The 60948-nt window shown below is 39.2% G+C and overlaps 1 long non-coding RNA gene across 1 annotated transcript; it reads left to right on the forward strand.

The window, feature by feature from the left end:
- Positions 1-50278: 50278 nt before the first annotated feature.
- Positions 50279-58604, forward strand: LOC123330052. Its single transcript, XR_006545763.2, has 3 exons — positions 50279-50551; positions 51451-51550; positions 58388-58604. It is a non-coding gene; the product is annotated as an uncharacterized LOC123330052 (long non-coding RNA).
- The last annotated feature ends 2344 nt before the right edge of the window (positions 58605-60948 follow it).

Below are 60948 nucleotides of genomic sequence, written 5' to 3' on the forward strand. Positions count from 1 at the left end.
GATCACATTTGAGGTCTACAGAGTGCAGGCAAGGGTGTAGAATTAGGTCATATCTGAATGGTCTAGTGGTTTTCCCCACTTTCTTCAATTTATGTCTGAATTTTGCAATAAGGAGTTCTTGATCTGAGCCATCATCAGCTCCCAGTCTTGTTTTTGTTGACTGTATAGAGCTTCTCCATCTTCAGCTGCAAAGAATATAATCTATCTGATTTCGGTATTGACCATCTGGTGATGTCCATGTGTAGAGTCGTCTCTTGTGTTGTTGGAGGAGGGTGTTTGCTATAACTGGGGTGTTCCCTTGGCAAAATTCTGTTAGTCTTTGCCCTGCTTCATTTTGTACTCCACGCCCAAACTTGTATGTTACTTCAGATGTCTTTTCACTTCCTACTTTTGCATTCCAGTCCCCTATGATGAAAAGGACATCTTTTTTTGGTGTTAGTTCTAGAAGGTCTTATAGGTCATCACAGAACTATTTAGCTTCAGCTTCTTCGGCATTAATGTTTGGGGGATAGACTTGGATCACTGTGATGCTGAATGGTTTGCCTTGGAAACGAACAGAGATCATTCTGTCACTTTTGAGATTACATCCAAGTACTGCTGTGGAAAATTCTTAAAGAGATGGGAATACCAGACCACCTGACCTGCCTCTTGAGAAATCTATATGCAGGTCAGGAAGCAACAGTTAGAACTGGACGTGGAACAACAGACTGGTTCCAAATAGGAAAAGGAGTACGTCGAGGCTGTATATTGTCATCCTGTGTATTTAACTTATATGCAGAGTACATTATGAGAAACGCTGGGTTGGAGGAAGCACAAGCTGGAATCAAGATTGCCAGGAGAAATATCAATAACCTCAGATATGCAGATGAAACCACCCTTATGGCAGAAAGTGAAGAACTAAAGAGCCTCTTGATGAAAGTGAAAGAGGAGAGTGAAAAAGTTGGCTCAAAGCTCAACATTCAGAAAACTAAGATCATGGCATCTGGTCCCATCACTTCATGGCAAATAAATGGGGAAACAGTGGCTGACTTTATTTTGGGGGACTCCTAAATCACTGCAGATGGTGATTGCAGCCATGAAATCAAAAGACGCTTACTCCTGGACACTCACATGCAAGTCTAGCCCAGTCACTTGTAGGGCCATTGCTCCTTTCTCCTGGCTCCTGGTCCCCACAAGGTTTTATTTGTGCCCTCCAAGAGTCTGTTTCCTCAGTCCTATGGAACTACTGTAATCAAATCCCATTGGCCTCCAAAGTCAAATTCCCTGGGGTTCTCAGTCTCTTTGCCTGATCCCCAGGTTGGGAAATCTGTTGTGGGTCCTAAAACTTTCTTAAAAATGTGGTAATTTCTTTGGTATAATTGTTCTGAAGTTTGTGGGTCATCTGCTTGGTGGCTCTATGGTAGGGCTAATAGTGACCTTCTCCAAGAAGGCTTATGCCACACTCTGTTGTGACCCAGGTCTGCTGCAGCCAGAGACCTTGTCCCTGTGGCAGGCCACTGCTGACCTTCCACAGTAGACTCTCAAATACTCAAAGGCAGGTCTGGCTAACTCTCTGTGTATTCTCTGAGTCCTGGTGTGCACAAAATTTTGTTTGAGAACTCCAAGCATCTCTGGCAGGTATGGGGTGTGATTCTAAATGTGATTTTTGTCCCTCCTACCATCTTGTTGGGGCTTCTCCTTTTCCCTTGGACATGGGGTATCATTTTTTTGTGGGATCCAATATTCTCTGGAGGATGGTTGTTCAGCAGCAGGTTGCAACTTTGGGGTAATCGCAGGAGAAGATGAGCACATGTCCTTCTACTCTGCCATCAGTCTCCTCTGTCCATGGAATTCTCCAGGCAAGAATACTGTAATGAAGTCTGTGCCCTCATTTTTAAAATGGGGGTAACAGCACCTTCCTCTGTGAGGTGCATAATAGCTGTTCAAGGAAGGCTTTTTTCCACATCTGAGGTCAACTTCCAGTTTAAGAGCAAATGAAGGATCACTGCTACATCCCCAGGACTCAGGGAAACTGTGCAAGTAAAGCTCCTGCTCCAGGAGTAATGCTTCTGCTTTAAACAGGCAAGCTGACCACATTAAAATGGGGAGCAAGGCAGAGGTGTTCATTCTAGGTACTGCTATTCAGCATCACATTAAGGGTCACATTAATTAGTTATAGAGCCTGAGAAATTCCCTGGTCTGCCATCTAAAAGCTGGAAAAATCAGGAAAGCTGGTAGCATAGTTCAGTCGAATAGTCCTAAGAACAGGGACACTGATTTCACAATCTGGTACAAAAGCCCAAGAACCAGAAGTGCTGATATAGTAGGCCAGTAGGAAACAAATATCTCAGCTCAGAGAAAGTAAATGCTCACTTCCTCCCTTAAATTGAAGAAAGTAGAGAAAACCACTAGACCATTCAGGTATGACCTAAATCAAATCCTTTACAATTATACAGGGAAAGTGACAAATAGATTCAAGGGATTAGATATGATAAACAGAGTACCTGAAAAACTATGGATGGAGACTGTATGGGAAGTGGTAATCAAAACCATCCCCAAGAAGAAGAAACACAAAAAGGCAAAATGGTTGTCTGAGCTATTACAAGTAGTCATGTATGGATGTGAGAGTTGGACTATAAGAAAGCTGAGTGCTGAAGAATTGATGCTTTTGAACTGTGGTGTTGGAAAGGACTCTTGAGAGTCCCTTGGACTGCAAGGAGATCCAACCAGCCCATCCTGAAGGAGATCAGCCCTGGGATTTCTTTGGAAGGAATGATACTAAAGCTGAAACTCCAGTACTTTGGCCACCTCATGTGAAGAGTTGACTCATTGGAAAAGACTCTGACGCTGAGAGGGATTAGGGGCAGGAGGAGAAGGGGACGACAGAGGATGAGATGGCTGGATGGCATCACTGACTCGATGGACATGAGTCTCAGTGAACTCTGGGAGTTGGTGATGGACAGGGAGGCCTGGCGTGCTGCAATTCATGGGGTCGAAAACAGTCGGACACGACTGAGCGACTGATCTGATCTGATCTAATCTGTCTTTTATTAATCAAACCAGAGAGCATCCAATACAGGATAAGCATCCGACTTATCCTACAGTCATCTGGCAGTGTCTGTCCTCAGCAATCCTACCACACGGGATAAAGGGTGGCAGATGGTCATGGTGGCATGGGGTCAACAGCACAGGCTCCCTCTCTCAAAGGTCAATTTAGGAACTAAATACCTAACTTGCTAGCATTTGAGATTGATGCAAGAGAATAATATTGAGCTTCTTCTACGTTGGATGAGGAAGTGATTCATCTTTACTGGAACTGACATTTGCTAACTTAGATTTCCTTTCCTCCCTGCATGGTTCCTTCTGGTTCCAGTACCACAGAGTCTTTGATCTATAGACACATTACTCAGACACATCACCTCAGACACAGGGCATCACATTATGGAAAAGCAAGAACTACACAGTTCCACATGCATCATATACTGCCTTACCTAGAAGGATGCAGAATCAAATTATAACTTGATTGATCACTTCTGCCATTTTTTTTGCCAGGGGGGCAGAAAGGGTTAAAAAAATTATTATACTAGGAAGCAGGGAATCAACTCTTATTAGCCCAAAGGGCTGAGAATGCTGATGGTGAAGGGGCAGAGAAGAATGTGTCTTAAATTCAAGGGTCCATTAAGATATTTTTGATTCTCCCATACTTTTCTTAATTACTGATCAATTGCATTCATTCAGTCTTAGCCAAGGAAGGGCAAGATTACTAATACTTCAAAAGACTTATGTTGAGGTACAGATCAATAAATTAGGCAAACGTCAGCCTGGCTGACGGAGAAGGAAATGGCAACCCACTCCAGTGTTCTTGCCTGGAGAATCCCAGGGACAGGGGAGCCTAGTTGGGCTGCCATCTATGGGGTCACACAGAGTTGGACACGACTGAAGTGACTTAGCAGCAGCAGCAGCTGCAGCCTGGCTGATGTGTGCCCAATGTGAGGAAAATACAGATTGAGTGGTGTTAGAAGAAGGGAAAAGGGGATATTGGGTTGAATTTGGAACAAACTAAGTTGCAAGAACAAGCACTTGTTCCACTAATTTTCCTGCTTCGAGCATGAAAGACTGACTCATGCACATTATCCAAGTGAAGCTAGGTTGGACCAAGTGGATATTTCCTCTGCACTGACTTACATCTTCTGAGATCACACTCGCCAATGTGAGCAGGTATTAGCAGGCTCCAGAGGGATGGGACACTTGATAAAGACAGCTGGCATTTATATAAATGCCACATGAGCTTGGTGAGTTTATGCTCTAATGGCCAAATCTCAAGGAATGACAGAAGAGAACTATTAGGTAAATCCTTCCCTTGGTCCTTCAGGCAGACACCCTCCTCACAAGGTCCTGATGGAGTGCAGTGTTCTGCAGCTCAGCAATGCATCTTTATGCTGGCTTCCCCGCCTATGTCCTTCTCCTCATTCCTTACTTTCGCTTCCTAAGTTTGCTTTCTTCATAAACTGTGTGCATATAAGCCCGTGTCTCAGGCTCTGCTTTCTGGATGTTTCCATGCTATCCATACACATGACTTAGCTTCTCTGGGCCTGGTTGTCTTCGCTGATTTGGACAGCAGTGACAATACCTATGTCACCTGACGGTCATAAGGATGAAAGAGTTACCAGTTACTAACTGCTTAGAATAGTGCCTGGCACCTAATAAGCATTTTTTATGTTGTTCATGATGAACGAGTGATGGGAATAAAATTTTAAAAGGTTAGACAGGATGGTCTCATAGAATATGTGTGTGTGTGTGTGTGTGTGTGTATATACCCTCCCCCTCTGTGTGTGTGTGTGTGTGTGTTAAGTAGCTTCAGTTGTGTTCAACTCTTTGCTACCCCATGTCTGTAGCCCACCAGGCTCCTCTGTCAATCAGATTCTCCAGGCAAGAATATGGGAGTGAATTGCCATGCCTTTCTCCAGAAGATCTTCACTACCCAGGTATGGAATCCACATCTCTTATGTCACCTGCTTTGGCAAGTGGGTTCTTTACCACTAGCACCACCTGGGAAGCCCAGAATATATTATATATGTATTCTAATATGTAATTATATATATATATCATATTTAATATTATATTTAATATAATAGGTCCCAAACTATTGAATTATTCTTTCCTAATATGCCAGTTCTTCAAATGTTGCATAAAATTGCTCTCCTAAAACCTCTTTTCCCTCAAAACTATAATGAAATGCATTATTTTTATTTTGAAGAAAAATAGTTTCATGCTTATTATATAAATAGGCAAAATATATTTATCATCCTTTTAAACAAAAGGAACACTTCATACAGATTCAAGGTCTGTGTGTGAGGAATTGGTTGACAATGGGGGTGGGATCTAGATGACAACAGCACAACCTCACAAAGCCTTTTTCCTCAGTATTTCAGACACTTAAAAGTATCATTAAAATACATTTCTTCCATTTTCAATGTTTTTGCATCCATAAATGTTATTATGTGCCATGGAGTCAGCCTCCATGTCTGTCACTCAGAAATGTGAGTTGCCCCTCTAAGAATGCATTATGTGTGTGTGCATGCTTGCTAAGTCACTTCAGTTGTGTCCGATTCTTTGCAACCCCATGGGCTGCAGCCCACCGGAGTCTTCTATCCATGGGATTCTCAAGCCAAGAATACTGGAGTGGGTTTCATGCCCTCCTACAGGGACTCTTCCAAACCCAGGGATCAAACCCTAGTCTCTTATGTCTCCTGCATTGGCAGATGGGCTCTTTACCACTAGCACCACCTGGAAAGCCCCTAAAAATGCATTATAGTGCATTTCAAAAATTTAAGATTGAAGTATGTCACATAATGTAATGATGTTGCAGAGATTTTTATCAATAAATACATTTGGTAAAAAGTATTAAAGGATTCATCTAAGTACAAATAAATTACTTGAGAATCACTTTTGCTGCTTCTTGCTCTCAGGGTAAAATACTGCCTCCCTCCCCAGTCATATTTTGGGGGCATGAAGTGTTGTTATTCTCAACTACATAGTCATTTTTCAGAGAACAATGTTGAACACATCTGCTCTGGATCCATTATTCACCTCCCATCACATCCATCTATTGTTATGCAGATAAAAACACAGAATGCATAATGAATGAGAAGTTTATTATTTTATAGAACTTGTAAACCTGATACTTTTTAAAAAACACCTGCAAGGAAGTTTTGATTTGAAGGAATGACATTTTTCTCTTATGGAATTGAATTTCTTTGTTAATCAAAAGAAGATGCAGATTGCAAAGAATATAATGCAGGTGTCCAATCATGTCTGATTCAATGGACATGAACTTTGGCAAACTCCAAGAGATGGTGCGGGACAAGGAGGCCTGGTGTGCTGCAGTCCATGGGGTTGTAGAGTTGGTCATGACTTGCCAACTGAACAGTAACAACAATAATCAGGTCTGAAAGTAAACATGAACACTATAGCTAGACAACATTTCATATTGTAATATTGATGATTTTCATTTATTTTCATTCTAAATGCTAGAGAACTTGGTTCACTTGACCTTAATTGATATTATAAATAAAATGTGAAGTGGAAACAGATTCCAGATGCCCAGAGATTCCTCTTTATAAAGTCCCTGCATCTTTCTTACCTATTTACCTAGGTGATTTTGGTTTTGCATTAGTCAGATTAATAATTGAAAGATAGTGCTTAATTTACTGAAAAACAGTTTGTCTATCTGTCTCAGATGAGGTCTTAATAATCCATCTCTCCCAACTGTAAAGGGATAAGATATTCCCATTTCCTTACCTTTCATTCAGTTTTTGCCAAATTTATATCTAATATGCCAAAGGGAATACCCATTAATCTCAGAGCTTCTAAATTTGTAGAATATTTTACCATGGTGCTTAGAAGGAGAGTATAAAATTATTGCAAACATCAACACAAGAGCATGCATGTATTAATATAAAGCTAACTTTCCTTCCTATAATGGAATAGCTCCATGTGGTGTCAGGGGAAGCCACAGAATTATAATAGAGAAGTTATAAAATGAATATAGATTTCATTCCCACTATTATTGAATTTATATACAAAAGATAAGAAATACCCTACAGAGTAAGAAAAGTGGTGGAGAGGACTCCAATCAGAATTATCGTTCCCAAAGTCTATAAATCGAAGTTAAAGCAGCAAATCTTAAATGAGGGAAATTCATAGTGATAACCAATAAGGAAAGGATACCATCTTAATTCAAAACATAAAGATTTTAGTATCCTAATCCAACTTCTGTACAATGCCTAAAATACACACTCATTCAAACACACACACACACACACACACATCCAACTCAGAATTAATACCAAGAAAGAAGATGAGTGACTAACTGACACAACTGTGAGAATTTCACACTCAAATTTAGCAAGATGTAGATGAAAGAAACAAGTAGACACTCTGGCCAAAAGTAAAAAAAAAAAAAAAAAATGAGAGAGACACAGAGACAGGGAGAGAGGAGAGAGAAAGTCATTACATAACAGGCAGGGTTTCAGCAGAAGCACAAAAAGTGTCAAATTTTGACATTTCCCAGTGCCCTTGCAGAAATATAGTAATGATTAGAAGCCCAAAGTTATTCTCCTCTTAAAAATAGATGTCTTAAATCCTGCTGGAGGATATGTGCCAGAATCTTAGAAGGAAGAATAGAAGACCCGACAGAAGTTCTCCCACGTACATGGACTGCAGACACATGATAAAACGCGTTGCCAGTCCAGGTTCGATGCACGATACTGGATGCTTGGGGCTGGTGCACTGGGACGACCCAGAGGGATGGAATGGGGAGGGAGGAAGGAGGAGGGTTCAGGATGGGGAACACATGTATACCTGTGGCAGATTCATTTTGATATTTGGCAAAACTAATACAATTATGTAAAGTTTAAAAATAAAATAAAATTAAAAAAAAAAAAAGAAGAAAAACTACTGAGGAAAAAACAAACAAACAAAAAAAAAACGCCCCTTTACCTGGATCTCAGAGAGAAGACAAACAGTTCCAGTTACATAAATGGGTAGTTGCTTGATGTAAAGGAAAATCAATTTGAAGACAGAGTAGGTGGAAGGCCTGGCCCCACCAAATATGAGCAAGTGATGAGTAGCACGGCCCAGCATCATGATATCTTTAATAAAGGTTATAGTTTAGAAGAAAGAATAGAGGGAAGAACTAATAAAAAAAGAAAAAAGCCATGCCATACACAAAAAGAAAGGGACAGAATAAAGACCTTGTTTTGAAAGAAAACAGAATGGAATGATCAGAAGAAAATAAAAGACAATGAAATTAGAATACAAACTGAATAGTGAGACCACAATGATGAGATTAAGAAGTATTATTATCTAAAAGAGGAGTACTGGAGAAATAAAAAATAAGAATCAAAACAGCTATTAAGGGAACAACATAAAAACCTTATAAGATACAGATGAAAACCTTATCATTGGTCCCGAAGAAGGATGTGCTAATCAGAGCAAACGCAGAAGAGAAAAGCATGAAACAAACCAGAGTCCATAGTTTTTAACTTATTGAGCAAGAGTTTCTGTGCCATCAACAAAAGGAAGGAAAAACTTATCTTGACCTGAAACAGACACCCAGATGTTTTCTCGGCAAATATATGTTTATTAGGGGGAAAGCAGAGAATTGCAATTCAGTCTGCAACTGGGGGAGTCACATCCATGTCCTCACATGAGGAAAAGGAATTCGGTTCTTCAGTTTCTCCCTTTTGTATAGGGAGAAAAAGGAAGTTGGGAGGGTTATAGTAAACAGAGTCCATGGCCTTTCATTAACCAAGTCTTTGTCAAGAAAGAAGAAGGTTCTTTTTCCTGTTGGGTTCTCCCATTATCAAAAGGCATGAGAAAATCCCCTTCAAGTCTCCCAACTCTGTTTAATTGAGCTTTCTGTTTATTAATGTTTTACATGGAACAGCTTTGAAGACCTAAAATATGCTTGGATTTCAGAATATGTATGTCCATTTTTAAAAATGCAAAACTTCATTAACCTCTCATCTCTTGGCACCCTCAAAATAATCATATTATGTTAGAAGATCTGACTTTCCCCTATTTAATGGGGAATTAGAGTGAGTCACAGCTCAATCGTGTCTGACTCTTTGCAACCCCATGAATTGAAGCACACCAGGCCTCCCTGTCCATCACCAACTCCCGGAGTTCACTCAGACTCACGTCCATCGAGTCAGTGATGCCATCCAGCCATCTCATCCTCTGTCGTCCCCTTCTCCTCCTGCTCCCAATCCCTCCCAGCATCAGTGTCTTTTCCAATGAGTCAACTCTTTGCATGAGGTGGCCAAAGTACTGGAGTTTCAGCCTTAGTATCATTCCTTCCAAAGAAATCCTAGGGCTGATCTCCTTCAGAATGCCAAATGTCAAGGAAGTTGAGAAACAGCAATAAAGTAGGTGTTCTTGACTTGAAGCCCACAGGCCTGCTTTTGTTCTGAAACACTCATGGGCAATGCTCAATTAAAAGAAAGATCGCTGGTGGAAGCAACAATAAGTATGAAATTCTGAAGGCAGAGTGAGAGTGAGGTCATTGATCTGGACTTTTAAAATGTCTTCCCTCTCTCTCCCAGATGATAAGCAACTTGGTATATTTTACTGCAAACTATGTCTTCAGAGATGACTGAAAATAACTCAAATTGGATGAACCACAGCATTGGGTTCCTATAGGGATTAATTACAAATAAGCAGCCTCATTAAGGTGGTAAGTGCTTAAAAAGTATATCAGAGCAGAAGCATCCAACAGGGAAGCACAGGTGTACACAGTCACTACCAGTATTTAGCATAATTTAAATTTGGAACATCATTTAAGGTAATTTATGGGAAAATTCAGGTATTTAACAATCTCCCAACCAAATAAGGATGAGAGAAACTGACTGCAGGGTGAGATTGAAACCTCTGCTCTGTGCTGTGTTCTGTTGGTCCATTTTGCCTTTTCTCTGTCCCCTTCTCTCTGTGTGTGTGTGCGTGTGTGTGTGTGTGTGTGTGTGTGTGTGTCCTTCTTTCTTCCCATGTCCTTCTTCCCTTTAGAAACTGCCCAGTACTTTCTGTGACTCATGAGTTGCTTCACACTGGCCCCTCTCCTTTGAAAGCATTCCACAGCTTCTCACACTCTCTCTTCTTTTATAGAAGTCATTACATTTTTTCCCTTCCTCCTGGATTTCTAGAACCAAGTTTCATTAACTTGACTAAGGATATTCACTAAAACATTTCTCAAAGTGAAGATGCTTTTAATAAAATGAATTCTGTCAAGAGAGAAAAACAAGAGGGATAGCTCTGTGAGGATGATAGGCTCAAAAGTAGAAATACAAAAATGCTCAGAATTATGATTCCCATTTTTGCTTTCTAATTCCAGAGAATCTAATTTTGCATGATACAGCTTACCTCCTATCACCTCCAGAATACAAAATAAAATTTTCATCAATATGAGTCAATGTATTTTACATTGACACTTAAATGGCATGTAACTACCAGCATTAATTCTAATGGCTTCAAAGTCAAGAGTAAGTAACTCCATAAATAAGAAAAATGTCTAGGGAAAAGTTAATTTATCTTCAAATTGAATTCACACACTGAATTTGTTGACTGTGATTTTTATGTTTGCATTAGAGAAAAATTAGCTTAAGAATAAATTATTTGAAAATCACTATGCCTGAAACCTGGTTAAATTTGACTTTTAAATTGTTGAAAACTGAAAGAATATGTATTTCATATACATGATTTTTTTGGGGGGGGCAGCCAGATGCAGCTTGTGGGATCTTAGTTCCCCAACCAAGGATTGAACCCCTGCTCTTGAGAGTGAAAACACAGAGTCATAACCACTGAATCACCAAGGAATTCGTTGTATGTTGATCTTAAAATAGTAAGGCTACAATTTCCTCATTTATAAGCTGAATATGCTGCTGCTGCTGCTGCTAAGTCGCTTCAGTCGTGTCCAACTCTATGTGATCCCATAGCTGGTAGCCCACCAGGCTCCCCCATCCCTGGGATTCTCCAGGCAAGAACACTGGAATGGGTTGCCATTTCCTTCTCCAATAAGATGAATATAAGATTGACTAAAATAAACTCATTTGTGGGAACAATAAAACTTTTGTTAAGAAGTCCTTTGTGAGTTCTAGCCTTGAAGAGATCTCTGAATGCCCCAGAATTTGATGCAAAATTGTGTACAGATTCCTGTGTTCATTGTTCTCATGGGGGATCAATAAATTTGATCAGATTCTAGGTAAAATAAATTTTGTCAGATTCTAGGTGAAGCAACTTAGCATGCATGCATGCATTGGAAAAGGAAATGGCAACCCACTCCAGTATTCTTGCCTGGAGAATCCCAGAGACAGAGGAGCCTGGTGGGCTGCTGTCTATGGGGGCTCACAGAGTCAGACATGTCTGAAGCTACTTAGCAGCAGCAGCAGCAGCAGCAGCAGGTGAAGCATGATAGTGGTGGTGGTGCTTTAGTCACTAAGTCGAGTCCAACTCTCGTGACCCCAGAGACTAGAGCCCACCAGGCTCCTCTGTCCATGGGATTTCCCAAGCAAGAATACTGGAGTAGGTAGCCATTTCCTTCTTCAGGGGATCTTCTCAAACCCAGGATCAAACCCATGCCTATTGGATTGCAGGTGGTCTCCTGCATTGCAGCACGCTAATCTTTACTGACTGAGCCACCAGGGAAGCCCAGGTAAAGCATATTGCATGTTTATGCCTTCCTAATATTCTATTATGGAGAAGGCAATGGTACCCCACTCCAGTACTCTTGCCTGGAAAATCCCATGGACACAGGAGCCTGGAAGGCTGCAGTCCATGGGGTCGCTGAGGGTCGGACACGACTGAGCGACTTCACTTTCACTTTTTACTTCCATGCATTGGAGAAGGAAATGGAAACCCACTCCAGTGTTCTTGCCTGGAGAATCCCAGGGACGGGGAAGCCTGGTGGGCTGACGTCTGTGGGGTCACACAGAGTCGGACACGACTGAAGTGACTTAGCAATAGCAATAGCAATATTCTATTAATGCTGTGATAGTCTAACAATGGTGTACTATCTTGAATGCAAAGATATAATCTATGAAACTTGTTTAAAATCCAGATTATTGGAAAACACCAGCTCAGGGAAGTGGGGTAGGGGAACGGGATGCCAGGGTCAAGTATATATTAGAAACACTGCTTATACTACTGCACCCATCATAATTGAAGATACAATAACGAAAATATTGTTCATAGCTTTATAAAATGATGAAACAGAATGTTATTTTGTAGTCTGTGCTGACTGGCATCACTAGTTTCCTGAGAATCTAAGCCCTTTAGGTTTTCTTTATGGATATGCTGGCTCTCCTTAGTGTTCACTCTGCTTTCTCTAAAATCAGGGGAAAAAATGGACGTGAAGTTCAACTGAGTAGACTCAAGTACATGGGGAATGTCTGATAAATGGTTCAGATACCTAGGAGAGTGAAACCATCAGGTAAAATAGGATTTGCATTCCATACACACTTATCACCCTACCCACATAGATTTAATGTACTCCAGCCATGAAGAGATACCCCACATCCAAGATAAGAGAAACCCCAGTAAGACTGTAGGCGCTGAGAGAGGGCATCAGAGGGCAGAATGACTGAAACCACGATCACAGAAAACTAACCAATCTGATCACAAGGACCACAGCCTTGTCTAACTCAATGAAACTAAGCCATGCCATGTAGGGCCACCCAAGATGGACGAGTCATGGTGGAGAGTTCTGACAAAATGTGGTCCACTAGAGAAGGGAAGGGCAAACCACTTCACTATTCTTGCCTTGAGAACCCCATGAACCATATGAAAAGGCAAAAAGATAGGACACTGAAAGATGAATTCCCCAGGTCGGTAGGTGCCCAATATGCTACCGGAGATCAGTGGAGAAATAACTTCAGAAAGAATGAAGGGATGGAGCCAACGCAAAAACAGCACCCAGTTGTGGATGTGACTGGTGACAGAAGCAAGGTCCGATTCTATAAAGAGCAATATTGCATAGGAGGCTGGAATGTTAGGTTTATGAATCAAGGCAAATTGGAAGTGGTCATACAGGAGATGGCAAGAGTGAATGTCGACATTTTAGGAATCAGTGAATTAAAATGGACTGGAATGGGTGAATTTAATTCAGATGACCATTATATCTACTACTGTGGGCAAGAATCCCTTAGAAGAAATGAAGTAGCCATCATAGTCAACAAAAGAGTCCAAAATGCAGTACTTGGATGCAATCTCAAAAATGACAGAATGATCTCTGTTCGTTTCCAAGGCAAACCATTCAATATTACAGTAATCCAAGTCTATGCCCAGACAAGTAAAGCTGAAAAGCTGAAGTTTGAATGGTTCTCTGAAGACCTAAAAGACCTTTTAGAATTAACATCCAAAAAAGATGTTCTTTTCATTATAGGGGACTGGAATACAAAAGTAGGAAGTCAAGAAACACCTGGAGTAGCAGGCAAATTTGGCCTTGGGTACAGTATGTAGCAGGGCAAAGGCTAATATAATTTTGTCAAGAGAATGCACTGTCATAGCAAACACCCTCTTCCAACAACACAAGAGAAGACTCTACACATGGACATCACCAGATGGTCAACACCAAAATCAGATTGACTATATTCTTTGCAGCCAAAGATGGAGAAGCTCTATACAGTCAGCAAAAACAAGACCGGGCGCTGACTGTGGCTCAGATCAAGAACCCCTTATTGCCAAATTCAGACTTAAATTGAAGAAAGTAGGGAAAACCACTAGACCATTCAGGTGTGACATAAATCAAATCCATTATGATTATACAGTGGACGTGAGAAATAGATTTAAGGAACTAGATCTGATAGACAGAGTGCCTGATGAACTATGGACATTGCACAGGAGACAGGGATCAAGACCATCCCCAATAAAAAGAAATGCAAAAAAGCAAAATGGCTGTCTGAGGAGCCTTACACATAGCTGTGAGAAGAAAAGAAGTGAAAAACAAAGGAAAAAACGAAAGATATACCCATATGAATGCATGGGGTCGCAGAGTCAGACAAGACTGAGCGACTGAACTGAACAGAACTGAATTTCTTTGTTTTATACTTAACTGCAAAGATCTAACTTTCTTCTTACAAAAAGACATTTTTTATGCATTGCTTTTAATTCTACAGAGGTTTTTATATTAAAGAAACTCTAAAGGTATCACCTCATACTGCAGAGAATGTCCATGATCAAAATGTCTACAAATAACAAATGCTACAGAGGGTGTGGAAAAAAGGGGACCCTCCTTACATTGTTGGTGGGGAAGTAATTTGGTGCAGCCACTATGGAGAACAGTATGGAGCCTCCTTAAAAAAACAAGACTAGAGATACCATATGGTCCAGTAATACCACTCCTGGGCACATTTCCAGAGAAGATGAAAATTTTAATTTGCTCATCGTGGCACAATTTACAATTGTGTAGACATGGAAACAACCTTAATGTCTATGGACAGATAAATGTATGAAGAAGGTACAGTACATATACACAATGGAATATTACTCAGACACTTTAAAAAAATGAAATAATGCCATTTGCAACAACATGGATGGACTTGGAGATTCTAATACTAAGTGAAATGTCAGACACAGAAAGATAAATATTATATGATATAACTTATATGTGGAATCTAAAAAGTGATACAAATTAACTTATTTAAAAACAGAAATAAACTCACAGACATGGAAAGCAAACTTAAGGTTACCAAAGGAGATGTGGGAAGGATAAACAGAGTTTGGGATTAACAGACACATACTACTATGTATAAAATAGATAAACAATAAAGACCTACTGTATAACACAGAGAAGTATATTACACACACACACACACCCCTACACACTAAACTGAGTCACTTTGATGGACACCTGAAATTAATTTACAGTATTGTAAATCAACTACAGGCCAATGAAGACAAATAATAAAGTAACTCAAAAAATCACCAACTTGCTATACAATCAAAGCCATTACTTTTAAAGTTTTTTATTTCATTGCTGTCAATGAAGCATCCTGGAGAAATTTCAGGGAACAGGAAGCTACATGGGTTGTATTTCTAATTATTGCTGATAAAAAATGGAAATATTTACTTTGCCCAGATAAGGGCATTACTAAAAGCTAAGGAAAATGACTGCAACACAATAGAAAATCCATCTAATTCACTTCTTAAACCTACTACCAGTTGGAAAAATGAGAGATTTAGCAAACCATAAAAATTCTCAGGAAGCTCTTTATATTAAGATGTAGTGAATTAGGACTTCTCCATTAAATTAAATAGTCAGCCTCTAACCACAGTCCTAGGAACTAAACATATATCAAATAAAGAACAAATCTGGACTTAGTAAGGGGAGATTTTTTGACAAGACAATAGGCAAGGCAGGGTAAAAAGGCTTATTGCAACCCAGGATGACTATTGCAATAGACAGAAACATAAGTTGCTGAATATAAGTTCAGCAAACATTTCGGGGTTAATCAAGAGTGTTTTTTTCTCTTACAGAGAGGAAGGAGTCAGGTACAGACAGCAGGATGTGGGCAAGTGAGAAGGGCTGGTATGTTAAATAATTTGATTAATAAGCATTTTGTTCCAAAGGATCAGTGGGGCAGCAGTTCATCTATGAATAATTATTTATAAGGCAAAAAATTGAAATTTGGAGGGTCTGAATACTGGAGTGGGTAGCCATCCCCTTCTCCAGGGGATCTTGCTGGACTGAACCCAGGTCTCCCACATTGCAGGTGGATTCTTCACCTGAGCCACCAGGGAAGCCCAAGAATGCTGGAGTGGGTAGCCTATCTCTTCTCCAGCGGATCTTCCTGATCCCGTAATTGAACCATAGCCTCTTAAATTGCAGCAGCTTCTTTACAAGCTGAGCTACCATGGAAGTTCATTAGTAATTATTTCTGAGGCAAAAAATAGGAATTTGGAGGGTCTGAGGTAGACAAGGGGCATCTATGCATTTTATCTGAGTTAAGGGGAAGAATTGTTCCTTTCAGGAAGCTAATGCCCAGAGCACAGAAAGCTGGAGAGATTTCTTACTCTACTGTTTTCCAGGTTGAGAGTGAAGGAGGAAAGAGACAGAACAGGCTCCATCTTGAAAGCAGGACTCCAACCTGGGCTGGACTATGGACTTTGAGCTATATGTCCAGTATCTATGGAAATGACATACCAACTGGAAAACCAGAACCCCCAAATGGAAGAGCCCCAGGGCTCATACCTAGATTCTCCCTTGCTAAAAGAATACCCTAATTGTCTGTGTAACCAAATAGAATCATAAATTCTATTATGCTTATTGAGGTATGACCACAGGCCTATTGATAATTGTCTACTGTTAACCACCTAGGCCTAAGGTGTATGAATCATGGGTTAACTTTGATTGTGTCTTTATTTTCCTTTGTTCAGACTAGTTTCAGAGAATTTGGGGAGGTGGGTTTGGTCATGTACACTTAGTGTATATAAAGTTTTCACAAAAACTGGTTGGAGTCCTTGGCTAAGAGGAGACTCTGCCTTGGGCCCACAGTGTAATAAAGTGCACTCCACTATCTGCATTGTCCTTCTGAGTGAGTTTGTTTCCCAGAACGCATGGCTACAAGAGGAAGTATGGTAAAACTTAACATTATTATAAGTTTTCCAAATGTCACCATAAAATACTGCATGCATTTTGTATTTCTACCTCATTGTGCATCTTTTATAGGTAGAAACAAATTCCTCATTTATCCAGGGATGACATTCTCTCAGGGATGAAGTGGGGTCATGAGATGGGGAAATTGAATGGTTTTGATAGGTAAGTAGAGAATAGAAAGAACTTTGCTCATCTGTGAGCATTCAGAAAAGGGAGCCCAGGCTGTGAAGGAGCCCCCATCACTGAAACATGTTTTGTCGCCAGAAAAAGAAATGATTTCAGCTAGAGGATGTGGTGGGGAAAAGATGACTCTGGCAGCCAATCTCAAATGCATGGAATTCTATATCTGAACTCTTCACTGAATTCAGGGAAAGGAGTTTTCCTCACAAAATGAATTGACATTGTTTACTATATTCTAAGTGCTATTCTGTTTTCTGGGTTCCAGACATGAAGGTATCATTCATACCTAATTTTAAATCTTCAGGAGTAACAACTCCTCTGGTATTTTTCAGTTTATGTGTAGTTTCATGCTTCTAAATCAAATTTATAATGGGGGAAGGGACAGTTAGGGAGTTTGGGATTGGTATGTACACACTGCTATATTTAAAATGGATAAGCAGCAAGAACCTACAGTATAGCACAGGGGACTCTGCTCAACATTATGTGGCAATCTGGATGGGAGGGGAGTTTGGGAGAGAATGAATACATGTACATCTAAGGTGGAGTCACTCTGCTGTGCACTTGAAACTATCACAAGATTGTTTATCAGCTATACTCCAATGTAAAATAAAAAGTAAAAATATAAATAGAATTGAAAGGTTGTTGCTGAACCACAAAAGACACCGGGATTCTTGGCCTCCAGAGGAGAAGAATTCAATCTGGGTCCAGAGAAGAGGCTTGATCACTCAGAGCTTTTGTGTAATAAACTTTTATTAAAGTATAAAAGAGATAGAGAGAGCTTCTGACATAGACATCAGAAGGGGGTAGAAAGAGTGCCCCTCTGCTAGTCTTTAGCTGGATGTTGCATAGCTACTAGCAGTCTGTTAATTAAAGAAAGGAAATGTCTCAAAAGTCAAAGAATGGCACCAGGTGTTATCCCGGGCCATAAAATGATTGACATGAATCTTGAAGAAAGGCAGATTTCCATTCAAATATATAGTTTCATTAATATAGATTCAGAGAACAATGTATGTGTATAACAAACCGGTTTGTCAAGTGGGTTCTGAGCCTTTAGCCTGAACACTTGAAGACAGAGTCTGGGTAAATGCATAGTACATTAACATAGCTTAAGGCAAGCATTTCCATAAGAAAAATGCATTGGTTAGCTCAAGGTCTGAGAAAAGTTAAGTTCAGGTGGCAACATAGAATTTTAAGAGAACCTCTTTTTAAATTTGTATAGAGAAGGAAAAAAATATAACACTACTTTGTTTCCTCCTGCCGCTTAAGAGAGAGACAAAAAAATGTCTAACACTTGCAGCCTGTTTCCTCTGTTTGGAGACCCCTGGCTTTCCTGCTTGTTACCCTCTCAGAATTAGGATTTGGGGTAATAGATTCTTATGAGGAGTATAAATTCAATAAGCATCTCTAACATGTTTCTGTACTTTCTCCTATTTCCTTTCCTTTTCATCATCATCATTTAAAAAAATTACACGAGCTGTGGAGTAACTGGACCATTTCCATAAGGTCTATGCTGTACGTACATGCTTCTATCTGGCTGTTCCTCTCTGCTACCTCCAGGGAAAATCTGATAAACTGAAAACTATAGATGGACACTTGTCCACTGGGGGAGATTAATTTCCTCCATGAGATTTTCACAGTGAGTCATGGAGTTTTAAAAGGCTAGCAAAGGTAGCTTCCACCAGGCCACAACTCTTCTTCTGCCAGGATATAGTGGACCTCTGCCTCAGCCCTGGTGCTTTCAGAGTGTTCTATAGTTTTCACAGCTGGCTAAAACAAACAGGTGTTCCAACAGCAGGTGCAGAAAGTAAGGGACATAAAACAATGAAATCTATTTCCATGGGTGTCCTATGGAAACATTATCATTTTAATCATTATTGTTTATTTAGTCATGCATTTTTTAAAAAGTGTTCTAGCTGTTATATTTTAAGCTTTCATTTATATTTTAAGCTCTCATTTAATGATTAATTTTCCTAATTCAATAGGTTCCTGTGAAGGAGGAAACAGACAGGACAGACTCCATCTTGAAAACAGGACTCCATCTTGGGCCGGACTGTGGACTTTGAGCTATATGCCCAGTATCTATGGAAATGACGTACCAACTGGAAAACCAGAATCCCTGGATGGAAGAGCCCCAGGGCTCATATCCAGACACTCTGTCACCTAAAAGAATACCCTAACTGTCTGTAACCAAATAGAATCATAAATTCTATTATGCTTATTGGGGTATGCTGCTGCTGCTGCTGCTAAGTCGCCCCAGTCATGTCCGACTCTGTGCGACCCCATAGACGGCAGCCCATCAGGCTCCTCCATCCCTGGGATTTTCCAGGCAAGAACACTGGAGTGGATTGCCATTTCCTTCTCCAATGCATGAAGGTGAAAAGTGAAAGTGAAGTCCCTCAGTCATGTCCGACCCTCAGCGACCCCATAGACTGCAGCCTTCCAGGCTCCTCCGTCCATGGGATTTTCAAGGCAAGATTATGACCACAGGCCTATTGATAATTGTCCACTGTTAACTACCTAGGCTTAAGGCATACGAATCATGGGTTAATTTTGATTGTATCTTTCTTCTCCTTTGTTCAGACTAGTTTCAGAGAATTTAGGGAGGAGGGTTTGAGAACATACACTTAGGGTATATAAGGTTTTCACAAAAACTGGTCCTTGGCCAAGAGGAGACTCTGCCTTGGGCCCGCCATTGTAATAAACTGCACTCCACTCTCTGCATTGTCCTTCTGAGTGAGTTTGTTTTCCAGAACACGTGGCTACAACATCTGCTGTATGTTAAAATCTGATTTTAGCATATAAAAGTGTTGTTGAAAGTGGATAAATACCTAGATCACAATGCAATATACCTGAGAACCACACACCTATACCTTGACCAGGTTTTTTGATATAGTAAAATGAGATAATAATTTTCCATACATTGTCACATGTTTAAGGTATCTTTGACCATAGTGATAAAATATAATAAGCAAATACTAATAATTATTCAAACTAAGAAAGTCTTGAATATGATGTTTATAAATGATAGTTCACAGAATTTTCAAGATTTATAGATTTATATATTTGAAATATACACATATAGGCCATCAAACAGAGAAGGCGATGGCACCCCACTCCAGTACTCTTGCCTGGCAAATCACATGGACCAAGGAGCCTGGTGGGCTGCAGTCCATGGGGTCGCTAGGAGTAGGACACTACTGAGAAACTTCATTTTCACTTTTCACTTTCATGCACTGGAGAAGGAAATGGCAACCCACTCCAGTGTTCTTGCCTAGAGAATCCCAGGGATGGGGGAGCCTGGTGGGCTGCTGTCTATCGGGTCACACAGAGTCGGACACGACTGAAGCGACTTAGCAGCAGCAGTAGCAGGCCATCACAATATAAACAAATAAAACTGTTTATCTAATTAAGTTGTATACATTAGTGAAAAAAATTAAGGTTTCGTATATCTGTTCATGTGACTTCCCAGGTGGCACTAACAGTAAAGATCTCGCCTGCTAATGCAAAAGATTTAAGAGACATGGATTCTATCCCAGGTTTGGGAAGATCCCCTGGAGGAGGGCATGGCAACACACTGCAGTATTCTTGTCTGGAAAATCCCATGGACAGAGGAGCCTGGCGGGCTATGGCCCACAGGGTTGCCAAGAGTCAGACATGACTGAAGTGACTTAGCAGCAGCAGCAGTAGCTGTCAATGGACATTTAGGTTGCTTCCATGTCTTGGCTATTGTAAACAGTGCTGCAATGTGGTACATATACACAATGGAATATTACTCAGCCTTTAAAAAGAATGAAATAATGCCATCTGCAGCAACATGGATGGACCCAGAGATGGTTATACTGAGTGAAGTAAGTCAGACAGAGAAGGGGAAATATTGAATGACATCCCTTATATACAGAATCTAAAAAAAATAATACAAATGAACTTATTTATAAAACAGAAACAGACTCTCAGATTTAGAAAACAAACTTATGGCTGCTGGAAGAAAAATGAAAGGAAGGGATAGTTAGAAAGTTTGGAAAGGGCTTGTACACTTCTATATTTAAAATGAATAACCATGCACTGTATATCACAGGGAACTCTGCTGAATGTTATGTGGCAGCCTGGATGGGAGGGACATTTCGGGGAGAATGGATACATGTATATGTATGACTGAGTCCCTTTGCTGTTCACCTGAAATTATCACAACATTGTTAATTGACTATACCCCAATACAAAATAAAATATTTTTAAAATGTTAACTGAAGAAAGAAAATAATGATGCTAGTGATTTCTGGAGGTTAACATCAACCAGCTTCTGACCTGTTAGGTGTGGTTTATGCATTTAATATCACTGCTTTTTCTAAGGGAAGGCTGTCATCTTGCCACTGACCTTAACATGTCATTTGTATCTGATGGAATTAGACAGGCTGGATACAGGTTATGGAGCTTCTTAAATGCCAGGTTATTTATGTTATTCAGTAAGTCAGGGTTTCTATTTTTCTATGTTTCTCAGACTTCAGACCACTTACATTAAACATAGGTGGAGTATTTACCAGAAATTTAATCTTCAAATCAACTCATTTAGAGCTTTTGAAAGCAGAGTCCTAGGCAAAAATAAATGTTTCAAGAGCATTCCATCAAATTCTTATACACACACAAGTTTGGCTCAGCTGAAATGAGCAATGTGGTATCATGAAAGATTTTTCTGATAAAGGAATGATATATCCACAGATTGATATGAGCCAGATTGAAAACCCTGTGTAAAGATAGCTATTCTTATATATGTTTTACTTATATTAAAGCTTAATGCAACAAGATTATGCAGATCATTCATCAGCAAGTTTGGTTTTAATGGCAAATGGTGCTAAATGTTACCCATTATTTTCATTCAGAAATAACTCTAGTTAAATTATCATTTTTAAGTGATGATTGTTAAGTGATCATCTTGTTAAGGGCATCATTTTTTTAAATACAGAAATATGTGCTTCCACCAACTGCCCTCCTAAAATGCAGAGTCAGGGTTGAGACCCCTTGCTATATTCATAAGGTGCTTCATAGTCAGATGGTAGACCATCTGGTAACCAACTGCTCTTGCTATCTGCCCAGTTCCTGAAGAATGGAAATGTATGAGAAACTGATGTTTTGGGAGTGATTAACTATAATTATATATATATATATATATATGTGTGTGTGTGTGTGTGTGTGTGTGTGTGTGTAAATTAGAAATTTTGTTTGAAAAATGCACAAAGGAGTATGCATTTTCAAGTTTGTTTTGCAGACATCATTATGCAGTTAGGACTTTATATATTTTCACTTGGTCATTCAAATAGGCTTGCTGTCAGTAGGGTCAGCCTCCTTCCTTTAAAAATGATGTGCACTTTGGCACCCAGATCTGAGACTCACTAATGGAGAAGGGAAATATGATGGTGGAATATCTTTTTTCTTTCCATAAAGGATGAAAATTTTCTAAAAAGCCTGTGATAGGAGTAAAAGAACAATGGGACTAAATAAAAGAGGAACTATCTTCTGATATATTGAGCATCAAAAAATGAGTCAATTATAATGGTTCTTAACATGAGACAATTCCCCCCCCCCCGATACACCAGAAAGATCTGAAGATATTTTTGCTTGTCACAACTGGAAGGTATGCTCAGTTAATTCAGTTGCTCAGTTGTGTCTGACTCTTTGCAACCCCATGGACTGCAATATGCCAGGCTTCACTGTCCATCATCTTTTTTTTTTTTTTTGTATTGAGCTGCATGAACTGTTTCCATGATTTGGAGATAATTTCCTGACCATCTTCAACTCCAGAAGATTGCTCAAACTCATGCCCATTGAGTCGGTGATGCCATCTATCAAACCAACTCATCCTCTGTCGTCCCTTTCTTCTTGGCTTTCCATTTTTCCCAACATCAGGGTCTTTTGCAATAAGTCAGTTCTTTGCATCACGTGGCCAAAGTATTGGAGCTTCAGCATCAGTCCTTTCAAGGAATATTCAGGACTGATTTCCTTTAGGATGGACTGGTTGGATCTTGCCATCCAAGGGACTCTCAAGAGTCTTCTCCAACACAACAGTTCAAAAGCATCAATTCTTCAGCACTCAGCTCTCTTTATAATCCAACACTCACATCCATACATGACTACTGGAAAAACCATAGCTTTAACTAGACAGATCTTTATTGGCAAAGTAATGTATCTACTTTTTAATATGCTATCAAATTTGGTCATAGCTTTTCTTCCAAGGAGTGTCTTTTAATTTCATGGCTGCAGTCACCATCTGCAGTGATTTTGGAGACCCCCAAAATGAAGCTTCTCACTGTTTCCATTGTTTCCCCATCTATTTGCCATGAAGTGATGGAACCAGATGCCATGATCGTTTTTCTGAATGTTGAGTTTTAAGCCAACTTTTCTGCTTTCCTCTTTCACTTTCATCAAGAGGCTCTTTAGTTCCTCTCACTTTCTGCCTTAAGGGTGGTGTCATCTGCATATTTGAGGTTACTGATATTTCTCCTGGCAGTCTTGATTCCAGATTGTGGTTCATCCAGCCCAGCATTTTGCATGAAGTACTCTGCATAGAAGTTAAATAAGCAGGATAACAATATACAGCTTAAAGGTATCCCTTTCCCATCTTGGAACCAGTCTGTTGTTCCAGTTCTAACTGTTTCTTCTTGGCCTGCATGCAGATTTCTCAAGAAGCAGGTCAGGTGGTCTGGTATTCCCATCTCTTGAAGAATTTTCCAGTTTGTTGTGATCCACACAGTCAAAGGCTTTGACATAGTCAATAAAGCAGAAACAAATGCTTTTCTGGAACTCTCCTGCTTTTTCAATGATCCAGAGGATGTTGGCAATTTGATCTCTGGTTCCTCTGCCTTTTCTAAATCCAACTTGAAATTTGGAATTTCATGGTTCAGGTACTGGTGAAGACTCACTTGGAAATTTTTGAGCATTACTTTGGTAGTGTGTGAGATGAGTGCAATTGTGCATTTATTTGGCATTGTCTTTCTTTGGAATTGGAATGAAAATTGAGCTTTTCCAGTCCTGTGGCCACTGCTGAGTTTTCCAAATTTTCTGGCCTCCAAATCCTACTGGCATCTAATGGATGGAAGCAAGGGCTGTTGCTAAACATCTTGCAAAATCCCACAAAAGAATCCCACAAAAGAATTTACAGTCCAAAATGTTAATAGTATTGAGATTTTGAAATCCTGATCAATGGTAAAAAATTCAGGCTATATCAGTTCAGTTCAGTCTCTCAGTCATGTCCGACTCTTTGCAACCCCATGAATCACAGCACGCCAGGCCTCTCTGTCCATCACCAACTCCCGGAGTTCACTCAGACTCACGTCCATCGAGTCGGTGATGCCATCCAGCCATCTCATCCTCTGTCGTCCCCTTCTCCTCCTGCCCCCAAACCCTCCCAGCATCACAGTTTTTTCCAATGAGTCAACTCTTCACATGAAGTGCCCAAAGTACTGGAGTTTCAGCTTTAGCATCATTCTTTCCAAAGAAATCCCAGGGCTGATCTCCTTCAGAATGGACTGGTTGGATCTCCTTGCAGTCCAAGGGACTCTCAAGAGTCTTCTCCAACACCACAGGTCAAAACCATCAATTCTTCGGCGCTCAGCCTTCTTCACAGTTCAACTCTCACATCCATACATGACCACAGGAAAAACCATAGCCTTGACTAGACTAACCTTTGTTGGCAAAGTAATGTCTCTGCTTTTGAATATGCTATCTAAGTTGGTCATAAATTTTCTTCCAAGGAGTAAGCGTCTTTTAATTTCATGGCTGCAGTCACCATCTGCAGTGATTTTGGAGCCCAGAAAAATAAAGTCTGACACTGTTTCCCCATCTATTTCCCATGAAGTGATGGGACCAGATGCCATGATCTTCGTTTTCTGAATGTTGAGCTTTAAGCCAACTTTTTCACTCTCCTCTTTCACTTTCATCAAGAGGCTTTTGAGTTCCTCTTCACTTTCTGCCATAAGGGTGGTGTCATCTGCATATCTGAGGTTATTGATATTTCTCCCGGCAATCTTGATTCCAGCTTGTGTTTCTTCCAGTCCAGCGTTTCTCATGATGTACTCTGCATAGAAGTTAACTAAGCAGGGTGACAATATACAGCCTTGTCGTACTCCTTTTCCTATTTGGAACCAGTCTGTTGTCCCATGTCCAGTTATAACTGTTGCTTCCTGACCTGCATACAAATTTCTCAAGAGGCAGGTCAGGTGGTCTGGTATTCCATCTATTTCAGAATTTTTCACAGTTTATTGTGATCCACACAGTAAAAGGCTTTGGCATAATCAATAAAGCAAAAATAGATGTTTTTCTGGAACTCTCTTGCTTTTTCGATGATCCAGCAGATGTTGGCTATTTGATCTCTGGTTCCTCTGCCTTTTCTAAAACCAGCTTGAACATCTGGAAGTTCACGGTTCACGTATTGCTGAAGCCTGGCTTGGAGAATTTTGAGCATTACTTTACTAGCATGTGAATGCAGAGTTCCAAAGAATTAGCAAGAAGAGATAAGAAAGCCTTCCTCAGCGATCAATGCAAAGAAATAGAGGAAAACAACAGAATGGGAAAGACTAGAGATCTCTTCAAGAAAATTAGAGATACCAAGGGAACATTTCATGCAGCCAGTCAATAAAGGACAGAAATGGTATGGACCTAACAGAAGCAGAAGATATTAAGAAGAGGTGGCAAGAATACACAGAAGAACTGTACAAAAAAGATCTTCACGACCCAGATAATCACAATGGTGTGATCACTGACCTAGAGCCAGACATCCTGGAATGTGAATGGCCTTAGAAAGCATCACTACAAACAAAGCTAGTGGAGGTGATGGAATTCCAGTGGAGCTATTTCAAATCCTGAAAGATGATGCTGTGAAAGTGCTGCACTGAATATGCCAGCAAATTTGGAAAACTCAGCAGTGGCCACAGGACTGGAAAAGGTCAGTTTTCATTCCAATCCCAAAGAAAGGCAATGTCAAAGAATGCTCAAACTACCCCACAATTGCACTCAGGCTATATACATACTTCAAAACAGGAAAGTCTACATAAATGTAGACAGGTGAAAAGTAAAGTCAAAGTGTTAGCTGCACAGTCGTGTCCAACTCTTTGCAACCCCATGGACTGTAGCCCGCCAAGCTCCTCTGTCCATGGAATTCTCCAGGCAATAATACCAGAGTGGGTTGCCATTCCCTTCTCCAGGGAAACCTCCCAACCCAGGGATCAAACCTGGGTCTCCTGCATTGAAGGCAGATTCTTGACAGGCATTGCATGCAAATGGAGTTTAAGTGTAATGTATGTTTTAGAATTAGTCTTAATGTGTAAGTGAACTGACAAATAGGACTGTGCTGATCAATTTTATTTGTTTTTTAAAATAATGTGCATGGTAATGGATATGGATTGTGTCTTAACAGCATGATGAAGAAGGGTTGACAGGAGAGTCAAAAGTGAGCCAAGATGAACTGAGGAAGCCAAGATCTGTGTTATAAACAAGAAGAGTGGACAGCTGAAATGGCCACACCAAGTAATCGGACAGGAACTGGTTTTCATGATAGATTGCAAGACAGTACTGTAACTACATGTCCATAAGAGGGAGCTGACCGTGCAGACCTAGCCCTCCTAGGAGGGGGCATTTCTGTATGACTCTGTTACAATGATTCTATATAAGGAGTATAATTAAGTACTAACAAGGTATAATGTGAATCACAAGAAAGAAGAGGTGTACAAAGTCTTGTAAAATAACACATGAACTTGAACCAAAAAAAGGAGCTGCACCCACTTCTGTATACTTGGAATTGAATTTTACCCCTGGGAGAAACCAAGTCTTGTCTTCAGACCAACAATCACTAAATTTATTAACTAGAACTTGATATCTTGACTTGAAAGAATACTGTGATTTGGAGATTTCCATAACATGATGCTATCCAAAGGATAAATCCAAATATAAATTTTGTAAGCCCATAAATCCAGAGTCTCTGTGTCGTTGGAATGGTTTAAATGTCAGAATCACAGTAAGATTTGTAATCATTGAGTTACCTTTAATATATTTGATTTATGTTAAGAGCTTGAATCTTTTAAATGATTTCTTATGTGGGATCCTTAATTTTATTGACATTCAGAACTTGCCTTGGTTTTAAGCAGCTTTCAAATTGTTAGAATATTGGATTTATAAATGTGTATTTGTATTCATTAGAAATTTAAGTGTTACGTAAATGTATAGTCCATTTGCCTAATGATTTAAAGCTTAATAAATTGAGTGCTAAAGCAAAAGCAGAGATGAGGGTTTCTTTCCACATACAAGTCCCTCAGACTCTACTGATGAGAATTGGCTATATAGTACAGTCAAGGAGTTGGGCAAACTACCCATATCTCACCTGCTGCTGCCTTTGTACAGCCTGCAAGCTAGAAATGGTTATAATATTTTAAAATACTTTAAAAAATCAGGGATTTCCCTGGAAGCCCAGTAGTTAAGATTGAGCTTCCATTGCAGGGAGCCTCAGTTCGATCCTTGATTGGGGAACTAAGATCCCACGTACTGCATAGCATGGCCAAAATAATAATAAGGAAGTCTTTATTTAAAAAATGCAGGTTCAAAAAAACCTTAAAAAATAAAAAGGAATAATATTCTGTAATATGAATACTGTAATTTAACATATCTGTAAATCATATGATAATCAAATTTCAGTGTCCATAAATGTGCTTTTCAGTGCATTATTGGAACACATCATGCTCATTAATTTACACATTGTCTCTGATTTCACACTATAATTGCAGTTAGCTACTTGTGACAGAGACTATATGCTAACAAAATCTAAGATATTTATTGCATATCCCTCTACAGAAAGTTTGCCGATCCTTGGGGTACCAGTGATAAACTTGGGGCCCAGAACAAGACAGACTGGTCTTTGAATGCTGAGTCTGCCCCTACTAACCACAATATAGGTACCTTTCTAAAACTTTAAAGACCCCTATGTCACCATCTGTGAAATGGTAACAATTTTGTGACTACCTCCTAGGGTAGCTGCAAAAAGCTGCTAATATGTAATGCAAGCAGCTTTTTGCAGGAAAGAGCTCTCTGCAGGAGGCCCCTTTTGTCTTGTCACTTTGGCAAAGCTATATTTAAACTAACCTCTGGCTCAAGCACACCTTTCATGTCTTTTGATCACACAATATCTTGCCTAATCTGTTGGTTTTTTCCTTAGATCAAAGAAGTAGAAATGGAGAATAAATAAATAACAGATGACTAGATTTCTTCCCTAGCTTCCCCTTCAGTCATCTTGTAAACTGTGAACAAAACAGCATTTATAGAGAGATCATGGGGGGTTGACAAGCCTGCACACAGTGGAGATAAGGATGATTCTGACCCCCCATCTCCATGATTACTTCCCCTTTTTCCCTTTAAAGACTTTCATGGCTGAGCAGAATATTCAGAGTTGGTTTAGGGACCCAGGTCTGCCTTCTCCCCAGGTTGCCCATATCCTGATTAAAGCAATCTTTCTGTCCCTATCAGCACTTGTCTCTCCAATACTGACTTTCAAGTGGTGAGCAGCTGGACCTGAGTTTGGTGACAATAATAACTGCGGAGTCCCTGCAAGAGTGCCTGGAGCAGGGAGTCCTTAACAAATCTTCTTAGCACCACCTACTGCTGATGGCTTACTCATCACTACTACCTCTGGGGTGATCATGGAGGCATGCATATGCTGTCAAGTTGGAAATGTTCAATTTAAAAAGTCATACAATAATAATTTAAAATCTATGTACTTTCTAAATCCACACCCTTAATACAAAGCCCACTGAACTTCCCGGGAATTTATCTGGTTCAGGAGTTGGTAGCGGAGGACAGAATCAGGGTGTGGTGACCCATGGGAGCCTTGGAACCCTGCGGGCTTGAGAAGAATTATAACTCTTCCCCTAGCCATGTCATTTAAACAGTTCAATGCACCTTTATAAGCATTATTTTTTTTTAATCAACATAGTACAAACTATTAGACCAATGGCACAGATACTTGGACTTGCTGAATCTTAAAGAATGAGATCCATATATTTGCAATTTTTTAAAAAAAGCTACCCATATGCTTTCAATGAACATCCAGTCAGGGTTGAGAATCACATTAAAATATTTATGTGAGTCCTATTAAAGGATCTGAGACACTCAGTATCCCCAAACCCAATACTTTCTAACATTCTGGACATCATCCCGTTAGGGGTCATAGACGACTTGAAGCTGGATTAGTTGCCTTCCTCTTGGGAAATTCGGAGGGATCATTTCTGTGCACTAACAACAGTTAATGATTGATAACACTGAGAGTCTCAATAGAAAAAGCACTTTTTCCTCAAGGGTAATATTTCTATCAAAATTAGCCCCTTTCTCCTTAAGCACTGTTGTAAGCTCATTAACACTTTAAAATCACTGGAGAACATGTAAGGCAGTGCTTACATGGTCTGGATCTGCTCTGAATGGTATGGCATCAATACAAAGTCTCATTAACCTTATCACTTTCTAGTCCTTGAGCACAATGGGGCACGTCAGGCAGCTGTGGCTGTCTGTGCTCTAATGCATAAGCCTAATGGACTGAAAGAACAAGGCTTCCAGCCGAGCCTGAGCTATTCAGAGGTACTTTTCAGCTGGCAAATATGTTATTCAGAACCATCCAGCTATTATTGGAATGTATGGGGTTTTTAATTTTGGTTTAATGGTGTTTTCCTAAGAGAAACTTCAGTGAAACTTAGAGCATCTTTCAAAAGCTCAAGAAAAAAAAAAAAAAAAAAAAAGGGTTCTCCTTCCCCCACAGCCCTGGTGACATTCAACAGTATCATACAAGGATGTTCTCATTTTCCTCCCAGCTGCTACCCAACCAGTTTTAAAAGATAACTTCACCATGTGGATTCAATTGTACAAATCTAAGGAGAAGTTCCAAAACAAATCTAATTCTCTTGGAATTATTGTAAATTTAAAAAACAAAAACTGAACTTAATTGCCTGGGATATCTAAAATATAAATTCCCAACATTCAGTATATCACACCAAAGAGGTGTTTAATATAAATCAAGAATAATCTTGTAAAAATGATGTAATAAAAATTTAAAAATCCATTCTTACAATTGAAATGATTTTCAAAAAATAAAGAAAGGATCATTTAGACTGAATCTGTTATGCCATTTATTCTCTTATGGGGTACCACTACATGTCTTCAAGAAAATAATTCTCATTTTTAGAAAATACTGTAGGACATTTTGCTAAATGGAATCAAATTGGGTGTAGTCTCAAAGAGCTGGGCAGGGAAAATTAAAGCCAAGGTAAGTCCTAAGATGATTAGTTGGCATTGTATACCCCTCTTGTTGACAAGATGGTGCAGAAATCCAAGATCCTTTGAATTATCCAACCGTGTTTCTCTTATTCTGTAAGTTGTAGAATCAGAAATGATTTTGGAGGTCACCTAATTGGGCTCTCTCTCACCACTCTCTCCTGCGCAACACGTTCACAGACTCACAGTATACCTTCTACTTTATTCCTGTCTGGGGACTGGGACTTTGTGCTTTCTGGACTTTTCTGTCTTTTTGACACTCACCATATCCAATAAGCTACTGAATCTCCTGCATTGCAGGAGAAATCTTTATTGACTGAGCCACCAGGAAAGCAGTGCTCCTTAGTCAATGTTAAAGCATTATCTTTCTAAAACAGTGCTTTGATCCCTGGGATGGGATATTCTTTATTTTCCCCTTTGCATTCATTTCTATACATTCTACACTCTTCTCTGGGTCCATAGATGCCAACTTTTGTAAACAGCACGAACCAGTAACCATGTTTTCTAGCTTTTCTTTGAGTTCTTCCAGGAGAGTCTCCAATAGGAAGTCAGAAAGTAGGATGGAGAGGTAAGTACACTTTTCACTCTGGCCACAACCTGCTGGTGGGCTTCTCTGGTGGCTCAGATAGTAACGAATCTGCCTGCAATGAAGGAGACCCGGGTTTGATCCCTGGGTCGCGAAGATCCCTGGAGAAGGGAATGGCTACCCACTGCAATGTTCTTGCCCAGAGAATTCTGGAGACAGAGGAGGCTGGTGGGCTATAGTCCATTATGTAGCCAAGAGTCAGGCATGCCTGAGTAACTAACACACACCACCTGCAGGCTATAGTCTGCTGGGAGATGTACTTCCCTAAGGAAAGGACACAGCCTTTATAGAATGCCGCTCTCAGCACCTCCAGCTCTCTTCAAATTCTGGCCACCACTTCTGCTTCTCCAGGTCTAGTGTTGCTACCTCCAAGTGGCTTTCCCTTAATCCTGCTCACACTTCTCTAAATCATCTCACTATTCTCTTCAGTTGTTCCTTCAGTTTTTTTCCTGTTAAGATTCTGATTGCTCTAATCATGCTGCTTCTCAAAAGGTCCTTCCAAAATCCTCTTACATCTTCAATATAAATGTTACTTTTCCAGATCGGGTCTTTAACCCCACTAAATTCAGCCAGCTGATCCTATCAGTCTTTTTTTAACATTAATTTTATTGGAGTATAGTTGCTTTACACTGCTGTGTCAGTTTCTGCTGTATAGCAAAGTTAATCAGTTATACATATACCTATGTCCTTACATTTTTGGATTTCTTTCTTATTTAGGTGACCACAGGTTACTGAGAAGAGTTCCCTGAGGCATACAGTAGGTTCTCATTGGTTATCTATTTTATACATAGTATCAGTAGTGTATATGTGTCAATCCCAATCTCCCAATTCATTCTACAGCCCCTGTCCCCTTGGTAACCATAAATTTGTTCTCTATGCCTCTGATTCTATTTCTGCTTGGCAAATAATATCATCTATACTCTTTTTCTATATTCCACATATGTGTTAATATACAATATTTGTTTTTCTCTTTCTGAGTTACATCACTCTGTATCACAGTTTCTAGGTCTATACACATCTCTGCAAATGATCCAATTTCCTTCCTTTTTGTGGCTGAGTAATGTTCCATTGTATATATGGACCATGTATCTTCTTTTTTCCTTCCTCTGTTGATGGACATTTAGGTTGCTTCTGTGTCTTGTCTATTGTGAATAGTGCTGCAATGAACATTGAGTGCATTTGTCTTTGGAATTATAAAATTGAGTATATGTCCAGTAGTGGGATTGTTGGATCATATGGTATTACTTTGTTTCAGTTCAGTTCAGTTCAGTTGCTCAGTCATGTCTGACTCTTTGCGACCCCATGATCACAGTACACCAGGCCTCCCTGTCCATCACCAACTCCCAGAGTTCACTCAGACTCACGTCCATCGAGTCAGTGATGCCATCCAGCCATCTCATCCTCTGTCATCCCCTTCTCCTCCTGCCCCCAATCCCTCCCAGCATCAAGTCTTTTCCAATGAATCAACTCTTCACATGAGGTGGCCAAAGTACTGGAGCTTCAGCTTTAGCATCATTCCTTCCAAAGAAATCCCAGGGCTGATCTTCTTCAGAATGGACTGGTTGGATCTCCTTGCAGTCCAAGGGACTCTCAAGAGTCTTCTCCAACACCACAGTTCAAAAGCATTAATTCTTCGGTGCTCAGCCTTCTTCACAGTCCAACTCTCACATCCATACATGACCACAGGAAAAACCATAGCCTTGACTAGACGGACCGTAGTTGGCAAAGTAATGTCTTTTGAATATGCTTTTGAATATGCTATCTAGGTTGGTCATAACTTTCCTTCCAAGGAGTAAGTGTCTTTTAATTTCATGGCTGCAGTCACCATCTGAAGTGATTTTGGAGCCCAGAAAAATAAAGTCTGACACTGTTTCCACTGTTTCCCATCTATTTCCCATGAAGTGATGGGACTGGATGCCATGACCTTCGTTTTCTGAATGTTGAGCTTTAAGCCAACTTTTTCGCTCTCCACTTTCATTTTCATCAAGAGGCTTTTTAGTTCCTCTTCACTTTCTGCCATAAGGGTGATGCCATCTGCATATCTGAGGTTATTGATATTTCTCTCGGCAAACTTGATTCCAGCTTATGCTTCTTCCAGCCCAGCATTTCTCATGATGTACTCTGCATATAAGTTAAATAAACAGGGTGACAATATACAGCCTTGAGGTACTCCTTTTCCTATTTGGAACCAGTCTGTTGTTCCATGTCCAGTTCTAACTGTTGCTTCCTGACCTGCATACAGATTTCTCAAGAGGCAGGTCAGGTGGTCTGGTATTCCCATCTCTTTCAGAATTGTCCACAGTTTATTGTGATCCACACAGTCAAAGGCTTTGGCATAGTCAATAAAGCAGAAATAGATGTTTTTCTGGAACTCTCTTGCTTTTTCCATGATCCAGCGGATGTTGGCAATTTGATCTCTGGTTCCTCTGCCTTTTCTAAAAGCAGCTTGAACATCAGGAAGTTCACGGTTCACATATTGCTGAAGCCTGGCTTGGAGAATTTTGAGCATAACTTTACTAGTGTGTGAGATGAGTGTAATTGTGCGGGAGTTTGAGCATTCTTTGGCATTGCTTTTTCCAGTCTGACCAGACTGACCTTTTCCAGTCCTGTGGCCACTGCTGAGTTTTCCAAATTTGCTGGCATATTCAGTGCAGCACTTTCACAGCATCATCTTTCAGGATTTGAAATAGCTCAACTGGAATTCCATCACCTCCACTAGCCTTGTTCGTAGTGATGTTTTCTAAGGCCCACTTGACTTCACATTCCAGGATATCTGACTCTAGGTCAGTGATCACACCATCGTGATTATCTGGGTCATGAAGATCTTTTTTGTACAGTTCTTCTATGTTTTCTTGCCATCTCTTCTTAATATCTTCTGCTTCTGTTAGGTCCATACCATTTCTGTCCTTTATCGAGCCCATCTTTGCATGAAATATTCCCTTGGTATCTCTAATTTTCTTGAAGAGATCTCTAGTCTTTCCCATTCTGTTGTTTTCCTCTATTTCTTTGCATTGTTTAGTCTTGATTATTTCTATTGTTGAGCTTCAGAAACACTATTCTTTGGTCAGCCCATATTCTTTTTTTCCCACACCTGCCCCATGCATTCCCATGTCCAATCTTTGATACAGAGATTGTAATCTGGCTTCACCAGCCAGCCCCTTGTCTCTGAGATCTGCTCTCCACATCGCCTATGCAACTGTTTTCTACTATCTGACTTTCTTTTCCATCCATAAAAGATTGGACCAGACATCAATACAATAACCAAGTTGGGCAATCCCAGTTCTATTCTCAAGAACTTAGATTTCTGAACAGAGTTATTAGGGCAAGATCCTGTGAGTAGTGAAGTAACATTTATAGGATTGTGACAAAAGAAAGTCCATAATTACTCATTCTGGGCCTCATTCTTGAAGTTTACTTGAAAACTTTTCCATGATTTCTATGAGCTGTTAAAGTATCTTCTCTAATAAATTATTTTTTAATAGCTAAATCTGAGTTCTTTGGCTGAAAAACAAAAGGGCCATCATTAATATACTAAGCATTCAACATTTATCTTTCATGAAGTACCAACAAGCCCCTTTCCATATATTTTAAGCAATGGTCTCCAAAATATGTTGCAAACCCTACAGGGTGCATAAAATGATTAATTAGTCTGGAAAAACATTGGAAAGTTTATTTTCTACCAAAATAATTTTAAATTATTTAACAACCAGGCTATGTTAATATTTGATATAGAATAATATTGGTGTCCTCACTAGCCTACAGGCTCACTTGCAAAGGTCAGGGATGCTGAGTGCAGACTGGGAGTTGTATAAGGTGGAGATGCTCATGATGCTATTGCTGCTGCTGCTGCTAAGTCGCTTCAGTCATGTCTGACTCTGTGCGACCCCATAGACGGCAGCCCACCAGGCTTCCCCGTCCCTGGGATTCTCCAGGCAAGATCACTGGAGTAGGTTGCCATTTCCTTCTACAATGCATGAAAGTGAAAAGTGAAAGTGAAGTCGCTCAGTCATGTCCGACTCTTCGCGATCCCATGGACTGCAGCCCACCAGGCTCCTCTGTCGATGGGATTTTCCAGGCAAAAGTACTGGAGTGGGGTGCCATTGCCTTCTCCACATGATGCTATTAGCACTTTCTAATTTAATTTTAGCAAAACTTAAAATATAGTAGTTTATATGTACCTTGTTAGATTAGTTGAAAGAATAGCTTAAATCCTAGAGTTTTTACAAGATGATGACCTGAGAGGTGAAGTGACTTGACTTGTTTATGTACTGTTCAGAAGTTCACAGTTTGTGTCAAGACAAGGTACTTAAAAGAGCTGTCAAGCCTAAAGATATGTTAGCATTTTTCTTGTAAAAGGATAAGTGTTCCAAATGTACTGAATTTTTGGTGATAGCAACTTTTCAGTGGCGTACTAGCCAGCAGATTTTTTTTTTAATGCAACCTTTGTTGTGTCCTTAAGATAAAAATGATATTTTAATGATAAATGAGAAAGTAGCTTTCTTTTGAAAGATAGTCCATTTAATTGGGGTATTTGTTAAAGTTTCTCTCAATATGATATTTTATAGCAAAAGTATGTCATTTACATACACTTTAATATTTTATATTAAAACATGAAAATAGAAGCTCCCAATCAGTTCCAAATTCTCCAAATGGAGAGCCTTATTGAACTTTGAGCCATTTGCTTAAAATATAAAGATGCAGTGCCTTGTACACAAGAACAATCTGTCAAGATCAGTTAGGATAGAAAATTTGTAGCTAATCTCAACCAAACACCTTTCATAATTAGAATAGAAAAATGCATATTATAATTGACATATAAAGCCAATTTTGGACTTTGACAGCTAGATCTTATTCTGTCAAGTTAGCCATTGCTTTAAAATGAAATATTAAAATATACTGAACTTAGAACCACAACTTCAAAATATCATTAAAAACAAAGGGTAAAGCTTATCAATATATTAAACCATTTAAATAATACTTAGTAAGACCAAAGAAGTTTGGGTATGACTAATAAAAATAAATATGATAATTTTAAATGTTATTTATTATTTTCTCCTTATTCTTAATTTTTCTCACATATATATATACACATATACACACACACACACACACACACATATATATATATATACACACACTTTGGCCACCTGATGCAAACAGCTGATTCATTGGAAAAGACCCTGATGCTGGGAAAGATTGAAGGCAGAAGGAGAAGAGGGCAACAGAGGATAAAGATGAAATGGTTGGATGGCATCACCAATTCAATGGACATGAACTTGAGCAAACTCCAAGAGAAAGTGAAGGACAGGAAAGCCTGGTGTGCTGCAGCCCAGGGGGTCAGGAAGAGTCAGACATGACTCGGTGATGGAACAACAACAATAGTAAATATAAATATCAGGGGGGAAAGGAAAAGAAAAAGAAGCAGCAGTGTCATATGTTCAAATATCAAAGCTTATGTCCACCCCAATATCTCTGCTCAGACTCCAATTTCCAACTGCCTGCTCAGTTTCTCCTCTTGTATGTCAAGTCTGTGTCTTACGTGTTACAGGTCTAAGATGGAGCTTCTACTCTTTGTCCATACTTGCCCCTCTTCACTTTTCCCCATATTAGTGCATGACAGCCCTATTTTTCTCTTTGATCAGGCCACAAATCTCACACACCATCCATCAGGCTACTCACCAAAGAGCAGCTAAAGGGCTCCTATAGAAAAACTATTAGATTATATGACACCCAGGACCCAAATATCTCAATGGTGTTCTCATAATTTTTTTTGTAATTGTACAATGGATTTTAATTGTAAAAGTCTGTCAGCAAGTCAAAAAATTATGAAGATTTTCTTTGCACCACCTCCACTATTACCAAGGACTTCCCTGGTGGCCCAGCAGTAAAAAATCCGCCTGCAATGTGGGAGACCTGGATTCAGTCCCTGGCTTGGGAAGATCCCCTGGAGAAGAGCATGGCAACTCACTCCAGTATTCTTTTTTTTTTTTTTTTTTTTGACAGTGCCATAATCTTTTTAGAATGTAATCTCACAAGTCACATCCCACCATTTCTGCCCTATTCTAAATACCTGCCTGCCAGTCTTTAGCTGGATGTTATATAGCAACTAAGTAAAGAGTAAAAGTAAAAAGTCAGTCATGTCTGACTCTTTGTGACCCTGTGGACTATAGCCTATCAGGCTCCTCCGTCCATGGGATTCTCCAGGTAAGGATACTGGTCACTCCAGTATTCTTGCCTGGAGAAGCCCCATGGACAGAGGTGCCTGGTGGGCTACAGCCCATGGGGTCACAAAGAGTCAGAGATGACTGAGCGACTAAGCACAGCACACTACTATTATCAGGTAAAACACTGTTGAATGGTGGTCCCCTGAAAAAACCACCAAAATCACTTGTTAGTAAGGAAAGTGTTTATAATTACTTTCTACAATAAGGGAGAACACTGTATTCAGAGATTAGTAGCATCTCAGAAGGGTGTGAAAACATTGGGCTATTTGTGTTTAAAGGCCTTTTGTATTTAAAGTAGGTCTTTGAATGTGGGTGTTTTAATTAGAATGGAAAGGGTCTTGATGTAACAGTGTAGGACAGGCAACACAGCCAGATGAAAGTTGAAGGTGAGAGTTTTATGGAGAATCTTGGTGGATAGTTTAATGCTGTTTTTTTGTGCAGCATTTATTTTCCTGGGCAACTGTTTTCTGCAAGAGCAGTCACGTTGATAAAAACAGTGGTGAATGAAGGTATACTATAGAAAGATATCGTCAAACAGTAAAGGTGTGAGAAAGTATACAGCAATCTGTTCTCTCACTCTAGATGGTTTTGATTCTCACTAGATAAACTCCTGGCTACTCATGCCTGCTCTCTGAGGTCAGAATATTAGAGTTTTCCTGTGAATACATAGGACAGATCAAATATGGAATTTGGGGTTGATTTACATGATATATCAGTCTGGCTTGGTCATTAAAAATAGTTAAATACTGTGAAATGGAATATCCCCTGCCACATCAGTAAACAAGGGTGTCACAGCTATTGAGGCCTCCAAATGTGAATTTCAGAGCCCAGGAAAAACAATGCCACCTGCCACTCCCTATGGTAAGCAAGGCACTTAAGGATCACTGACAGTCATCAGTGATAATAGCCCTCTTGTGTGAGCCAGTGAGCCCTAACAGAATTCAAGGCAAAGAATACCTGCTATCAGGCTACAGCCACTCCACACAGGCAAAGGATGTAAGCATATGAAAGAAATGATTTCAGTGAACCCAGACACTTGCATCTTCCCATACATGCTGCTGCTAAGTCACTTCAGTCGTGTCCGACTCTGTGCGACCCCGTAGACGGCAGCCCACCAGGCTTCCCGTCCCTGGGATTCTCCAGGCAAGAACACTGGAGTGGGTTGCCATTTCCTTCTACAATGCATGAAAGTGAAAAGTGAAAGTGAAGTCACTCAGTCGTGTCCTACTCTAGCGACCCCATGGACTGCAGCCTACCAAGCTCCTCCATCCATGGGATTTTCCAGACAAGAGTACTGGAGTGGGGTGCCATTGCCTTCTCAGTTCCTATACATAAAAGAGCACTAAATTCCTTAACTTGACATATTTTAGTTTCCTTAACTAATAATAATCTTTGATGTCTCAGACTATCTGCCCCCTTTGTTGCAAAATTCTATATAACCTGACTGTTTCTCCCAACTCCTTGGAACAGTTTCTCAGGGCTACTTGAGATGCTGCCTCCTGGGCTTGAAGTCATAAGAATTCCCAAGAATTCCCACTGAAAAAGCAACTCTCTACTTTCAGGTTATGACTATGTTTTCTAGTCAACAGTTTCTAAGTGCTGAAATTGACAGTGTGGATTGACTTCATTAGATCAACTATCATTACATTTATGTTCCAGAGAAGTATATCATCAAAATATTAATTTAATTGAATATTAATAGCCTCAGAGTATATTCAGAATGCAAGATTTGCTCACTATTTGCACTGTTTTCACCGTGATCCAAGCCAACTTTGTTAGAGCAGGCAAATAGTTGGGTCTGAGCCAAGAAAGGAGGCATGGATCAGGAGGCAGGAAACCACACATCTTGAGGCAACAGTGGGTTTTTGGGGCAAACAAAAAAAGTCCGTGTCAACTACAAATTGGCACTAGCCATCGGCACTTGCCATCTACCTCTACAAGAATCAAATCATGTGCTCCTGTAGCTGCTGACCTTCAATACCCTCTGAAAGGAGTTCAGGGTACAGATCAGAAATGAGATATTCTGTGCTTGGGAAAAAACTGGCAGGTCAGGGTTTTAGATAGTCAGATATTCTCAGGAGTTGATTTTATGAGCCCATTTCTTATAACTCCCCATATCTAGCAAAGCACTGAAATCCTTCATGATGATGACTGTTTCTTGTGACCAGCAAAGGCTTCAGGAGATTCGTAGAAAGCTTCTTGAAGAATAAGTGCTTGAGTGCATGTATTCCCCCTTCACCAAAAATCATATGTTCTGACCTTCCCCTTTTCCTCTTTGGTGCAGTATTGTTGCTGGCCAAAATCTTGGCTTTCTCTGCCCACTGAAGCTGAATAAAAAAATGCAGATACAGAGTTTTGAGGAAATAGAAGGGTGGCTTTAATTCTCAGCCAGGGGAGGGGGGAACACAGTAGGTTTATGCCTCAGGAACTGTGAGCACCCCCTCCATGAGGAGTCTAGAGGGTTATATAAGGTGAACTCGCAGTGACGAGTCAGTGATAAGGAACAAAGGTGTTAGAATCTTGATTTCTTCCTCTCACATTATTTCAAAGACAGTCAAAGGCTGGCATCAGTAACCCAGTAATTGAGTCTGGAAATTTGGTGGCTCTGTGACCTTCTTCTGATATGTAACTAGAAGGGAAAGGATGTTGCAAGGGTAAACGTCAGGCACAACATGTATTTAGCATAGAGTCAAAGGAAAATAAGTGTGAAGTACAGCTCCTGCAGAGTTAGGGGGCAGAAAAGCAAACTTAATTACAGAAATGGAGAGTTAGGAGTAAAAAAGTTAGAAGTAAAAAGAGTTAAAGTAAAAAAACATAGGAATCTTTAGGCCTGCTCACTGTTCTCTTTATCTTATTTGTTCTGGAGAAAGGGAAAGAAAAAAACTCATTCCTTTTTGTTTTTTTCTCTTCAATGCAAGTTTCTCAGAGCTATCTCAGGTGCTGTCTCCCTGCCTGCTGTCCTCATTTTGCCCCAAATAAGACTTAACTTGCAACTCTCACATTGTGTATTTTCTAAGTCAATAGTGGCAAAAGGCAGGAGTTAATACCATCCAATGGTTACTTTTTGCCCTTATTGCAATAAAACCTTGCAAACAAGAAGTACCTATCAAATATTTTCTCTCATTCTGAGGGGTGTCCTTTTTGTCTTGTTCATGGTTTCCTTTGCTATGCAAAAGCTTTTAAGTTTAACTAGGTTCCATTTGTAAAGCAACTATACTCCAATAAAAATTATATCTATCAATAACCTCAGATATGCTGATGATACCACCCTTATGGCAGACAGTGAAGAGGAACTCAAAAACCTCTTGATGAAAGTGAAAGTGGAGAGTGAAAAAGTTGGCTTAAAGCTCAACATTCAGAAAACGAAGATCATGGCATCTGGTCCCATCACTTCATGGGAAATAGATGGGGAAACAGTGGAAACAGTGTTAGACTTTATTTTGGGGGGCTCTAAAATCACTGCAGATGGTGATTGCAGCCGTGAAATTAAAAGACGCTTACTCCTTGGAAGGAAAGTTATGACCAACCTAGATAGCATATTCAAAAGCAGAGACATTACTTTCCCAACTACGGTCCGTCTAGTCAAGGCTATGGTTTTTCCTGTGGTCATGTATGGATGTGAGAGTTGGACTGTCAAGAAGGCTGAGTGCCGAAGAATTGATGGTTTTGAACTGTGGTGTTGGAGAAGACTCTTGAGAGTCCCTTGGACTACAAGGAGATCCAACCAGTCCATTCTGAAGGAGATCAGCCCTGGGTGTTCTTTGGAAGGAATGATGCTAAAGCTGAAACTCCAGTCCTTTGGCCACCTCATGCGAAGAGTTGACTCACTGGAAAAGACTCTGATGCTGGGAGGGATTGGGGCAAGGAGGAGAAGGGGACGACAGAGGATGAGATGGCTGGATGGCATCACTGACTCGATGGATGTAAGTTTGAGTGAACTCTGGAAGTTGGTAATGGACATGGAGGCCTGGTGTGCTGCGATTCATGGGGTCACAAAGAGTCAGACACGACTGAGCGACTGAACTGATATATATATATATATATGAAATATCCATCAAGCATCAATGCCATGACACTTCCCTCAAAACCAAAGAAGAGCAAAACTCCTTCCACCCCTCACTAAGGTGGAGCTGGAATGGAAATCAGGAAATGTGATCCCAAACCCCTCCCTTCTCCATGCATATTCTGCCCTGCCCAGTCATTTTCACACCCCTTATAACCAGCTCCCAAGAGCAGCTGCTCATCTGAGTCTGCCCTCTCTCCTTCCTAGGAGTGTACTGTCACTTAGTAAATCCACACTTTGCTTTCTTGGCTTCCATAAGTCAATCTCTTCTCTCTTTCTAGGATGATACAGCAACCCACCCTCTGGTAACACCATCATCTCCCATCAGGATTATTGCCATGACCTCTGACTCCCTCCCTACTCTGTCCCTGGCCCCTGTCAGTATATCCTCCACAGAGCAAACTGAAGTGATCCTGTTGATAGTAGTCAGATGATGTTAACCTATGTTCAAAATCTCTCAGGAATTTCCATCTTTCTCAAAGGGAGAGCTAAATTCTTTACTATAGTCACCAGGGCTCTCTCCAGTCTGGTAACCATGAGCTCTGTGACCTCATTTCCTACTGTTCTCAGTCGTCAGCATCTCTGCTTCAGGCACCTGGCCTTGGTGCTCCTAGTCTAGGTCAGACTTGCCTTTGTTCTGCCTGGAATGCAATCCCCCATGGACACACATAAGCATTTCTTAGCTACTTTCCTTGTTTTAATTTTCTCTGTAGCACTCAGCACCAAGTAGTATAATATATATCTAATTTTTTATCTGATTTATTGACTGCATACTTACACTAAAATATAGGATCTATGAGGAGAGAAATCATTCTATTTCCAAATCAAAAATTATTTTTACAACTAATGAATGACTTATAAAACCAGACCATCCAAATAAGGGAAAAATAAGCCTTGCATCCACTGCTACAAAAATCCACATAAATATTCTGGACATGAATGAGTCATTCCTCTTCTATGTTCCCATGATCTTTTTCATGCCTCCCTTATAATGGTTTGTACATTCATTACGGTAGCTGTGTTTCCGTTTGTCTCTCTTGTGGTAAAAAGAGGTCTCTTATTAGGTCATACTTTATTCACATTTGTGTGGCCAGATCCTAGCATAGATTTGTACAGTAAATAAGTCAGACACATGGAAGTTTGACCGCTCTTTTGTGATTTTATTTATTTTTACTTTGAGGGGAGAAAGTAACCTAAAAAGTAAATGTTATAAACTCCCCACCACCATACAGTATAGGAAAGCTGAATAAAGTAATGAATGGATGATGTTGGCCAATTAGACACTGTGTTTTGTTGACGAGATGGTTTCTGTGCTTTCTTCCTACGTGTTCCTGTGACTGTTACAGGTAATTCTCTTAACTCTCTCATCTCATGATTCCTCTGCCAAAGGGCCTCTCTGACTTCACTTCATTTCTCATATCAAAAGGTAAATAGAAAAGAGATATGCTGATAAGAATAAGAGAGGAAAACAGAACAGGGAGGAAGTCAGGAAAGAGATAAAGAGAGGGGAGTCCATGGCATTGGGCTGGAGTGGTGGTGGGAGGGAAAACCTAGTCTGTGGAATATTTGCATAGGCGTCTGCATCACACAACTTTGCTGATGCAGGAATATCCTTCAGAAGTGAACTCTGGAAGGTGATCAAACTGAGGTACCAAAAAGGATTGGAGACAGATGTTGCCATAGGAAGAGGGACACTACAGAGCAGAAGAGGTGACTTCACAACACCCTAAATACCAAAAGTTGTGAATTTAAAACTAAGTTTCTCAAACTTGAGTAACTGAATGGTTTTGATCTGAGTAAGACTGTCACCTTGGTGTTTGTTTTTAGTATACTAATTAGCTTTGTTTTGATTTCTGCTTTTCCATAGGTAAACTAAAACTTAATTTTCTGTTTGATTGCTATTTTGTTTATGAAGAGGTTCAAAGGCCGTTGAAAGTTTCTTTTAAGAAAGATTATTTTATTCATTGGTATTTATGCTTAGTCTCTCAGTCATGTCCTACTCTTTGTGACCCCATTAACTGTAGACTGCCAGGTTCCTCTGTCCACGAAATTTTTCAGGAAAGAATAATGGGGTGCATAGCCAAGCCCTTCTCCAGGAAATCTTCCGAACCCAGGGATTGTACCCAGGTCTCCCGCATTGCAGGCGGATTCTTTACCATCTGAGCTACTAGGAAGCCATCTTTAGTATTGTACATACCTTATTTCAATCTTTTTTTCCACATTCAACATTTAGCCAATGACATTGACATAAGGCCAGATTCTAACTCAGATGTCAGCAGAAAGAAATGCCAGTTTTTATGAAAATTTTGCTTATGAATTTTAAATGTGAGAATAATGTTCTTTGGATTTTAAAGATACTCCATTTTCTGTCTCCTTTATTACTATCATAACCTTTAATATTTCAGACAAAGACTTTTCAGTTGTTTGAATTAGTTAAATTCAGAAACCTTATGAATGTTGATCATTGAAATTTTACCATTTGACAAAATTAGTTTCTGGAACTAATTCTGTGAGTTTGAATAAAACATCCAGGTGCACTCTGTGTCCTTTCATCATATGCTCTTCTGTGAAATTATTTTTTTTCAATAATGGTGTTATAGGGCTGAATTTGAATTGGAAACAAAATCCAGATAAATAAATGTATCTCAGATTGGTGGGAACAGATGAATAAAAATAAAAGCCTTAATAAAAAAATATTCTTATCATAAATGGATGCAGATTCATGTTGATGTATGGCAAAACCAATACAATCTTGTAAAGTAATTAGCCTCTAATTAAAATAAATAAATTAAAAAAAATTCTTATAGAGGTGTAAAATAAATTTGTGTGGCCACAGCTACTTTACAGTTAGAATATATTATAATTAATTAATTAAAATTTGCCTTTGGATTTTGTTTTAAAAATACATTGCATAGTATACCTTTCTAGACTGCTTCCTCTGTCCCTGCTAAACTATGAAGAAGAGCGAAGTGTTAACTGAGTTGCTATTGAGGATTTGAAATGAATGTCTTCTACTAGTTTCCATTAGCAACTTGGGAATATTCAGAGCAATTGTTTTTCAAATATATTAAAGACTTTTATTATAGTATTAAAGAAGTCAAAGGGCTTCCCTGGTGGCTTAGAAGGTAAAGAATTCACCTGCAATGCAGGAGACCCAGGTTCAAGCCCTGGGTCAGGAAGATGCCCTAGAGAAAGAATGGCTACCTACTTCACTATTCTTGCCTGGAGAATTCCATGAACAGAGAAGCCTGGCAGGCTATAGTCCATGGGGTCACACAGAGTTGGACATACCTGAAGCAACTTAGCACTCATCACAAAGAAAGCAAAAGGATCAAAAAACCACGGAACAGAACTTGACTATATTAATAGCTAACTCTGTCTGCTTACAAGTGTTAAACACTGTGCTATGTATTTTATGTGCATTATCTTGTTTAAATATTATAATGACTCTGTGAAATAAGTACCATAAACAGAATAAAGACTGAGACCCAGGGAGTTCATGTACTCTGGCACAAGTTGCTGACCTGCAATTTAAATTTGAGTCTGTGAGTCTCCAGCAGCTGTGCTCTGACCAGTGTGATGTTATGTGTTCAAACACCTGCTGTTCCTCTTACAGGATCCTTTGAGTTAAGACTAGACCTTTCAACATCACTGACTTCAGGCTTGGTCACACAGCTGACTTCAGCAAATGAGTGCTGGAAATTGACATGTCTCCAAATGGGAGATTCATGAGACATCACATGGTTCCCCACCTTTTGAATTCCCCTTTGTTCTCAGTAGCAGTGTCCCTGGTGGGGCTTTCCCAAAGTGTGGTTTTTAGGCGATGCCAACACACATCAGGGCTCCTGGACAGTGAAGTGAAGTCGCTCAGTCGTGTCCGACTCTTTGCGACCCCATGGACTGTAGCCTACCAGGCTTCTCAGTCCATGGGATTTTCCAGGCAACAGTACTGGAGTGGTTGCCATTTCCTTCTCCAGGGGATCTTCCCGACTCAGGGATCGAACCCGGGCCTCCCACATTGTGGCAGACACTTTACCCTCTGAGCCCAGTGGTGATCGTTGTCCCCTCGGGATTTCTTGTCTCCTATTTTCCCTTATGAGAAAGCCAAAGCCCTTGACTGTGTGGATCACAACAAACTGTGGAAAATTCTTAAAGAGATGGGAATACCAGACCACCTTATTTGCCTCCTCAGAAATCTGTATGCAGGTCAAGAAGCAATAGTTAGAACTGAACATGGAACAACAGACTGGTTCCAAACATGCAATTACATGTTGTTAGCTGCCACTGAAATCTGCAGGTTACTTTTGGATTAGCACCATTAAGTTCAACTTGACAGACATCCAAAATATTCTACCTTTGCCTCTATTTGCTTATTCCTCCCACTACATAATTTATCTGTAATGCAAATTTTTTCTTTACCACCAATAAACTAGAACAAATCAAAATTTCATTCTCTGCAAAATACTCTGAATACATCATAAAAGTCTGTCAGTAAGCCCTGCAAATATACAACATTATTAAAGGATGAGGGTACAAGAATTATAAAGTGTACACTCTAGTTGGATGCTGTACAAAATGCATGTCAAAGAGAAGAACCGATACTTTTCAGAGAGTGTTTTCCATCACCCACTGGTAATCACATCTCCCCTAGTACCGCTCAACCATCTAAATGTCTGGGTGTGGCGTGCTCAGTCGAAAGTCTGCCAGTACATTTTAAAACAGATTTTATTGACAGCTGCAGCTCCAAAGGTGGCTTCACCCTAGTGAGAAATTACTCTCACTCCTACCCTCCTTTCTTTAAAATGTACTTAAAGAAAGATACTTAACGCCCACCACTGCCCAAATGCTTTGATTGTAGAGGAAAGAGTGATTCATCTAGTTTTTAGTCTCTTGGATTTTTCTGTGGGCTGGTAGAATCAAAGGCATTAGGGATGAAAATGATCCATTGCTTTTGCATTTTCTACATTTTTGCAATCCCAGTTGGCAGCTTCCCATCTATGTGGCTAAATAAAAAAGTAGGCTAAAACCCTCTGCTTCCTGCAGACCTAAGGGTGGGCATCTTCTTTACTTGGAAGGATCACCTGGTAGATGCCATTTACATCTTATTTTTAAATTAATTTTCATTGGCATATAGTTGCTTTATAATGTTGTATGAGTCTATTACAGCACAGTGAATCAGCCATGTGCATGCTAAGTCACTTCTGTCACGTCCAGCGCTTTGCAACCTTATGGACTGTAGCCCTCCAGGCATCTCTGCCCATGGGATTCTCCAGGCAAGAATACTGGAGTGGATTGCCATGCCCTCCTCCAGGGGATCTTCCCAACCCAGGGATTGAACCTGGTCTCCTGCATCCAGGCAGTTACTTTACCACCTGGGAAGCCCAAGTCAGTCATACATATATACATATATCCCTTTTCTTTGGAACTTCCTTCCCATTTGGGTCACCACAGAATGAATAGAGTTTCCTGTGCTATACAGTAGGTTCTCATTAGTTATCTATTTTATACATAGTACTGTATATATGGGGCTTTGTGAATTTTTTTTTTTTTGGTTGAAATACATTAAAAACACACACATACACAAGATAAACAACCATGAAATTCTCATTGGCAGCCAGTTATGTGTATGGGAGGTGATTTATTGACACCCTAATTGGACAGTTCATTGCTTGGTCTTTATCAGACATGCCCTGCTATTTTCTGCTGTATAGGCAGGCCCCGACCATGAATCCAGGTGTGAGCACCGTTGTGGACAAGGGCACTGCTTCTGTGCTGAGAGCAGCTGGATTATCAAATGCCTGTGCATAGACTAAAAGGCATTCAGGCACAATGTAAATGGGTTTTAAATGTTTATTATAGTCCATACTTTATGAGCTGGGCCTAGCAGAAGTAGTTTTTCACATCCTGAGCTGTGCCATCTGTCAAATTGGGAGCAGATGATTTTAATAAAAATTGAAATTAACAACAGTAAGTTCTAGGTAATACAGGTAAATTAAAAAGGTATGTGTCTCCTTCCTGTTAGCAGATTTTGCCATTTTGCAATGATTGCTTCGTGGTTAAAGGCAGTAAATGTAGTAGATATGCTTTAGGAAATTCCACCAGAAGGAATGTAAACAGCAGCAATTAAAAGGGGGTCAGAGGGTTCCCTTCTCTCCACAAGGAACCCTCCTGCACTGTGGGTGGGAATGTAAATTGATGCAGCTACCTTGGAGAACAGTATGGAGTTTCCTTAGAAAACTAAAAATAGAACTAACATGATCCAGCAATCTCACTCCTGGGCATACCCTGAGTGTTTAAATTATATTTAAATTTAAAACTGATGTATACATCTACATGTGACTAGTGATGGCCACTTGGCACAGTCACAAGACTTGGAAGCCACCTAAATGCACTTTGACGGGTGAATGGATAAAGTGGATATGGTACAGATATACAGTGGAATATTGCTTAGCCATCAAAAAGGAGCAAAACTGAATCATTTGCAGGCACATGGGTGGACCTAGAGACTGTCAGATGGAGTGAAGTAAATCAGAATGAGAAAAATAAATATTATATATTAATGCATATATATGGAATCTGGAAACATGTTATAATTCTGCACAAGTCAATATGGAGCAAGCAGCCCCATATGTCTAATGAGTATCAGCAGCAAACAATGAAGAGGTCAACTTTGGAGAAAGTATCAGGGTTCAGAGTGGTATGGTTGTTCAAGTGAGATTATTTTCACCCATTACTGTTGAAATTTTTTCTGTCCATCCAGGATAATTTTGGAAATTAAAAATAATTCAAATTAATAAAACTTTATAACTTTGAAACTAGGTCTCAATTTCCAAACATAATTGATGAGAATATTTGCATTTAAAAAGTTGTTGATAGTGACCAGAGTACTAATGTTGCCATCATCCTTTATGTGTAACGAGAGGTGAGAAATATCTCCTTACCATTTATAAAATTTAAGCAAAAACTATACTGTCACTATTCATTGCAAACTTGGGTTTCTGATCTGGTTTCTTTTCCAAAAGAAAAGAGAATACTGTAATTTTCAGAGATATCTTTTAGAAATCTCCCACCCTAGATTCTTTACTTGTTACTTTGAGATTACACTTTTTATAGAAAAGTTTATTTTGGTAGAAAGTTGTATTTGTTCACTCAGAATCAAAGTAAGTATATTCCCAAAGCCTAGCTCAAAACTTTGAATATATATATTCAAGGAATAAATATTTGCTGATTGATTTAGATGAAAAAGATGGACAATTATATGGCAGGTGAAAGTTGGGGTGGCTCAGTAACTCCAGATTATAATTCTGTATGAGACAAAATGGGAAAGTGTGTGTTTTTGTGTGTATTTTCATGGATTTTGGATTCAAAAATAGATCATAGCTTTGGAAATAAGCCATACAGAAAATGGTTTTTTAAAAAACTTTTCCAAATAATTTTTTTATTTTTAAACTTTACATAATTGTATTAGTTTTGCCAAATATCAAAATGAATCCGCCACAGGTATACATGTGTTCCCCATCCTGAACCCTCCTCCCTCCTCCCTCCCCATTCCATCCCTCTGGGTCGTCCCAGTGCACCAGCCCCAAGCATCCAGTATCATGCATCGAACCTGGACTGGCAACTCGTTTCATACATGATATTTTACATGTTTCAATGCCATTCTCCCAAATCTTCCCACCCTCTCCCTCTCTCACAGAGTCCATAAGACTGTCCAAATAATTTTGAACAAACAGATATGGAGTGAAAACCTCATAGAATATGATGATGATTTCTACTGAAATATTTCATGAAAGCTACAGTCAACAGGAAAATTAAAGTAAATGTAAAAGATAATTGACCTGAGGATTCCAAAAGTAAAAATAAAGGTTAAGCTGTTATTTATAATCACTAATCTTTTCATCATTTACAAAAAATATCTTATAATATGGTTATTCAGCCTTCTCTCTGACAGACTGTGCAGTCCTTGGCATCAGCTCAAATACTGCATAACAAAAAGAAACTGCATTCTCTTGCGGAAAGGATAGAATTTGATAAACAATTGTGAGATTTGTAGAGTGAATTACTTCACTCTCCAGATTCAGGAAACAAATTTGATGATGTATATTTGGCAAATGTATGTAATTCTAATTTTATACCTCTATTATCAATGTACAATAAAGTAAGATTTATATTTTTAAGTAAAAAAAAATTAAAAAGAAAACAACAATTGAATTCTCTATATAGACAAGAATGGATAGATTAGAAACCACAGCTGGGTATTTAAAACTCTGAATGGTGTTTCCATTTTCAGAGAATCAAAATAGTGTAAGATAAACCTCTTTATGTCTGATGAACAATAATATCACTCCACTGTTAATAGCGCTTTGGATTATAGATGGAAATGGAAACTGTATCTGAGTCTAACAATTTCCAAAGAGTAAATGAAGTGCCAGAAATAAAATCTCTTTTATTCATAGTTCCCAATATCTTACTTCCTCTGCTTGGAAAGAAGACAGCATTCTTCTGCAGAGAATCATATTCCAATTATGTAACCATCATATACATGATTGGATACATAGGTTCAAATAACCGTGGTCCAAGAATGCATTGTTATTGTTTAGTAGCTAAGTCATGTCCAACTCTTTACAACCCCATGAAGTGTAGCCCATCAGGTTCCTCTATCCATGGGCTTTCCCAGGCAAGAATACTGGAGTAGGTTGTCACTTCCTTCTCCACCAAGAAGGCACATACACTGCAAACTAAAGGCAGTGCTATTCCAAAACATGTGTTCTTACTTTTTGGGAAATAGCTTATTGGTTAAAACTTATAGAAAATCATACACCAAATTAGACTTTTTTGAATAACCAGATAATTCCAGATGCAGTAACTATAACCTTGATTAAAGCACACACTCCAAACTTCAAACTTTCATCACACTTAAATAATCTTCCTGGCAATAAACATTATGCAAATACAGGCAATGAGGGAAAACTGCTTCTGGAAACTGCAATGTGCATTTAAGAAAAGAGCTATGGGACACAAAAATGTGCTTTACTGATTCTACCAAAGGATTTCTTTCTAGAAACTGCAGTCAGGATGCTGCCACACTGAAGAACACTAATTGTGATTCAAGGTAAACAAAGGTAACACCAGTGGAATTTTGTACATATTATAACCTAATAATTCACTGCCATTTAAAAAATATATATATTTTTGGACTTGCCCCACTTTTTGGAAGAAGTTTGTAATTCCTTAGAATGAGTTCTTTCTTCTTGTTTTCTTATTCAATTAAGTCCCTACACAGGCCGTTCCTCGTTCATCAGGGGCAAAAAGATAAAGCATCCCCACGTGGAAACCAAAGAAAAGAACAAGCTTCATGGCAGTACTAGAAACCAAGGAGAGGCCCTTCCACCAAACCATCAACACCCTATGTGGACCCTCATCCTGCCTCCTGACTCAAAGGACTGTGCTTAGTGAGAGAGTGCGCTTTATTAAGAAAAATCTTTTCATCTGAAAAAAATTCTTTTTTTTTTTAGACTAGAAAAACTGTACCCCTCATAACACAGTGGCAGACTCATTAACTGTCCTCACGGTGAAAGGTAAGTACTTATGGTGCCTGGGCTGGTTAAAAAAATATAAGAAACAGAGGTGGTGGTCACTGTGGTGACCCATCTAAATCCATCATATGTGGGAAACATGAAAATTCCCCACGAACGTGTTAATTGTCAAAGACAACTTCATTAAAAATTTTAAGTAAAGTTATATAAATAGAAGTTTCCATATGCATTTTAAAAATCTCCATGGGTTACCTCCATCTCTGCAATACATGTGTAAGACACTTGGAGAGCTCGGCTTCTAATTTTCCTATTAGGCTAAATAAATATGCTGCAGGGACTCCCTCTTCCTCGGAGTAAGCTGTTCTATTTTTAGAGTCTCTACCCAAAGGGATATATGAGCCTGATGCAGACATTTTCAAGTATGTGCCCCAGGCAGTTTGAAAATCAATATTTTCCTTCAGGCCACAGACCTGCACAAGTATCTCTTTCTTATCTCCCAGTTCAGGGACTTTTGAGCCATATATTATCTATGTTAGATACTGTAACTGTATCATACAACTGTATTTCTTTTTTTCACTCATTTTATCTCATCCATTTTCCTTTCTTTTCTTCTCCTTGCTTCATTTTTGGCAGAAGAGAAGTTCATACCTATTAAAATTTCAATTTTCTATATGATGTTTGGCTATGGCAAAGAAAATATGCTAATCTTTGCATCTGATATACTGTAAACTCAGATAGATTTAGGGTTTTTGATTTTTTATTTCAAGTATAGATTTCATAGTCTTTATTATTAAAGTGTGTGACATTTTTTGTTATATTAAATCATTCAAATACTGAGAAAAACATTCTAAGAACGTGTTTCTTTTAAAAAAAAATGTTTTACTCAACTTCATTGAGGAAATCTTTATACACAATAAAATGGATGCATTTCAAATGTACAGATTGATGGGTTTTAACACTGGATATACTGCAATCAAGATACAACCACTTCCCCCCTACCTTTAGGCAGTAAATGTTCCTGCCCTGCACCCATGGCTCCAGGTAAGCATGACCTTCTTCCTGTCACTATAGATTAGTTTTACGTGTGAAAGAATTTCATGTAAATGGAATTATGTACCATGTCTTCTATTTACCATGTCATTCTCCTGCGTCTCAGCATGTTTTTGAGGTTTGTGCATGTTCTATGTGTCACTGATTTATCTTTGTGTTCATGTATCACATGTACCACAGTTTACTTATCTATTTAGTATAATCTTAATATTTATTTATTAGTTTGGCTGCTTTGAGACGTAGTTACCACAGTTTGTAGGATCTTTGCTGCATCATGTGGGACCTTTCCTTGTGGTGCCTGAACTTTCTACTTGTGGGGCACAGGCGCAATAGTTCCAGCACATGGGCTTAGTTGCTCCAAGTCATGTTGGGTCTTAGTTCCCCAACCAGGGATTGAACTCAAGTCCCCTGTATCGCAAGGTGGATTTTTAATTACTAGACCACCAGGGAGGTTTCTATCCACTCATTACTGATGGGTATTTGGGGAGTTTCCATTTTAGGATTAATACAAATGTAAGAGTTCACCTAGTCACCTGTTGATTTCCAATTCTGGACTGGAATGAATGTGCAAATGTGTATTTGTCACTTCACTTGTGTAAGTACCTAGGCATAGAATGGCTGGTTTGTGTGGTGAGCATGATTGCCAAGTTGTTTTTGTTTTACACACTGGTTGTGCCTGCAGCTTCCACCAGCAATGCACGTTAGCTGCAAATCTTCCCTGTCTCTCCAATGAATGGTGTGCAGTTTTGTCAACGGCACCATTGTACTGGCCATGTATTGCAGTCGCATAATGGTTGTACTCTGTTGTTCAGTCAATCAGTCGTTTCTGATTTTTGTGACCCTGTAAACTGCAGCACACCAGGCTTCCCTGTCCTTCACTATCTCCCGGAGTTTGTTCAAACTCATGTCCATTGAGTCAGTAATGACAGTACTTCGTAATCAATAATGATGTTCAGTTCATTTCAGTTCAGTCACTCAATCATGTCAGACTCTTTGTGACCCCACGGACGTCACAGGGTCCGTGATGATAGGGAAGCATGCCAGGCTTCCCTATCCATCACCAATTCCTGTAGTTTACTCAAACTCATGTCCACTGAGTCGGTGATGCCATCCAACCATCCAATCATGATGATGCCATACAACCATAATGATGTTAATCACCAATTATGTACATAGCAGCATACCCATTATTCTTCCCAGAAAGTTAGTAGGAAATACAGTCTTAAAATATTAATTTAGGGGTATGGCAGTCTACATAGGTATCAATGCCAAAGAAGATTTAAACTATTTACTATTTTCCATGATACAGAATATATTAATTATCTTGTATTTAGAGATGAATCATTTCTGATAATTTGCCTTTCTAATAATTTTTGAATTTTATGTAATTTTCAAATTTATGGACATAGATTTGTTCATGATATCACTTGATTGTCTTAATTTCTGTAAATTCTGGAGCTCTCTCTTTCATTCCTGCTATTGATAAGTTGTGTCTTCACTTTTATTTTCTATTGATCCAGCCAGAAGTTTATTTTTCTAATCTTTAGAAAAATCCTTTCATTTTACTGACTTTTCTTACTAGTTACTGTTGACTTATTTACTTGTGTTCTATTGTCCTTGTCTTAGTTATTTTTTTCATTTCTTTAGGTATTAATACAAATTATTTTTTGTCTTTCTTTTTTCTAATATAAGTATTTAAAGCCTTAAATTTCCTTCTAGGCAATATATTAGCAATATCTCACCTATGTTGACATATTGTTTTCATTTATATTTAACAGGAATATTTTTAAAAGCTTTGTGAATTTCCTTTGACTCATGGTTTTGTAGAAATGACCTGATTAATGTTCAGCTATTTGGAAATTTTCTAGATGGATTTCTGCTGTCATTTTAAAATTTAATTGTTACATGCAAAATACAGTTTTATACTTTTGGTCCTTTTGATTTTCGAAGATATGTTTTATGCCCCAGCATAAGGTCTATTTTGATGAATTGCCCATATGCTACCAATAAGAATGTTTACTCTGCTATTGCTGAATAAAAACTTCACAAATTCAATTACCTTATATTTCTTAATACTCTTTACCAACTACTGAGAGAGAAGTTTAAATTGTCCACATATGATTGTGGAATTTCCTATTTACTTTTCAATTCAATCTGAACTTGTTTCTTGCGTTTTGAACTTGTGTGAACCAGAGATCAAATTGCCAACATCCGCTGGATCATAGAAAAAGCAAGAGACTTCCAGAAAAGCATCTATTTCTGCTTTATTGACTATGCCAAAGCCTTTGACTGTGTGGATCACAATAAACTGTGGAAAATTCTTCAAGAGATGGGAATACCAGACCACCTGATCTGCCTCTTGAGAAATTTGTATGCAGGTCAGGAAGCAACAATTAGAACTGGACATGGAACAACAGACTGGTTCCAAATAGGAAAAGGAGTTCGTCAAGGCTGTATATTGTCTCCCTGTTTATTTAACTTATATGCAGAGTACATCATGAGAAATGCTGGGCTGGAAGAAGCACAAGCTGGAATCAAGATTGCCAGGAGAAATATCAATAACCTCAGATATGCAGATGACACCACCCTTATGGCAGAAAGTGAAGAGGAACTCAAAAGCCTCTTGATGAAAGTGAAAGTGGAGAGTGAAAAAGTTGGCTTAAAGCTCAACATTCAGAAAACGAAGATCATGGCATCCAGTCCCACCACTTCATGGGAAATAGATGGGGAAACAGTGGAAACAGTGTCAGACTTTATTTTTCCGGGCTCCAAAATCACTACAGATGGTGACTGCAGCCATGAAATAAAAAACGCTTCCTCCTTGGAAGGAAAGTTATGACCAACCTAGATAGCATATTCAAAAGCAGAGACATTACTTTGCCAACTACGGTCCGTCTAGTCAAGGCTATGGTTTTTCCTGTGGTCATGTATGGATGTGAGAGTTGGACTGTGAAGAAGGCTGAGTGCCGAAGAATTGATGGTTTTGAACTGTGGTGTTGGAGAAGACTCTTGAGAGTTCCTTGGACTGCAAGGAGATCCAACCAGTCCATTCTGAAGGAGATCAGCCCTGGGGTTTCTTTGGAAGGAATGATGCGAAAGCTGAAACTCCAGCACTTTGGCCACCTCATGCAAAGAGTTGACTCATTGGAAAAGACTGTGATGCTGGGAGGGATTGGGGGCAGGAGGAGAAGGGGACAACAGAGGATGAGATGGCTGGATGGCATCACTGACTCAATGGATGTGAGTCTGAGTGAACTCCGGGAGTTGGTGATGGACAGGGAGGCCTGGCGTGCTGCGATTCATGGGGTCGCAAAGAGTCGGACACGACTGAGAGACTGATCTCATCTGATCTGATCTGATCTAGTATTGTTGTTGTTCAGTTGCTAAGTCATGTCCGACTCTTTGTGATCCCATGGATTATAGCCTTCCAGACTGCTCTGTCCATGGGATTTTCCAGGCAGGAATACTGGAGTGGGTTGCCACTTCCTTCTCCAGGGGAAATTACCGGACCGGGAGTCAAACCCATGTTTCCTGCATTGGCAGGTGGATTCTTTATCACTGAGCCACCAGGAAAGCCCCTGTCTAAAGATAAATACATATTAAAAAAAGAATAAAACAACAATATAAATGGAACAGTGATAAATGGCAACTGATCTGTACTATATAGGACAGAGGGCAATAGGGAAAGGTGGGGACTGTGGTGAATTGGAGAAGAGTATCCCCTTTAAAGGGGTAGGAGTTGCATTCTAACCAATAGCTGCAGTACAGGAGGAACACAGACCTATGTTACCAGACTCTCTGGTTTGTATTCAAGACACACTAGATCCAGACTTTTATGTATATCTCATTTTTTTTAATGTTTCTAAATACTTAAAAAATAACAACAACAGCAAATCTATGGTGGTTAAGAATATCCATATCAGAGGACTTGGGATCCCCCTACTGGATAGTAAAGGAAGACAGACCCTTATTACCAAGTCCAGCTTCCTAACTTGATCCATTGAAAAAGTAAGGTCCAGAGAGGGAAAGGACATGCCCAAGACCACAAAACAATTCAAGCCCCAAGTTGGGATCCCATTCGGGAATACAGTTGACTTTTGCACAATATGGGGGTTAATTTGAGCATAATTTATGGTTGGCCGTCCACATCCTTGATTCCTCCACCAACTGCAGACCCTGTAGTACTGTAGTGTTCGCTACTGAAAAAGATCCATGTATAAGTGGACCCACACAGTCCAAATCTGTATTTTTTCCAGGGTTAACTGTGTTTGCTTTTCCATTAGCCTACTTTCTGCTGATGCAGAGAGACAGACATGGCATGTGGCGGGTTATGGAGGAAGTACTGGGGTTGGGGTCACAGTTAGTGGGTATACACATTTAGGGTTATAAATAAATCTTCTTAATTAATTTCCCACTTTATTATTTTATAATTTTTAAAGTATAATTCCTTGTCCTAAAATTTACTTTCTCTGACATTAATATAGTTATACCTGTTTCCTTATTAATGGTGGTATATTATGCATGAAAGCATATTTATGTTTTCACATAAATATGTTTTATGTGAAACATATTTATGTGAATTAAATATTTTTAATTTAATATTTTAAATAAATTAATTTAATATTTTAAAGAAATTAAATATTTCTATCTGTGTTAACATTTGAAATGCATTTCTTGTAGGTCATATAATTGTGTATATCTATTTCATCCAGTGGGGTACTCTCCCCCTTTTAACTGTAGTCTTTCTTTAATTTCCTTTAATTAAGAATATTATTAAGTTAAAATCTATCCCTTCATTATTTGTTTTGTAGTGGTACCTCTGCTATTTTCCCTCTTCTCTCTTTTACTTCTTTTTTTTTTTTTTTTTTGCTCCAATTTCTTCTATTGTCTTATAGCAATAGCTTTATATTTCATTTTTAATGGTTTTTCTAGGGTTTTCTACATGCTTCTTAACTTGTCACACTCTGCTTCAGTTAATGGTACATCATTTCAGGTAAAATGCAAAAAAATCCTAACAACATAGAAATTATATTCCCCCCATCCTTCATACTTTGGTTTTCATACACAGGATTTATAACATGTTACATGTATATTATAAGTTCCATGGTACACTTTCTGTTATTTCTGTTTTATAAAAATGAGAGAATCATATTGACACAGCATTATATTTACTCACACATTTACCATTCCCAACAGTATTATTTTCAGGAAATCTAAGTTTTCGTCTAGTAGCACTGTTCTTCCATCTGAAGGATGTAGACTATAGGCTTCAGGTGTGGCTACATGCTTCAGTCTTCCACCAGAGCAAGCCATCAAGAGAGAAGACAAGTGAGATGTCTTTTAATCTAATCTCAGAAGTTATATCTCATCACTTTTGCCATATTCTACTAATTATCACAAGTCACTATGCCCTGCTCACATTTAAGGAGAAGAGAACATGAGTCCCAGGACGTGGAGACCATTAGGAGCCTCCTTGAATAGTGGGATGCCCATACTAGTCAAGTGTAACTGCCGTTAGGTGTATCCAGAACTTCCCTAATGTTCTATGAAGACTCCAAAGTCTGTATCAGACCACAACATCTTCCAGACCTGAACAAGCTCTGGGAACTGTTCACTTTACAGTTCCCTGAACACTCTATCTGACCTCCCACAGTTTTGCTCAGTATATAACAACCAGCTTAAGGGGATCCTTGTACAGGTTTTGGGGAGCTCTATCTTTGCAGAGCTCAAATCTCTCTGGTATTGTCCTCTAAATTATACCACATCACTCTCCCTGAGCTCTGCCCTCTTTTCTTTCACTCAGTAAGACCATCATGTGGAAATTTACTTTCTCCTCCTGCATGTGGTCTGGCGGGTACCTCCAGGCAGAAAGCTAGGGCAACTCTAGATTCTCATCATTTGTGTCCCTTATCTCAGGGGTCACTGTCACGCTGCCCATTGTCCCATATTTGGGCACAGAAGTGTTGTCTGTTATGTCTGGTTTATACATGTCCATGGGAAATTGGCAAGTCTGCTCCAGCTGTTTCATATCATCCAGAAGAAGAACTCTTCCAGGGATTTTTTAAACAGTTTTATTTTTCCACAGACTCTGTAAATAGTGTAATTAGAATATATTTTGCTGATATAAATGCTACAAGCACTTCCTCCATGTAAACAATAAAATTAGAGTTTGAAAATGTACTAAATTAATAGGAATATAAGTACCTAAAAGTGATTTCTGTAGAGTTCCTCAATACAGTATACAGTCCGTGGGGTTCTCCAGGCCAGAATGCTGGAGTGGGTGGCTGTTCCCTTCTCCAGGGGATCTTCCCAACCTGGGGATGGAAGCTGGGTTTCCTGCATTGCAGGCAGATTCTTTACCAGCTGAGCCACAAGGGAAACCCATAAAATATATATATATATATATATATATATATATAATTTTCAAAACATGTTCAGGAGCACACATTTGGTCTGTATGTCAATCTAAATGTAATTTAATTCATTACAATTGTTAACCACGAAAAATTTGATAAAGTTTTACATTGTTACTTATTGTTTCCCATCCTTATACATTTTAAAATCCTAGAAATGTTTTCCACAGAATTTTTTTTCCTCAGGCATGCTTCACTTTATGGTAATTGTACTTTCAAAGGTTACGAGTGAAAGGTTCATCAGATTACTAATAGCTGATGCTGTGCTCTGCTAAACTTCCCAACATTTCCCTTTTGCTGTCCTACTTCTATCACATGACTGGGATGTGATAAATGTCTTAGGGATTTGAAGCTAATTAAGCAAGAAGAGCACAAGTTCCTTTCACATTTATTTGCTCCTTGCTTTTGTGTTCAGGAGGACATTTACAGCCCTCTTTCCCCTTGTCACATCTGAGCCTATAAGAAGAAGACAGACCTGTTCCACTGTTTTTGTGAAAGAGCCAACCATTGCAGAGGACCATCCACTGACTCTAATCTCTACATGCTCACTGCATAGAGATATCGCTCATGAAGATTCAGGAGTGATTTCTGCACAAATTCAGCCTATTGTATATGCAGGAAGAGGGATACTTACTTCTAAGAACCTGTTTGAAGAAGTGAAAATGGCATATTTACATCTTCCCCTAACTAATTCAGGCCAAACTTGGGCAGATGGTTTTAAAAAGTACAGTTTATTCAACCCACCAAGCTATACTCTTTAAGTTTTCTCAAGGTATTTCACATATTTCTAATGGAAAGGTTCAAAATTAGGTATTTACAGTATTTTAAAAATTTGTTTTGTGTCCCTTTGCCACATCTTTACATCATCTGTGTGGTTGCTTACATATTTTCCCTTCAATTGACTCACTGTTTCCACTTAAATTTATCCTAAAAGGAAAAATTATTACCTGTACTGTAAAAGGGAACCAGTACTATTGAAACAGTGTAACTGAAGAGTCAGAACGGCTGAGAGACACTTTACTCACTAGCAGGACATGGGTCAGAAAAAGGAGGGAGCAGAGAAAGACAGAAGGACAGACCATAACAACCATATGCATGGAAAAGAGAGGTTACCATAGGCTGTTGATTAGAGCCCAAAACAAATACTGCTTACAAACGTCATGACATGAAGAGTATGATTTTTTTTTTCCCTAGCACTGGTCATGTGTTTTATTTGCTCATTCTCTTTCAGCATTTTAATATGTATGTATTTATTTTTAGTCATGAGGGAAGCCCCCAAAATAGATATGTGTTAAAATACTGAAAAAAATTAGTAAATAAAGAGCATAACCAGTACCAGGAAAAAAAATAAATCATACTCTTCATGTCATGACATTTGTAAGTGGTATTTGTTTTGGGCTCTAGTCAACAGTCTACGGCAACCTCTCTTTTCCCATGCGTATGGCTGTTATGATCTGCCCTGCCTCCTTTTTCTGACCCATGTTCTGTTAGTGGGTAAAGTGTTAATCACTCAGTTGTGTACGACTCTGTGACCCCATGGACTGTAGCCCACCAGGCTCCTCTGTCTATAGGATTCTCCAGGCAAAAATACTGGAGTGGATTACCATTCCCTTCTCCAGCTCACCTTCCTAACCCAAGGATCAAACCTGTGTTTTTGGCATTGCAGGAGGATTCTTAACCATCTGAGCCACCAGTTTCTAAAATTTAACTTCTTGGCAAGAAGTCTGATTTTCAGATTGGATCTGAAGGTAGTTCCTAAATTGCCCTGAAGTTATGACTGTCAGCATAGTTCTGATGCAGTATTTTTAAGCATGTTCCTGGGCCAGCACTGCTAAAAATATAACTGCAGAATTGGTTTCTCCTCACCATCTGAAAGACTACTGTGGTCTGCTGGCATCATCTAAAAGAGAAGGCAGAGTGTCCAATTAGTAAAGGGGAAAAGGTTAGCAATTTTTTCTCACTGATGAGAAATAATGACTATGTTTGAAAACTTTTTTAACAGATAATACATTATCTATTTATTTTTTAATAGATAATAAAACTTTTTTAACAGATAATAAATTCTGATTCAGTTGCTAAGAGTATGTCTTTAGTAAATGAGCTCAATTCAACTGGTAATGCTACAATATTCAATAGAATATGTTTATTTCCTATGTTCTTACTGTGACTTGCACATGAAATTTTTGCATATTTTACATGTCTTCATTTTAGTGTTCCAGAGTAGAACATTAAAAATAAAAATCTGTAGCACAGAATTGGCAATTTTGTTTGACAATGAGCATCTAATTCTGCTTACTCTGGAAGCTGCTGAATTTTGTGCCAAATGTGGAGGGAACTGACCACTGATTTGGTTGTTTCTCTTTCCACAGCAATGGGTGCATGCTGTGGTATTTGAGTACTAAGGTGTATTTATTCTTTTCCTGATGAAAATCAGGCACTAGCAAATATATAATGCCATCTGACTTAGTCAATTTCCATTTAATTAACACAGGGCTTCTCAGGTGGCACTAGTGGTAAAGAATCTGCCTGCCGATGCAGGAGGTGCAAGAGATGGTTTCAATCCCTGAGTCAGGAAGATTCCTTGGAGGAGGAAATGGCAACCCACTTCAGTGTTCTTGCCTGGGAAATCCCAACAGAGGAACCTGGAGGGCTATAATCCATGGTGTTGCAAAGAGCTGGACACCAGAGAGTGTGAACACACATGCATACACACAGACACATCCTTATTCAAACTGAAATATGTTTTGAAAGATAGAATTAAGTCACCTTTTATAAAGATGTTTAGTATGAATAGAATTTCAAGTAAAGCAATTTCTACACAGAAAAGTGGGATAGCAGGGCTTACATTTTCTTTTTTGGTTGACAGAATTTAAGAAATAAATACCAACAAAATAGTTTAGTCTGATGAATATTGCTGAATTTCCTAACTTATGCAGACATTCTAAGAATATGTCAATTATTCAGATGAAGAATAAA

Source organism: Bubalus bubalis, chromosome 17 (genome assembly GCF_019923935.1).
Source record: "Bubalus bubalis isolate 160015118507 breed Murrah chromosome 17, NDDB_SH_1, whole genome shotgun sequence".
Lineage (NCBI taxonomy): Eukaryota > Metazoa > Chordata > Mammalia > Artiodactyla > Bovidae > Bubalus > Bubalus bubalis.